The sequence below is a fragment of the Brachypodium distachyon genome, chromosome 2 (genome assembly GCF_000005505.3).
Source record: "Brachypodium distachyon strain Bd21 chromosome 2, Brachypodium_distachyon_v3.0, whole genome shotgun sequence".
NCBI lineage: Eukaryota > Viridiplantae > Streptophyta > Magnoliopsida > Poales > Poaceae > Brachypodium > Brachypodium distachyon.
Genome location: NC_016132.3, coordinates 10,396,983 through 10,466,092, shown reverse-complemented (window position 1 = coordinate 10,466,092; position 69,110 = coordinate 10,396,983). Strand labels below are relative to the sequence as shown.

Here is a 69,110-nt window from a genome sequence, read left to right as displayed (position 1 = left end):
TTTGCCTAGCTTCAGCTTTTGCTTGTCCTTGTGTTTGAGGACTCGTACCATTGTGCAGCTGTTTTGTTAACCAATGCTGCTTTTCTCCTACGGGTATATCCTCGTATGGGCTTCTTTGAGTCTACTTATAGTCCATTTGATCAAATAAAAAAAATTTGCACACACTTTTTATGGCTAAGATGCATATCTTTGAAATATTGGTTCCATTTGAGAATTAATGGAAATAAATTTATTGATAAAGAGATCTAGCATAGCTTGTTGCCTGAACCGTGAAAAATGAAAGCAACCTTTTCTTAGTGCACAGTTTCTTGTCTGAAGTGGGAATGAAAATGATTCTCCAGATTGGTTTTTCAATTTGGTTGGTTTATGAATACAACTTGGCATGATTTGCATAGTTTCTTGTTTACAGCTGTCCCCTCCCTCTATGTTAACAAAATTGGTTTTTATATACATTAAAATTAGCAAAAATCTTAATCTGAATTTCAGTATATTAAATTGCTGGACAAGTTTCCCTTTTTTGAGTGGAAAACACAACCTGTGCAAGCACCACAAATTTGAACCATGATTTGCGCTGAATTGTTATTAATTCTGCAACATCCCACAATTGCTATTTTCATGATGCCAACTCTTTTGGTGCTGTTCTATTTGTAGTTTTGGTCTTATTCCAAATTTCAATACTGTGCTATTTTAGTTCCTGAAAATAGTTATCATTTTCGCAGAATCCATGGCATTAAGTCTGGGAAGATGCTAAAAGAATTCAGAGGTCATGACTCCTATGTGAACTATGCCATCTTTTCTACAGATGGTACGCGTGTTATCACAGCTTCCAGTGATTGTACTGTTAAGGTGCTCATCTCCCGTATCAGCACTTGAACTTCCTTTTTTCCCAATGAGAACTATCATTTATGTACTCTTCAGATTCTCCTTTCTATTGTTGTGTATGCTATACAACCACCTGTATATTCATATATAGTTTCTTGATGTAGGTATGGGATACAAAAACAACCGACTGTGTGCAATCATTCAAGCCTCCTCCCCCTTTGAGGGTAATTATTGTCCTAGTGTCTAAGCCCTTCCATAAATAGGTCTTCAATCATGCTTTCTTATCCATATGTGTTCTTTCATTTCCAGGGAGGAGATGCATCTGTTAACTCTGTCCATTTATTCCCAAAGAATAGTGATCACATTGTTGTCTGCAATAAGACTTCATCAATATACATCATGACTTTACAAGGACAGGTATATTGTTATTTTCATATCCCATTATGTTATTCAACTTTCTTCGGTTTCTTTTTCTTGAATAGTTAAAGAGAGTACACTGAAATATATTTCACATATATATGAAAGACTATTTTTCTCACAATGATGACATCCTGAATATATCTGATGGCCAGAGACTTTCCCCTCACCATTTACGGTACTTAGCACAGTTTGTTTGGTTTGTAGCTACTCAGGATGCTTTTTGGGGTGATTTGAAAACGGCCACATGAATAAATCTGAATCTAGGAGGAATCTGCCAGGATATTCAGGACATAAAATCCAACAGAAATAGGAAAAAACATAATCTCAAACGATCTATTTCTAAGGCCCGGTTTGGTTAGGCTTAAATGTGGCTTTTGACTTTTGGCTTATATAAGACACACAAGCAGCTTTTTAGGTGGTTTTGGTTTTGGCTTTTTGCTTATAACATCATATAACAAGATCAAGTCCAAGGCCAAAAGCCAAAGCCAAAAGCACCTATTTAGGTGCTTGCCAAAAGTCAGAAGCCACATTTAAGCCTAACCAAACAGGGCCTAAGAGGATTAGGCAAGACCTTTTGCCATCCCAAAGGCTCGCTTTCTTGAACCTTAAAAAGAGCTGTGTGATTCTGGAATCTTAGGAGGTGCATTGTGCAGTGTTTAATTTATTGTATAACCCACTATGGAAAAAGGAACGTACCCTGTGAAAACGCTCCTATGGTGAAAATCTGAAAACTTTTTGTACGAGCCCTTGGATGAGAATGGACATTCAAGATGCGATGCGGATGCACGCTACCACTTAAAACGTATTGTTGTTGAAAAACCCCATCGTATCCTGGAATAGCACCGTGCACCCTCCTCCTACCTCCAGCCGGCCAAACTTGAAACGAGAGAAGAAAAAGGAAATTTAGCCCCTATGATGTTGTGCTGCCGCTGCCGTCCGGTGACATCGGCGAGGCAGCCGTTGCTGCCGCCCGATACCACCACCCTAAGCGGTGTCGGATCCCATTACCGCCTACAGGTGGAGCTTGTACAAATTTTTTATCGAAGCGAAGCCTTGGTCAAGAGGAAATCAATTCTTCTCTACTCGATCACATCCGATTGATTCTCCTTGCCAAAAGATATGAGCAGCACCAAGAAGTGAATTAGCTCTTGGTAGTACTTGGATTCACATCCAGTTTATGATAATTCAAAGCTCAATTTCGTATGAATTTTTGGGTGCCCACCGCACAAAATCGACATCAGTGGCCTGCACAGTTACGACATGACAGACAGCACGAATAAAGACAATAAATTAACCAACGACGCCACATTTTCTTGGGCATAACAAAATTCTAGCACCTAGGGGAAGTTATTTCTACGAGTCTGTCAATCTAGCAACTGCATATCGAAGTGGACCGACATGTGGAGATGCACACAATCACACGTGGGGAACAAGGACCTGTGCTAGGTAGACTTCATAGGCGGTCAAGCATGGGCTATGGCTACACTTAGGGCAGAGGGCTTGGTGGTGGCATGGCATACATTGGCAGTCGTGTAGGCTATTTCTTTGCTGTTCTCGATTGAAGTTGGGCAGACGAACATGAGGTGAGGTAGGAGAAGAGTAGGTGGGAGTTATTGTCAGGGTAAGATGGGTGGCTTTCTGAAAAAGTGCATTCTAAGCAGTGGAGGTGCACCGATGTTTCATCTGGACTGTCCATTCAAGATTTGACGGCTCTCGTCGAGTGTTTTCAGATTTTTCACCGCACGAGCGTTTTCACCTGATACTCATGAATAAATGGCCACAAGAAAGGCTAGTTTGCCAAATGATAAAAGTGGCAAAATCTGGTTATCATAATCCACCATAATGCCAAATTCAGCCTTAGTGTTGGGCATTATCATAACTCCATAAATGTTTATGGTTATTGTTGCCTTGGAAACTTGTTGCAGGTTGTAAAGAGTTTCTCATCTGGTAAACGTGAAGGAGGAGATTTTGTTGCCGCTTCAGTTTCACCAAAAGGAGAATGGATATATTGCGTTGGTGAAGACATGTGAGGATATTTAATGTTCTTTGTTCCAAAATTCATTCATGCTTCTTCTGAGTGGCTTCATGATCATTGAGATTTCTACTTGTTTTGTAGGAACATGTATTGCTTTAGCCAGCAGTCCGGCAAGCTGGAGCATCTAATGAAGGTTAGTAAGGATATCTCAAATGAAAATATTTTGCCTGGTTGTGTTGTCCTGATGCTATGGAAATTCTAAGCAACACCTTGACACTCTTCCCCTTGGATTTCACAGGTCCACGACAAGGATGTGATAGGTATTAGTCACCACCCTCACAGGAACTTGATTGCCACCTATGCCGAAGATTGTACGATGAAGATATGGAAGCCTTGATTATGTTCGCTCATCTTGTTCTGATCCTGTAACTTTTAGGGAACATGTCCTGCCCTGTTCCAAGTGCTAATTAAGAGGATGTATTTTATTTAAAAAATATAGAGAATTCAGTGGCGCTATAGTTAACCTGCTTTTCCTTTGTTTAATGAAGCTCAGTTTATTCCCGTTGTATCATATACATTAGTTCAAGGGATCAGATCATTGTATGGATAAAAAGGAAGCTTTTAACGTGTTCCGTGCTTGTTCTGTCGGAACACTGGATGCAATTGCAGACCGCACACACATGCTTTTCATGGTGGTAGACTGATTGAGCATTGACAGAACATTAGGACAACCGTTTGGGTTAATGAAGCAAGTGCATCATGGAGATACTTTTATTCCAAAAAATGGTGAATAGCTTCCTTTCTACCACAATAAACTAGTTCAGATCAGATCATTGAGGTAAAAAGGAAGCATCGACGTGTTCCATTCTTTTGCTGTCGGAACGCTGGACGCAGACTGCACGCACATGTTCACAAGCTTAAAAGCTGATTGTGCACCGACGGTTTACATTATAGATGTGTATTTCATATTGAAGTTCACTGTTCACCAGAGGCACAGACTGTTTCACGTTTCAACAGCACCGACGGTAGTTTCAGAACGGGACTTTTTTTTTGAGGGAATCAGAACGGGACTTGTTACTATCGCAAGCAAATTGACAAAGGGGAAGGTCCATTCCAAAACAATAAAAACCAATGAGAAGAAAACGCGTCACCCATTTTATTCTATTTCCTCCCATGGCGTGCTGACAATACTACTGCCTCCGTTCCATACCAAGTGACTCAAATTTGTTCTAAACTAGTGAAAATGTCCGTGCGCTGTCACGGCCCAAACACAAGATGGTCGTCACTTGTATACACTATATAAGGATTCTAATCTTTCCTGCCCAAAGCATATAAATCTTACATGTATATAAATACACAAGGTATGACCTCATACAACAGATGCAAAATATACTTATTAATTGAGAAATCGAATCAGGTTGGGCTGACTCAGATTGGCCAAATATCTTTCTGCTATTCCTCCTCTTATGGTTTTATTATATTCTAATTGTAATATCCCTTTCCTTTTTGTCTTCCCTGACCATGAACTAATTGCAAGAACTGAATGAAACAAGATCAGAAACATGAACATTTGGAAAAAAGATCTGAACCATGAACTGAAAGTAACAAGATCCGTCATAGAAAAATATAAGAACAAATATCTGGAAAGAACAAACAACCAAAACAGAATCTCATAAAAAAGGAAAAAAAATCTCCATCGCCCTATGTCTTAATAGAGGCTGAGTTCATTGATTTGTTGAAATCAAGGAATGAATCTGAATGAGGAGCTCACGAGAGGTGAAGCACAAGGCAGTGGATCGTTCTGTCTTCACTGACCCCACATCTCCTTGTCTCTGCCTGGATCTCGCCGGACTGCGCCTTGTTAGCTGCGGTGCTTCGCCTCTAGAGACAGGGCAACTGGGGCACGCCGTGGTCGGGGAAGAGGGAATGTGGCATGGTCATGGAAGAGGGGCGACGCTCCGATTCTGCCGATCTCGCCACGGTGCACGCAGCCAACGCAAAGAAGGCCAAGGCCATGTGCGGCTGCAGTGAGCTCGCGAGGGCCACCGCCGCTCCATGCGGCGCCTCTTCTGCTGTTGCTGCCTCCGCGGCCATGGTTGACTTTCATGTGCGTGAGCGACTTCAGAGACACGTTGCCTCGTTTGTTCTAAATATGGGTGTATCTATACATAAAAACGTTTAGATACATGTAATATTTCGGCACTAAATATGTGATGGAGGGAGTATTTTCTTTTCTGAAGACAACATTCTGCACGATACTATATGAAGCTTCATTGGAAACGAAACCAAGTGTTTACAGTCAATCGGTTCGACGCTCTGCACCAATATTTAGTCTTTTCAGCTGAGAGGAAGTCTTTTTAGCACATCACACGCTGAACTTGATTTCACATCAGCTAAGGCCAGATCTCAACAATTTCCCTAAACAAACAGCAATTCCTTCTTTTCTTTCCAGCCGAGATCTCTGCATTTGTTTCCTACGTCTTCGTTCCGGTGAGCCGCTGCTTTCTCCTGGAAGCTCCCACTCCATCACCGGCGGTCTTCCTGTTCGCACCACTCGGACACTCGGTCCAGTTCGCGCCGGGGAACCTGCAACCAGCCTGCAAGCCCTGCAACGACCTGCAAAGAACATATCTGAAAATGCGTGTGAAATACATTGAGTTACAGTAATATATATGCCTTAGGTGCTTAGTATTTTAGAAAGAGATGGAGAGAGACAGTGAGAGGGGGGGTGATGCAGGGGAGCCAGGGAAGAGGCAGTGCAGGGGAGGGAGCAACAACACAGCAGCAGCAGCTCTCACAGCATATAGTGGAAGTAATAACGAACGTAATTTTGCTGTTAGCCCCATCCCATGCTCTGCTCCATCCCTGTCTCCTCCCCTCTCTCCAATCACAAATCCTCTCCAATCTAACCCTTCCTTTCTTCACCTTGCGTGTGCCAAGCGACGCTGCCATTACCATCAGGAAACCATGAAGATCTATATATACACGCGAGATCCTTTGCTTCACTGTCTCTTCATTGACTTAATTGCCAGTACAGTACGACACCCAAGATGCGTACTGCACACAATGGAACTGGAAGTACACAAATGCTGACCTGTTCCGCTAGTAGTACGACACCCAAGATGCGTACTGCACACACCCGGCGGTAGCTCGCCCCAACTTCTTGGATCACTGCTAGTACGTACGTACCGCAGCCACAAGCGTTGTCGTACACCTTTTCTCCCAACTGCCATTAGATAATAATCTACTCCGAAATAGTATCATAAGTTTGGAAGCAACTCCCAGGCTTGCGGGGAATTGATTATCTATGCATGGAGCTATAGCTCCATTTCCTCATTTTTCACATGTGGTTCTGGTGTGAGATATTTTATTTTGCAGAAAAAATATGGCAGCAAATGGTTACAGTTCTAGAGTATTCTAAAGCATTCTAAAGTATTCCATAATTCTTGCCGAAATATTAGATGTATCTAGACGCTTCTTAGGAATAGGTACATTCATTTTTGGACAAATTTGAGACAAGAATTATGTAACGGAGGAAGTATGATTTATTGTATGTACAACAGGGTGGTGATGTAGCAACCAAAAAGGTAATAGAGGAGTAGTATCTCTTAATTTCTAGTAACCTTTGGAACTTGTACACAGCACTGCACCGACACTACAGCAGCTCAGAAAAAATACAGCATTTTCTAGTGCACTAATGCATCCGTTAGCAGTATTGTCTTTGGTTTACATCAAATTAGTCCGTTCGAAAAGAATTCGTACACTGCAATAAATTCATGGATGTGTAGGCCTCTATCGCAATTCGCCAAGGGAACCTCGTGCGGGCTGTTGCAGCGTTGCATCTCCTTGCAGGGAGATTCTGGTGGTATCCACACATTGAGCACTCTGGATGTCCTGGGACACTATTGCGCGTCATCCTCATCACCACTTTCATCTTCATCGCCATATGCCACCAGAGAGCTGAGCACGCTCTTGGCGACATCGGGTGGCTCGTGGACTGCCTCATGCCCATTCGAAGACAACTCTTTGGGACTAGGCTTACTCTCCCCATCTACCTTTGCTTTCTTGGCTTGCGGCTTCACCGAGACTATAATGTTTCTAAGGAGTGCGGGCTGGCTCCTCTTCGTGGGTGGCTTAGGCTTGCTCTCCTGGAGAAGAATGAGAAGAATAGATATTATAAACACAACTCAGAAACGGGGCAGAATTATTAGTCCAAGTGATGTTTCATTTCCCTCCACATATAACTAACCACTGGACATGTATTGCCTTGATATGACGTTGAGAATCAACAAAGCTCCCTTTTCAAAAAACTAACGACTGGCAAGATGTGGAATATGTACATGTACTTGTGGTCCCTTTATATAAAAACTATGGCATGGAACTAAATCATTTTAGCATTTGTAGCATACCTCAGGTCTAGAGACAGTGGGAGTCTCGTCAAGTTCATGAGCAAGATTGGTCTGGGCAGCTACAGCCTCCTGAAAGAAATTAAAAACATTCATTATATTTGTCGTGTGAGTCGCGCTTGGCACATGATATAACATCTGACTCCAATCCCAACTGTAGTAAGTCGGAATTCCTATCCTAGCCACTCTCTTGTAATACGAAACAATTGCTAAATTTACAAGCTTAAGACTTAAAATTAAGAGCGCCAGGGATGAAAAGGCTCCACGATTGTTTTTTCTGCTGTTTAGATGATAGATTTTACATAAGTAAAATTTGTCCACATTTTCCCATCACACCCTTCTGATTAGTTGATGAATCTGAAATGCTAAACGATAAACAATGCATAGGATGCACCCTACACGGTCCGTCAATGTTTGCGCATCAGATTGGCTGATTGCAGTGCACTATTAAAATGAAAAACTGTTGATGTTTTATTGCAATTTCTACTTGGAAGAAACATACATGGCATTGTTGAAAGTAAGGTTCATTTGAAAACAATAGCTCTAGGGTAATACATGTAACTTGTTGGTAATATTACTCACGTGGAAACTACGGAGCTGTTCAGCTTCTTCATTAGCCACCTGCTGTTCATACTCTCGCCTTGACTGCACCATAGTAACATGAAAAAAGGACTAAGTGATGTTGCATGACAGCACAAAACATGGACTATAAGAACAGTCATGACGACATACTTGAAATATGATATGTTTTCCCTATTGGTTCAAACATCAAAGAACCAAAGACTAGTGCTAGTGTACTACTCCCTCCGATCCATAAAAAGTGTCGCCCATTTTATACTAAGTTAGTACAAATTTTGTACTAAGTGGGCGACACATTTTATGGATTGGAGGGAGTACTAACTTGAAATATCATAACCAAGCTATTCAACCGTTTGACTTCAGAAGGTTTTCGTACCCATCAGTTTTTGGAATTTCCATATAATAATTGTCAACTCCGAAGATAGATTGTTGTCAATTGGCATAGATCGGATAGAATGACCCTCTTCATGAGGAAAATACGAGCACACATTTTTCCACACAACATTCGCCCAAAATCCTATGAAAGAAGGTAACAAGTTCCTGTTTCTCGTTTTGCACACAGCATTCACACAAAATCCTATGCAAGAAGGTAACAATGATGTTCCTGTTTCTCATAATGTTATTCACCAATGTTGCAAATTACGATGTTTCCTTTTCCCAGTAATGTTCAGCATAGTTACCCAAAGAAGGTGAATTCTAAACTGGCATTACAGAACACATCAATTTCTACAAATCGATGTGTGGTTGATTTATGTTGAAACTTGACAATATTTATCTTCGGTTGCATTTAATGGTTAACAAAATACTATTTCTCAATAATGTGTCAGAATTCTAATCCTGCTCATGTCTGGGTACAGGTTATTTTGACATGACTTGTACAGGATGTAGTAATATGTGCTATTACAAACTTGGGATGTCTGGTCGGTAGAGAAGAAGATGCTGTCAGCGCTAATGGTACTGACGTGAAGTTTAATCCATTTTACTTTAGCATCTCAAGTAGACAGTTTTTCTTGTCTTAAAGTAAAGCCTGATTTTGGTTCAATAAGGATCTAAGATAGTTATGTTTTTATTTCTTAGTTTTCTTCCACTTGGGCAGACCAGCAGGTTTGAAACACAAATGAGGGCCTCATTTTTTTCATTTCCCTTGTAAAGGAAGGGGTAACGCCTCGTCTTTCAAATGTGTAAGCAATGCAAAGGTCAAAATAATGAAATGCAAATAAAGTCTATTTATCTATAAATGGACGAATAAATGAGCTCATCAATTCTGATGACTAGAGCATACAGGATACAATGAATCCACGCACCCAGTTTTTGTGCTCCTCGACCATCTTATGTGGTATCAAGGGCCAAGGGGGAAAAGGCTTTAGGCAGCCGCGCACATACAAGTGCACTGGGAATGTAGCAAACAAAGTCCTATCTTTGTTAAATATTTCAGAAGCAAGGATCGATAGCCATGCGTATGAACAACAGTTTGTACCTCCAACTTCTAGCTTAATAATGATTTTCAATGCTAGCATATATGAAATTCTTACCAAAGCTAATTTGTCGAGAAACTCTGTCTCATCCTCATCCAAAGCCTTTGGAGGTCCTGGATAGAACATACCAAGAAGATCATAAAAAGACAAAAGTTTAATCAATTCCCAAGACACTGCAGCTTGTGTTTAGTCATTCAACCCAAAAACAGCAACGATGGGAAACTAGCCGAGGTCAGGTTAGAAAAGGTTGTCCAACAAGACTAAAACATGCTTTTCAGCTTATCCCGGCTTCCCGCTAGAAAAGGTACATAGTGCTTTCTTACTCTGTTTCAGTAAAATTATAGGTAAGCTCAGCTGTTACACTGCAGATGCGCATAACACTATAACTACGACTATCACACACATCATTTTCTGATCAGTAAACAATGGTCCTTGGGTATGTTTGAACTGCAAGTTTATTTCTAGCTGAGAAGTCAGAACAACCAAAATATGTATATTTGTCCAAGCTCTACATGGTGGCATCCTATTAACGGATACTAGCCACAGTAGCAAAAGTTACAGTTGGGTCCTTCTTTTCTTTGAGAGAAAGGAGCCAGACCAGCTGGATCTTTCTAAACACGAAACATGGGAACTTCCCTCCGTTTGGCAGGCGCTGCAAGGTAAGATGAGAACTGGTGCAGGGTGTGGTAACTTACTGTGTTTGAAGCGCTCATTGAACTCGGCATCCTTCTTATCCTTATTCTCCTGAAGGATCTGCGCAGCAGGAACAGCAGCATTAGCTAGCAGTGCAGCGGATTGCGCGCAAGCAAACGGTAGCTGAAGGCCAGGGGAAAATACCTGGAATAGGGGCTTGTCGCGCTGGGCGGTGCCGTCTTCGACCCGCTCCCCTCTCGACCGCTTCGCCTCGTCGAGCTATGATTTCCCCCAAAAAAAATCTTAGAGATGTTTTTTAGGTTTTCCGCATCACGCTAGGGCAGTAGGCAGGCGAGCAATCGAGAGAGGGATGCAGAGAGTAGGAGATGGTAGCCTTACCTGCTCCTCGGAAACGAAGTTGACGAGGCGGATGGTGGCCGGAGCGACCGCCTTGGAGCTCGCCGCCGCCTCCTCCCCATCCATTCCGACTACGACTCCTCTTTCGATTCCTCGGTCAGGCAAACGGAACCATCGGAAGTTCGGAGCCCGAGCCACTTGCGAGTATAGGTGGAAAAAGCCCGAAAGCCCGGCGGGCTTGGCCCGTCTGTGCCTCGCTCGGCACCAAGTTAAACGGCCAGGACGGCCCAAAGTACGGCCCACGGGCTAGCCCGGCACCGCCTGATTACCTGTTTTCTTTTTTTTTAATCCAAATATACCTTCGATGTGTGCTTGGAATAAAAAAGAGGCTGCAATGAGGATCGAACCCCAGACCTGCCATTTGATACTAAACAACCAGACCACTCCACGTTACACCCGTGTTAATTACACAACAGCCTCTTTTTTACCACATATTGTGCCTGAGCAGACAAAAAAAAGCGAGGTCTTCTGTGACTTCGGGCCTTTTCAAAGACCTGTCGGGCTTACCGTGCCTCGTGCCGTGCCTGGGCCTGCAGATCGCCATTTGGGCCGGCCCGGCCTGGCCCCTCTAAAACCGTGCTTCATCGGGCCGTGCCCGGTCCAGGCCCGAATAAATCATGCCGGCCCGGCCCAATAGCCACCTAGGCTTGCGAGTTGCGACGATCTCTACGATCCACACTGCCTCTTAGCCGTTGGATTACGATCTCACGGTTGCATCTCTGTGCCACAGAAGCTGGCCTCTTCTAACCTGTCACGCTCCATCTAAGGGTCATATTTGGATAACATATGTACGTATCCCTTGCTTGCGTTTGTGGCCATATTTTCAGGGCAAAGGAACATGTTTTCTCTCGATACCTTTCTACCTTTAACTACTTCAACAATATCTCATCTCTCAAATCCACCACTACCATTGCTCATGTATCATCGAACAAATTGTTGCGTATATGATATTGTGACCCATGCACAATGATTTGATCTTGCGTCTCATGTTGAAGTAGCTGTTTGATCTAATGGCTGACGATAGAGTTGAACAAGAAATCATCGAACGAATAGCACAGCTGATCATCGACAACTCCACCTTGCTACCTTAAGTATCCCAAGTAGAGGTTGCCTACCTCGGCTAGCCGTCTTCACCACACCATGTCTTTGTATTTGGTTCCACATGTGGTCCTATCTATTCAACGAGAAGATGAAGAATGTGAATCACAATGTGGTATATAGTTACAAATCGCATAAGCTCGTAAGAAAGTTCCATTAAATCGTGTTAGATAACTGTTTTCTCCATGTAATTTGAAATAAACATGAAATGACATCATACTATCAAACCAACTAATTAAATATATGTGACTAAAATGATGACAAATATTTTTTGTTCTTTTATATGTGAAGATGAAGAGACCATCTCTGTTAAGTGAAAGCACATTACACTCTGTCTCTCTTTCAGATCACGGCTTCACTAAAACCAAATAATAATATGTTGCTCGACAACTTGTGGCATATCTCATGCATGTGCTATTCTCGAAAGATCGTCTAACTTTCCTCGTTCATTGTACAAATGTTAAATTAAAACGTTATTCACGTGATTACAAACCACATGAATATAAAAAATGTTAAATTGCGTCTGTTCTCCATTTGACTCATACGATTCAAAACCATAAAACTGACACTCAAATGCGTTTGGTTACACAGGCTATGCCTTTTTGTTCCAAGGGACTAGAATTCGATGAATCCTTGTTTGGATTTCCGTAAAAAAATTCCTAGAGTTGGAACTGTAAAAAGAATGAAATTCTTTTCAATCGAGACGCCCTTTGAACCGGTTGCTGGTTTTGATTTGCATTGCGCCTAGGGACATTTCTCTGGAGCAGTTGAGCTAGTTCCCCGTTGACGTTGAGTTCACCGTCTTCCCTGACAGAGTTGGCATTGCCAGGAAATCCGCGAGCCAATAGGAAGCCGAGATCCAGCCAATATGACATCGACAAAAGAATTTCACGGCAAATCCACACTTATTACGAGCAGTAATTTAGATTCACCGCTCAATTAGCTCATCTCCCTCACCGCCGCACTCGAAATCCACGTCCATCCCCCAGATCGGTGCGCTGTTGTGCTCCCCCCTCCCCTCTGCGCATCGCATTCCTCCAAAAAATATTTCCAGTTTAGATCTGCGCTTCGTGCTCGCCGCCGCCTCCGCCGCCTCCGATCCTCAATAAGGCCGGCATGGAGGAGACGCCGCCGCAGCCGCAGCCGCAGGCGGCGCACGCGTCTCCTCCGTTCCCGGCGGTCTTCACCCCGCCGAGCGGCCTCTCCTCGGCGTCCGTGCGGGGCAGCCCCTCCATCCCCAGCCCCGGCGGGACCGCGCACTTCAGCACGCCGCCGGGCCCGCCCGTCTTCTCCTCGCCGCTGCGCCCCGCCGCCGTGCCCTTCCGCGCCACCCCGGTCTCCCTCCACCCCGTACCCTTCGCCATCCGGACCGCTTCCTCGTCATCCTCGGTTTCCCTCCCCACCTCCTCCGCGCCGCACTTCCTAAACGGCTCGGCCACCCATCACGGCCACCTCCCCTCCGCGGCGTCGCATCTGGAGGACTCCAGCGTAGACTCCCCGTACGTCCTCTTCTCCGCCCACAAGGTACGCCACGCTCGTACCTCATTACGGTAATGCCGACCCGTCTCAACTCAATTTTGCAGTCGTATAAGTACGGTACCATTTGGATCTTACACGATACACCACTACTGGAGTTGCCTGACCAATTACGCCTGGTTTTAGAGGCAGAGCGTGTTTAATGCATAGGGTTGTGCAATTTCTGCAGCTTGTCCCCTCAGAAAAACTTTTCCTTTTGTTTTTGTGATTAGTGTTTTCTCCTCGTAGGTCCTGAAGCAGAAGAAACTGTTGAATGCTCCTAGCTTGGGGTTCGGAGCTCTAGTTTCGCCTGGAAGGGAGGTGGCGCCTGGGCCTGAAGCCTTGGAGCGAGATCCTCGCCGTTGCCTTAACTGCGGGGCTTATGTGAATTTATACTGTGATGTGTTGATTGGCTCTGGGCAATGGCAGTGTGTCATTTGCAAGAAGTTGAACAGCAGCGAGGGGGAATTCGTGGTCTCCAGCAAGCAGGACCTGCTTCAGTGGCCAGAACTCGCCACCTCGGCTGTTGATTATGTTCATTCTGGGAATAGGCGACCAGGCTTTGTCCCCGTGTCTGACTCGAGGGTATCCGGGCCAATTTTTATCCTCATAGATGAGTGCCTCGATGAGGCGCACCTGCAGCATCTGCAGGGCTCCTTGCATGCTTTTGTGGATTCGCTCCCTCCTACTGCCAGGATTGGGATCATCTCTTACGGGAGAACTGTCTCCGTGTATGATTTTTCAGAGGGGGTTGCGGTATCAGCGGATGTGCTACCTGGAAATAAGTCACCTACCCATGAGTCTCTGAAGGCACTAATTTATGGAACAGGGGTGTATTTTTCTCCCATACATGCTTCCCTGCCTGTTGCACACACTATATTCTCATCTCTGAGGCCCTATGAGTTAAGTGTGGCAGAAGTGTCGAGGGATCGATGTGTTGGTGCAGCGGTTGAGGTTGCCCTTGGTATTATTCAAGGGCCTTCAGTGGAGTTGTCTCGTGGAATCATCAAGAGATCAGGAGGTAACTGCAGGATCCTGGTGTGTGCTGGTGGCCCTAACACATTTGGTCCAGGATCAGTTCCTCATTCTGTTCAACACCCAAACTATGCTTACCTGGAGAAGACAGCTATGAAGTGGATGGAGAGTCTTGGTCATGAAGCACAGAGACACAGTACCATCGTTGACATTCTTTGTGCCGGAACATGTCCAGTGAGGGTTCCTGTTCTGCAGCCACTGGCAAAGTGTTCTGGAGGTGTGCTTTTACTTCATGATGATTTTGGAGAGGCGTTTGGGGTCAACTTGCAGAGGGCGTCGACTAGAGCAGCTGGTTCCCATGGCTTATTTGAGATTAGATGTTCAGATGGCATCCTTGTCACTCAAGTCATTGGCCCTGGTGAAGAGGCTTCGCCTGATTCTCATGAGACATTCAAGCATGATACTTCATTTTGTATCCAGATGCATAGTGTTGAGGAGACACAGAGTTTTTCTGTGTCTATGGAGACAAAGGGTGATATCAATAGTGATTTTGTTTACTTCCAGTTTGCCGTCCGTTACTCTAACAAGTATCAAGCAGAAATCACTAGGGTAATCACAAGCAGGCTGCAAACTGTTGATGGTTTGTCTGCCTATCTGTCAACTGTGCAAGGAGATGTTGCTTCAGTTATCATTGGTAAGAGAACTGTCTTGCGTGCCAGAACTGCCTCTGATGCTATTGACATGAGGCTCACAATTGATGAAAGAGTTAAGGACATAGCTCTCAAATTTGGTACTCAGGTTCCAAAATCAAAGCTTTATCGGTTCCCAAAAGAGCTGGCATCACTACCTGAGAGCTTGTTTCATTTGAGAAGGGGACCACTCTTAGGTAGCATTGTAGGACATGAAGATGAGAGATCAGTTCTTAGGAATTTGTTCTTGAATGCGTCATTTGATCTCTCCCTCCGTATGCTCGCACCTCGTTGTATAATGCATCGGGAAGGAGGCACATTTGAGGAGCTGCCAGCATATGATCTTGCCATGCAATCTTATTCTGCAGTGGTACTGGACCATGGAACAGATATTTTCATTTGGTTGGTAAGTCACCTCCTACCAGGTCCATCTCTTTTACCACATTATCTCAATTTCATAACTTCATGTTTAGCTTGCTCCACTCACCATTATCTTCATCTCATTTAGATGATCATATTCATGATAATATGATTGCCAGTTTGTTCTGCTGAACGGTACTTTTGCTTAGCTGACACTCTAGCTGCTGAGTATGGCTTTATTTTTTCTTGCTAAATCTGAATTTCGACTTTTCGAGATGTTTCTTTAGCAAATAGAAAGGCCATGGTATCACATGTTAGTGTGTTCCATAGAAGAAAGTTGCCTGTCCACCATCTGTTCATGTAAGTGAAAGAAAAATAAGTATGGGATTTTAGCAGTATCATTGTTCCAGGATTGTGAGTTTATGCACTAAGTAATGAAGATTTTGCAAGATGTAGTATAAATGTGAATTGAATAGGTAAATGCATTGGAACCATTTAATTATCAATAGAAGCTAGTTGATGGTTTGAATGAAAATATAATTATGTGTTTATAAATGAGGTTGATACTTGATAGACTAGGGCTGCAGGAAGGTACTCCCTCCGATCCATAAAAAGTGTCGCCCATTTTGTACTAGGTCAGTACAAATTCTGTACTAAGTGGGTGACACTTTTATGGATTGCAGTGAGCAACATTTTTGTTGTTTTCATAATGTATAAATGATCTCGAGTTATTGTCATTACTGGGAAAACTTTGTTTTCATCATAATGCTATTAAACAGTAATGTTTGCTGAGTTGTACTTTGTTGTTACCGTGTGTTTTCAGGGTGCTGAGCTAGCAACAAAAGAAGGACAAAGCGCAGCAGCTTTAGCAGCATGTCGTACACTGGCAGAAGAGCTCAGCGAGCTCCGTTTTCCAGCTCCCAGGATACTTTCATTCAGAGTCAGTTTCCCTGTTCTCAAGCTTTACTACTTTCCAAATTCTAGCTGCTTTTCTCCTCCTAGTATCAACTCTTCCGCTCATGTCTTTGCTATCGTATTGTCATATGACCCACGATTGTTAGACTAAATCTTATGCATTGGAACATTGGTGATAGCCACACCATTTTTTTTATGGTATTCAATACGATTCTTTAGTTTTCTTTGAAGTTCTTTACACGCCCTTTGTTTTATTTCAAATCAGTCTGACCTAGCTTCCAAATGCATTAACTGTGCAACTAGCATGAAGTACCACCTGCAGAGCGCTACATGCTTTGCTTTTCTAACTGTCTTTCTCTGGGGGATCTTGGTACAGGAAGGGAGCTCTCAGGCCAGGTACTTTGTCTCGCGCCTGATCCCAGCTCACAAGGATCCTACTTATGAGCAGGTAATACTCTTCAAACCTTAGAAACGATATCCTGATCATCTGAATCCATCCCCACAGGGTTATTTCACTGAAAATGTTAAGGTGGCTAGTACTGTGGTCACTGATAAAGTACATTATGAGTAGCTATGCTGGCGCACCGTAATTATTGACAGGAGCACTTTTGCATGTTTCAGGAGTCAAGATTTCCTCAGCTACGGACCCTTACTCCTGAGCTAAGGGCTAAACTAAAGAGCAGCTTCATCCACTTCGATGACCATAGTTTCTGTGAGTGGATGCGCAGCCTCAAATTGGTCCCTCCAGAACCAAGCTAAGACAAATAATGGGATGAGTGTGATCAGGTCTGGTGGATAGCAATGAGACGGACTGGGCTTCTGACAGAGTTGTCAAACGATAGCTGAAAGCTTTGTGAAGTAAACCTAAGGCCCAAACACTTGTTTGCGTCAGTGAAGCGCCACTTAGGGTGCAGCAGAAGTTGTATGATTTTGCCTGATTCTGTTCTTCGACGTGGCAGCATAAATGCATCGTCTCTTGTCAAAGTTGTCATACAGGGGAGGAATTTACAGTAAGAGATAATAGGTGCTCTCCGACTTTGAAGAGTTCGTTTGATGTTAACAGTATTGTACTACAACTCTGGCCTGACTATTCTTTGTGATTCATTTTGTTCGTTTGGGTGGGTTTCAGTTCTCCATTCATATAGGAGCCAAGAGTACTATATATTCAAAGACAAAAGTGTACATTATAACCTTCTGTGTCCAGTGTTGAAAGGCTTTCATTTGGTCTCGTTTTGTGGTGATAAGTGACATGGTCAAAACTGAACGAAAGCATTTTGTGTGAAGCTAGCAAGTAGCAGGGATTCTTTTATTTTCTACGGGTGTTCGGCATAAAAAAAAATAGAAATCTTGGCACTAAAATAAGGGAGCGTTTGTAGGCAAGTGTAGGTTTAGTAGCAAAAAAAAAGTAGCTTTGCCAAGCAAACTTTTTTACGCGACAGGAACAAGTGACTACAAGTGACTACGAATTTCACTTTTTGCTTGCTAATCTTTGTTTGTATTCTTTGATAAGTAGCGATCAAATCAAGGAACGACATCACTACCGTGAAAGAGAAACTTCCCATATCCAGGGAAACTTATTGTAAAGGGCTTCAGCAAGGGATTTTATATGTTCTTTGATCAAAAATATTAAGATTGGATAGATTCGAACTGCAATTGCAATTGCAAAGGTAATAACTACTATGCGAGCCCAAATCATAATCGTTCACCAATTTGGATTTGGTTCCCTCGCTACAATCCTGAATTGCAGAGATGAGAATCATGAAAAGCAAAATCTCTAATAAGAAAACAGAAACTGAGGAAACCACAAAAGTGATCTTTTGTCATTCTTTGTTTTTTTTCACTCAATGATTCTTTCGAATTGTGTGACCAAATTTTTTAAATCTATTTTATGATAATTTCGCCTGCGTGGGCTAGAAAATCCTTTCTCCCCCGTGAGCCAATTTGGCTCTCCTCCGAGCAGCTCTCCGCCTCACTGGTAGCTTTGTGGAGAGAAGGAGCGGAAGGGATGCAACACGAGCAGCTAGCATGATCCCACATTGAGGCCCAGTTCTTTTGCAGGGCTTCTCTCAGAAGCTTCCTTCCGTAGCTTTCTGGAGAAGCCCTACAAAAAAGTTAGGCCTGAGCTTGCAGCCGAGAAGCTCTCTTCCCCTCTCCTACCTCTATGTTGTAGCCGTTAGATTTAGAGTTGTGAGCTCCTCAAGATCTCTTTGTCCTAGCTGCCCGTCCGCTAATCCATGCTTTGATCTCCTCTGCAAGATGTTTATTTGCCTTTATTTCTATTCGAGTTAAGTCCAAATAACCCACTGATTTGTCCACAAATCGAATATGTAACCCTAGTTAAGAGGTTTGATACCAGATACGTACCTAAACCCTTGAGGTTTGAAAAACCGGCCAAATCACCTCCTCACCTAATGTTAAGCTATTTGGAAGGATGCATTCTGAATGTGGCCATCTATAGATGCCACGTTGGACTAGGGTTATCATTCGATGCACCCTCGTTTGCCTCTTGAGTCTTGAACCCTTTCTCCTTCTTCACTTCGACGCTCTCAATGCCAACGCCGCAAGCCATTGCTTGATAGAGGGGAAACCTGGAGGTTAGGACATGGTCCGGTGTGATACAGTTGGTGTTTGCGGTCCTTGACGGGTTCTATGGCATGTTGTTCATTCTCTTGGTCATGGCACAAGGGTGGTGGTGGAAAGGTCTAAGAGGCAATATCCATTGCGCTACGGGCCGTCATGGACCACAAGAAGAGTTTTCACATGAATGTACCCCTATCTTGCTCTAGTTATGCTAGTTCACGACGACCGTGTTCACCATGCTCACTACGGACACCTCGCATCCCAACATCATCTCTCTATCTGACAATGCCTAACGATCACCACGCTCATCTAGTCTCCACCTCTTTTGCTCTAGGTTGTCTTCAGCACTACAAGAGTCATGGTGGCCCTGTAGTGGCACAGTCGGCAGAACGCAAAGAGACAAACGACTAGGATGTGATGTTGTACGAGAGGACGTCGTGAAGAACATGTCATCTGTTAATGGCGAAGCACGCAATACCGCCTTCAAAATTGTTTAACATGGGCTTGGGGAGGGGTTGTGATTTGGTCATTTTTTTTTTCAAATCTTAGGGTTAAATATACGGTACCAAATCTGCTAGTGTTTCCAAAAAAAGAAAAACTCACTCTGTCCAGAAATTGCAACACCAAATGCTAAATCTGAAATTTAGAAAGACAAGTCCACTTTGTTTGCTAGACTTAATTTGTTACTCAAGCCACATGTCATCCCTAACACAAGGAACTTATCATTGATCATATAGTTAGTGATTACTTATTTTTTTGAAACTCCCACAACAGTGGCTGGCTCCATTTGCGACGCGGAAAACATAAGTAGTATGTACAAGAATGAACTAAAAACGAACTACTCTTAAAGAAGTTCATGCAAAGTAAAAGAACACGAAAAGCAGGAGAGTTTCTACAGTTCACTCAGGATCTACTTATTACAGAACCTGAGAACAAGAAGATCACAATCCACCAAGGATTCCAAAAACGTATCTCCACGATGCGCGCCCAAACGCCTAGAGGAAAATGGCGACCCAAGACCCAAGCTCGTGCGCATCCATCCTCATCACGAGCTGAAGAGTGATCATCCATCAGCACCAGCGTAGCGTAGTATCGGTCTTCTTCGACCTTCACCCGTAGGTATGCAATGCCTCTTGTTGAAATCGCTTGTCTACAATATGTTAAGTGACTGGGCCCACGTGTTGACTCCCCAGGGCACGTCAGAGGATCTTCCTCACAGAAAATACCACGGATCCAGTACAGCAGGCTGCACGGTTTTTCTTTTGGTTCCAACTATTTTTGAGATTGGTCTTGTACTTTCTCCGCAAGTGTATTTTTAGGTTTTGTCATAAATCAAACATTTTTAGATTTGATCAATTTCATTGAATTGTTGAAAACAAATGCAACACATATGCCATCAAATCACATCGATATTATGAAACTTCATTTCATAACGGATCTAATGATAATAATTTAATGTAATGTTGTTATGTTTTTCACTAAAATCGGTCAAATCTTGATATTTTTGAGCTAGAACAAAAGTTGGAAGTATACTTATTTGTGGACAAAAGCATTATTTCCGGAAGAAGAGAGTAATTTAAGGATTAAAAAAATGCCACGTTTAACTCGTTTGCTAATTTCTTGAAACACCGAAACTGACTGCCCAGCGACTGTCCACGCATGCTACTCACATCAGACGACGTGGCGCTTTTTTTAATTCGACTGTCAGACGACGTGGGGCTAATTTCCGAATGTTAGAAAATACTCCCACATCAAGCATTTCCGTTTCCTAATCCGGCCCGCGAAATATCACAGCGCGGAGGCTCGATAGTCTAGACGAAGTAGTCAATTTCTGCTTCTGCACTTTTAAAACTAGCACACCCAAACAGTACATATAGCAGGAGCATCTCGGCTCGCTCGACGATATCCAAGCAGTGACCACGAAGGAGTACAAAATAGGCAGCATACCTCCTCTGCCTGCCTCGCTAGCACAAAGCCACAAACTGCTAAATTTTCCATTCAATTTCCACACCCACCTCCCTCCCCCTCGTCTGGACCAAAACCTCTGTGCAACTCCAGGCGGGGAGTTCCATGGACTCTTCTTCCGAGGCGCCGCTGCTCCTCACAAGGCACAAGGAGGACGATGAGGCGATGGGTGGTAAGCGGGGCTGGTGGAAGGAAGCGACGGAGGAGGCCGGCCGGCTGACGGCACTGGCAGCGCCGATGATCGCGGTGGCGCTGCTGCAGCTGATGATGCAGCTCATCTCGACCGTCATGGTGGGGCACCTCGGCGAGGTCGCGCTCGCTGGCGCCGCCATCGCCAACTCGCTCACCAATGTCTCCGGCTTCAGTGTCCTCGTGAGCTCGCTCCCGACAACCCCCCTATGTTTGTTTGGCTTTCCTTTTTTTTTTCCTGCGCCACGCCCGGGAGTCTGGAAGTCTGGAACTCGGGGTGGGATTGGCGGCGCATGCTCCTTCGTGGTCACTGCTTGGATTGCGACATATACTGTTTAGAAGTGCTAGTTAGGTGCCCGCGAGGTGCTCGTAGGAATGCTCTGCCGTGCGGTTGATGAGGTCAAGTCAAATATGACAACCAATGGCATGAAAAGGGTCTCAGTTCAAAGGGCACGCGGAAGTGGTGACCCGTCGGAGATTTGTCCAGGTTCTAGAGGGGGCTGGTCTTAAGAATATTGCCAACTAGGAGTAAACAACCCTAAGTACTTACCAATAGCATTGGAGGGGTCCAGTTAATACTTTTGCAAATTGTAGGCCAGCAGAGTGAGGCATGTAGTATTACCTTACGATATTAATTTTCAAACGAGTACTGCCAAAAGGTACAACCATATAAGGACATGATGCTTTTTGTTTTGTTTTGAGAAACAACATAACAGTTCGAACAGCCCAGATAACAACAGAATTGCTGAACACATGAACACAGGATTGGAGATAAAATGTAACACCAGTTCACACTTGTTGCATAATCTCGAACTGCTCCCAATTAGAGTTTGGACTTTGGAGTGGGACAAAATTTTGAATTTTGGATGCCAGGGGATAGGCATTGGGAGGGGGATGAAAATAATGCCAATGTATTAGAATAAGTAAAATCATTTGCTCCTTGTTATTGGTGTGCTGGCATTGTGTACTTGGTAAGTCGGAGGAAGCTAGAATAATCTTGAGAACTCAAGGGTCTTGAGTTTGAATCCCCTTTCCCTTATTTATCTTTTTCTTATTCTTTTCACAACAGTTCCCACATGTGACTAAGAGGGGAGGGAGGGGGTAGTAAACTCACCACCAACTCTGAAATTTTAGAAGCAAGAAAGATGATTTCCATGGATATCTGCTAGAACTACTACTACTTTAGGTTGGACCTGGACTTCAGCAAGCATATCTGGTAGAACTACCATTATAAGAGGATAATACTACTCAACTCTCAGTCCTCATATCAGAATTCAGATGACACAAATCAATGTGGGCTGCCAATATCCCAGTATCGCTACAAGGAGAAATGCTATAAGCTGGATTCTTTTGGAAATATCTGTGGATTTTGAGGTTGATGTGAACCATCTTGATTCCAATGTAAGGGTTTGCTGGTTCCTATTATTCTGTTTTAAGTCGTTCTAGTTTGATACACCCCCTTGGATTTAAACCCACTCTACAACATACATATACCACAAGCATAACAACTTAAGTGCAACTTCGGGAGAACCGGAGAAGATGACTGAACAGAAGGGATTAGAAAGCAAATAGATAGCAACAAAGAGTATATCCAAATGGCCAACTCCACCATCTGGTTAGAGGCCTCCCAAATTCATAGCAAACAATTAATCACGGAATCCATATTGTAACATAGGTTCTTTATTCCTTTTTAGAATGAAATTAGGAAGGATTATGAAATAAAATTCATTTTTTTTAGAATTACCGTGAATCCATTCCAATCGAACATTGAGTAATCACTAATCAAATCCTTCAATTCAAAGTATTCGAGATCTTTTAAAAAGTGGATGACGAACGAGGACAAAGAGAGAGACTCATTATACATGTCAATACCAACAACAATGAACTTCTAGTAAAAGGAAAATCCGTCGACTTTATAAGTCATGAGGGTTCAAGTCCCTCTATCCTAGACTCTAGAACTATCCTGGTGTAGTTGCTCACCAGAAGTGAGAAAAGAATGATGGTTGGTTATGTACATATGATTTATGCATTTTGCATCAGTTGTCACAGCGTCCAGTAATCTTTCTACTTGGTAGTTGGGGAAATGTGCACGGAGGGGAAATAATTAACTTCTTCCAAGTAAAAGGTGTATGTACCAATTCATCTAAGTTCGAATTTTTCTTTTGTGACTAAACTATCAAATTGTTACTCTTCTTTGCATTATATACTATGTGTCAGTTTAGTCCTCTTACAAGCTCCACAATAGTTGTATGGGATGGACCAGCATTTTCTTGTTGCATTCTTAGAACAGCATGATTTGAAGACGAAATACAAGACTGAGATTTACAAAAATATTCTCCTTGGTACACATGTTTGCTGTACAAACTTGTCAAAGTATAAACTCAATACCTTGAATTGAAATTATGTCTATCATACTAGATTAAACTTTGCTCAAACCAAATCATTCTTTTTGCGAGCAATACTGCATACTGCCAAGGCATAGATTGATCATATAATTGCCCTGTAGTCTGCCAGTGACCAATGAGTAGTCAGTGACCAGCGAGTAGTCCAGTGAGGCTGGGTAACTTAAGCAAACAGCCGTCAAAATGTTAAGGAGGAAAATAGAATATTCAGGCTTTTCCACTGATTCAAAGTGTACGTGCAAGCTCAGCTCTTATGAAATTTTTTACGTAAAGAGTGATCCAAGCTAACTAGTCAATGCGATGTTAGCATAATATATGGTGATATTTGGTATCAAATCTGTGGACTATCCTAATCTTGCTGCTCTTATGAATACGAGAAATCTTGTCTCAAGTATTGCTTTAAATCATTCAGATCCTGGTACAGGAATCGTTGCCTGCCTTGCACAAGCCATCATTGTTGCTCTAGCTAGTCTTTCAGCACTGTCTCTGCACTTCATCTTAGTTTGGCTTCTATTTATTTCATTGCAATATGTATATGATCCATATTTCATACTAATGTGGTTTTCCTTTTAGATAGGACTTGCATCTGGATTGGAAACTATTTGTGGGCAGGCCTATGGAGCAGAGCAGTATCATAAGCTATCCTTGTATACCTACAGGTCCATAATTGTACTTCTTATTGTGAGTGTGCCCATTGCCATTTTATGGGTCTTCATTCCAACAGTACTTCCTCTCATAGGTCAGGAACCACAAATAGCAAATGAGGCCGGGAAATATGCATTATGGCTTATCCCTGGTTTGTTTGCCTTCAGTGTTGCTCAATGCTTTTCAAAGTTTCTGCAGTGTCAAAGCCTGATCTTTCCTATGGTTCTTAGCTCCATGACTACACTCGTTGTATTTATTCCTTTGTGCTGGTTCATGGTTTATAAAGTTGGAATGGGTAATGCTGGAGCTGCTTTATCCGTCAGTATCTGCGATTGGGTTGAAGTGACTGTTCTTGGTCTTTACATTAAGTTCTCACCTTCTTGTGAGAAAACACGTGCTCCACTTTCGTGGGAAGCTTTTAAAGGGATTGGCAGTTTCATGCGGTTGGCCATACCATCGGCCCTTATGATTTGGTAAGTAAATGTTATTCCCATGTTTCCAAATAGATGTTGTTTACTTGTTTTAGCCTCTAGCACAAATAATTCTGTCCAATATGGGAATACATACTCCTCTGTGCTTATGCGTTCTTCATTCTCTTTACTTGTCAAGGCGAAGCCAGAAAAATACATCGTTGGGGTCATTCTTTCAAATGTACTGGTGTCATTGCATATTATTAAGAGTATTTCTCTATTTGTAAGAAGGATTAGCAAGAAATCATTGGTGTCATTTGACACCAATAATTACATGCTGGCAAATGTCATTCCAATAAACACATTCCAAATAATGGAGCTTATGACATTAATGTTTCTCTTTATGTGTAAAATATGAATATTTTATGTGTATCAGTAGCCAAAGTTTATAATGTATCCCAGACTTATGCGAAGTATGAATTTCTCGAGTTCCATTCATTGTAGGTTTTTCTTTAAATGCACCTCAAAATTGTAGATTGGTATGTACTAGAAGAAGTAGTGAGGAAACTATGAGAATATGTATTTATAAATACAGGAAACAATAATGTGCTCTGTTAAATTCGTAAAGTATATTTTTCATTTGAAGTAAACTAGTAATAGTGTTTTAAGATAAGTTATCCACATGTTATAATCTTAATAGAAGCTGCAACACCAGTTCATATTCGATTTATTAAATATGGGCATGACTTCAAATGTTCCTTCCCTGTTTTCCAATTTTCCTGACAAAATTTATTTGTTCTTCAGAAAACATTTGCACTCATGCATTATTTTGAAGGATCCTCACTTAGTGACCCTAAGAACTTTTTGGAACTTCGTATTTCCTGAGATTAGAGATTCTAGTTCTTAGGATTCCATATATGTATCCCTGATTTCTGTACCTTCGATTTGATTGGACTGCCATGTTCTGGATGAGCCCTGATGCTAAACTCCGATGGTTTATATAGGCTAACATAAATGTCCTAATCTTACTGAAAAAGCAATATAGTAGTTAGTAGGTATATTTTGTAGCCTACTTATTTGAGTACAAGTAGGGTCATCCAATTAGTATCTTATTTTTGAGACACCAGTTAACCAATTGGCCACCATGAGTGCATATCATCTATTTTAAATTCTTCGATCTTATGTGCAAGGCAGTTTACTAGTTTTACATCTTCTTTTGTTGCAAAATATGAAGCTATAACATTTGCATGTAAATACTTGGCAAGTTTAACACAAATGTATTTTGTTCCTTTCTTGAGAACTCGTAGTAGTGTAGCCGGAGTACTTTAAAGGATGATTATGTTTTCTCAGATCTTTGTCTACTTTAAATTCATATAAGTTTGACAAGCATTGTGTTGTGCATTACACCATTCTCACCCAACCATTAGAGCATATTTAACATTAAAGAAAGATAATATTTTGGCAATTTGTTATGAACCATAGTACAGATCTTTCACTTACAACGCCACTTGACATGCTTCCTCACCTCTTATAACAAAGGTAGATAAGCTTATACATAATTATATATATTACTTTTACTTTAAGAATTCCTTGAATTAATCAAAAATTAATCTTAACCTCAACTTTTTGTTGTGAGAAAATCTTAACCTTGGTTAAGCTTCCAATTCTGTATCCTCCCTCACGCCCATTCAGATATTCATCTAACTCTCCTTTACAACAGCCTTGAGTGGTGGTCTTACGAGCTGCTCGTTCTGCTTTCTGGGATCTTGCCAAATCCAGCACTTGAAACTTCAGTGCTTTCTATATGGTATGCATTAGTAGAACTATAAATACGAAGTTCTTGCATCCCGTGCTACAACATTCACCAAAATGATGTCCTTTTGAACAGCATATCTACAGTAGTACTATTGTACAATCTCCCATACGGTATTGGAACAGCTGCAAGGTAGGACAGTGCATTTGTTTCTATTCTCAGTTATAATGGTTTCTACTTAATTATTTAGCTTAAACATATGTCATATCCTGTGGCAGTGTGCGCGTTTCAAATGAACTAGGTGCTGGCAACCCAGAAGGTGCCCGCATGGTAGTCAGTGTTGCTTTATCCATAATAATTTGTTCAGCAGTGTTGGTGAGTACAACTCTTCTAGCATTGCGCCACTTCATCGGAATTGCTTTCAGCAACGAGGAGGAGGTTATAAATTATGTCACCAGAATGGTACCCGTTCTTTCCGTTTCAGTTATCACGGACAGCTTCCAGGGAGTCCTTTCAGGTATCATCAATATTTGTCTTTGACAGGCATCATATAAATAAGTAAACTAAATGTGCGGCTGGATTAAACTTTTGCGTTTGTTATAAACACATATACATTACTGTGTGTATTGTATAGAGCAGTGTTTCTGGTAGATCGTTAATGCCATATGATTGATGGAAATTAAATTCTTTGAAGTGATCAAAAGTCCAGCATGCACTACCCTTATGAGTTTACCATTTTGTGATGTAGAGACATACGGCACTTAATAAAGTCTATAATCGTATAAGATGCAATAATGATCAATATTGTTGTTTTCACCTTCAAAAAATGTAACAAAGAAGAAACCATTTAAGATGATCATATGGAATCTTGTACTCCCTCCGTCCCATATTAAGTGACTTAAATTTATCCAAATATGGATGTATTTATACCTAGAAAACGTCTACATACATGTAATATTTCGGCACTTAACATGGGACGGAGGGAGTACTACTATATTGATGTTTGTATGTAATGCTAGTTCCTTATCTAATGCATCCATTTTCTCAGGTGTTTCTAGGGGCTGTGGATGGCAGCATTTAGGCGCCTATGTAAACCTCGGTGCATTCTATCTTATTGGCATTCCTACTGCTCTTTTTTTCGGTTTTACTATGAATCTAAGGGGAATGGGGTTTTGGATTGGCATGATAGCTGGTGGGGCCACACAGGTCACTCTCCTCTCTGTCATTACTGCTAAGACAAACTGGAGCAAGATGGTAAGTTCTTTCTCCATTTTTACCCCTTGGTACTTCTCGACAGAGTTTTGTTTCTATTGCTCATGCTTTTCCATCTCCCCCATGTTTCATTGGTACAGCTGAATACGGATTAGAAATGAATATTGGTAGTAACAAATATTGGGCATACATGCTATAATTAAAATTGTCCACAACCTTTGGATAGATGGCAAATATTGGGCATACATGCTATAATGAACATTGTCCAAAACCTTTGGATAGATAATTATATAATTAGATTAAAGATTCAATTATGGCTGAGATCAAAATTATCCATCACTACTCGTGCTTTTTATATTAGTACTGATAAGTAATGTTGTTGCTCATACAGTCATACCACGGATTAAGTTTTCAGCATTTTGATATTGATTTGGGCTGGCTATTTGCAGGCTGACAAGGCAAAGGAGAGAGTATTTGAGGAAAGACTTCCGACACAAGCAGCACTCTAATTGCGTTCACAAAATAATGCCTAGTTGCGTCCTCAAAATTTTCATGCACTGTACGTTTTTTCTTTTTTTTGAGAGAGAAGGGGGTATTCAAAGTCTTCCTTTGGCCTTGAATTGCCGCAAATTTTGGAGTGGCTATATATTCTGATACTATAACTAGTGTTGATTATTTCTGTTTTTGCTTTAGAAAAACAAGCTAGACATATCCTGCTTTCATAGTGAATAAAAGAGAGTAAACTGTCAAGAGAGAGGGAGGGAGGGATGGTAGGTAAACTCGAATGGGTATTTAACTGGTATCAGAGACACATGCATCACAGTTAGTACCTCCGTTCCTAAATACGGAGTATCAGATGTTCTATCTTTGTCATATGTCAAGCTTCTTAAAATTTGACCAAATTTATAAAAACACATACAATATCAAGTATGGGATTTAACAAAACTAATTAATTGAGAGTTGTAGATGTTGATTGATTTTTGTTGTAAACTTGGTTAAACTTAAAATATTTGACATAAGACAAGAAGTAACTTGCAGAAGAGAAGCACATAAATGATTTGCATTATTTGCATAAGAGGACGTGTTGATCCTCTGTAGTATAGAGCATACGCAAACAAGCTCTTGCTGACAAAGTGAACACAGCAAATGCAGGAGCTTTTGTCGTCATTGCAGGATTCAAAACAAACCTATATGTGAACAACATATTTTCGCCAAATTATCCTCGAGAAAGAACATTGAAAGTGTCTAAAACTTATCGCTGTTGATGGCATTGCAAAGTACTCCCTCTGTTCCTAAATACTTGTCGCTGTTTTAGTGCAAGTTTGCACTAAAACAACGATAAAACAACGATAAATAGGTGCACTAAAACAGCGACAAGTATTTAGAAACGGAAGGAGTACTAGCTGACAGCTTGTTGGAAAGGAACGAAACATTCACATCCAAACTGAATCTGATCCGGGCATGCAAAGGATAATTAATTGTACTCCCTCCGACCCATATTACTTGTCTCAAATTTGTCCAAATATGAATATATCTATTTTTAAAAAGCGTCTAGATGTATGTAATATTTTGACAAGTAATATCGGTGAGAGGGAGTAGAAACTTCTTATACTAAAAGCTACTCCCTCCGATTCTAAATTGTTGTCAAAATATTACATGCATCTAGATGCAAGAATTTAGTATCAGAGTATCTAATACTAAAGAGCACAAGCATTTCATTTTTGTCGCCAGGTCTGCATTTTCTATGATGGTGAGATGCAGGCTGTATTCTTCCAAAAAAAAGATGCAGGCTGTATCTTTGTACTACGTAGTACACATGCCATGTGTAAGCTACTAGACTCAATGCCGAACAAAAATTAAATACTTTGGAAATCACAACACATCTCAAAGAATGTTTTCGTCCATGATGACCAGTGATGTGCCCTGAATGTCATGAAATGATACATGAAATGTTTATTTTTTTCCGCTGCACGAGCCACTCTCTACTTTGCTGAACTTGGACACGCCTTGCCCAATGAGCAGCGTAGAAACGTCATCCTACGTCCGCAAAAGAAAAGATAAGATAAACACAGATGCCATTAAGTTGGAGAACTAACCATTATCAATCTTAGGTTTGACGTCGAGTATGTCTCGTTCAGAAATATTATCCTTTTGGTGGTAAGTGACAAGTGATCTACCCATCAACAAACGGTGGGATATTAGTGGTGACTTCATCAGCCTGAAGCAGTGGCGGAGGCAGTTAAAGAATATAAGGAGGGCCAAAAAAGAAGGGATGATTTATTAGAAAGGCTAAAACATAAAAATTGAAACTTATAGGATAAAATTGCAAAGATTATGTAGGGGCTTAAGTAGAAATTCTAAATCTTAGGGGGGCTAGGGCCCGTGCTGGCCTGGGTGCTGCCTCCGCCCCTGGCCTCAAGGCAATCCGTGATTCGAGTCCTCTATAGACGTAAAAAACCCTCGTATCTTGTAGTGGGATCTCTTATTTAGATATAGAAGATTTAATGTCCATGGCATTCCAAACCTGTACCTTTTTTTACTCTTCATATGTTTTTTTAGAGCATCGATCTGGCTTTATTGATTATGAAACAAAATACAAAAGATCGATACACGAACGAACACAAATAATGAAGATACTCAACAAAACTAAAAACTTCATCATAGTCCCTCGAAGTAAACTTCTCTTGACGCACCCTTCGCATCTTCATGTTTCTCCACGTATTCGTTGACAAAATTGCAGAATCACATGCTTGCACAAGCTGAATTAAGCTTAAGAGATTTTGAAAAGCCGCATGAGCCGTCCACCTCAAATGGTGAGAACTTAAGATCTTAAACACACCATGGCTAGGGTCATGCCCTTTGTAAGACAAGCTGTATAAATGCTTTTTTCCGTCGATGAATCAAGAAGGCAAAAGACAAAAACACGAAAAGACGTGTTGTGAGAACCACTGACTCCATGACATAGTCACATAGGTTGCAACGCCCACACCGAACGAGCAAGGAGCCAAGACAGCAATCTTCTAGACGACGACTTCTCCATCACCAAGACGCCACCGAGAAGAACACACAAACCTAACAAAAGAAGGTGGCAAACTGGATGCCAGACGTTGATCCATGGTTCCTCTCGTTTCTCAATATCAGATCGGCCATGAGAGACGAGGGGAATTGCTGGAGATTGAAGCTTCCTCAAAGACGGCGGTGACGGATAGGGTTTCCTGCTCTCGTCGAGTAACAAGAATCTGATAGCACATATCTTTACTATTCCTTAATTTGCAGTTGCGTCCGTGGTAGGCCGTAGGTTCGTATGTCGTCCCAACTTCAGAGAAATTACATCTCTGTGACACCGCCTGAACTCCCGAATCGTTTTTCTTCTCTTTCATTCTCTCGCGTCTCGCCCCGCCCGCTGTGGCCCGCCGCTCCTCCCTGCCCCGCGGCCCGCGCGCCGCCGCCACCGCCCACCTGCCTCTCCTCTCCACCGGAACCGACTCGATCTCTTCCTCTCCCTCACGATCCCTCCCGCGCCCGTCCCTCCATGTGCCAGTCCATGCCGCCATCGCCATGGGATGGAGCACTGCCGGTCCCCGCGGACGCCGCCATGGGACGCAGTCCCGCCGTCGAGGACGGGCGCCTGAGGAGAGCTCCGTCGTCCTGGCCTCCTCCTCCGGTTCCCGTCGCCACCACCTCGTCCCCCTCGAGGAAAAGCGCACGGCAACGACTTCGCGTCACCGGATCCGGCCTCCCCCAGCCTCGACGCCGCCAGGACTGGGCTCCTCCGACCCTACCGCGGCCGGATCCGGCTTTCCCTGACCCCTCTCTGGAGATCGATTCGTCTCATCACCTATCAAAGCCGCCGCCTTGATGGACTGTGCCTCCAGAGTTTGAAGTGCCACCGCTGCCTCCATGGGAATCGTCACCGCCGCCTCCTGGAATCACCAATCGGCGCTGCCAGTTCACTCTACGTGGCCCGACCTCAAGGAATCGAGCCGCCCGTGTCTCCAAAGGTCGAGATCGCCACCTCGACTCAAGGAGCCGCCTCCTCAGATCGAGGTCGGCGCCTTCATGCTCCTCCAACCGCCTCCTCAGTGGCTACTCCCATTGCCGAGCTGCACGAGTTTGTCACCAGGCACTCAGAATCGCACAAGAATTAATTTATGGCATCATATGTTTTTTTTTAACTAAAATTACCTATGCAGGAGTCCTCCGATTAAAATAAATGTCTCTGCTTGGAATGAAAATCATGTTCCCTTTTGCTGAACAAACACAATGGAATTTGGAGAACGGGAGCCTGCAGATTTCCTTATGTTTAATTACACTTTTGCTGAATGGTGCACAAGTTCCAAAGATAGCTCTACTGTTTTAATTATTTAAGATTAATGGTCTTGCTAGAAGGTCAAAGCTATAAATTGTATGTTTTAGGAAATATCATCTCTTGCTTATTGGCAGAGTAACTGATTGCTTAGTTGGTCAAAATTGCTGGAGCCTTTGAAAGAGTTAAGACCATTAATCAAGGAGGTACGTGTAGCTGGCCATTAAGGGTAAGTATGCTAAGCTTACTACTGATTATGTGTACCCATACTCAAAGCAGGGATGTCAACATAGACTTCACTAAGACCTCCCGATGAAATTTTATTTGTGTTCATTGCATAAAGCCATAAACCATGTTTGGCTTGTAGGTAGTTCCTATTACCTCCATGACGTATTTGCTAGCATGATGTGTTGCATTTTAATCGTCTTTTTCTTGTTCAATAGGGCAGATTTGGTATTTGGGAGTGGAAGAAACATGGTTAAAGCAAGTGTTTATTTTCAGTCTAATGCTTACTGAATTAATCTGTTCCCTTTCTGTAGAACTCTGCTATTGGTTTAACTAAGTACCACTTTAGTGTTTGATATATACTCCTAAAATAGCCAGGCTTGTGCTGAACCATGATTGGTTAGTGACCTGTTGAGTGTTGACCTATATGTTGTTTGAATAGCCATACACTGGCTGAGAAAAACTTCAATTGGGGATTAAGTGTAGTGCCCTGAATGTTGGTTGTTTTTACTGCACAAGTTGACACAGTCCAGAGAGCGGGAGGATCATCAAGGATCAACGTATCAAGTGAGCTACTCGAAATGATGTGAGAAAGAAGGTGGCTGATACTTGGGTGCGATGGCGATGGAACTGGAGAAGTCAGCTTAAGAATTTGTGTATGAGCAGCTGCAACAACAGCTGATCGACATGGATCAGTATCCTTCAGGTTGGACATGGGAGCTTATCATAGTGAGCAGCAGTATAGGTTCTAATCAGTTTCAAGAGTTCTTTTCATATGAATTGCTGTAGGTGTGTCATTGTTGTCATATACGTCTGGTTTAATCATGGAAATCATCATTTCTCTCATTGTAAACATGTGAAATGATTGTTCAGTTACATGTGACATGCTTAGACCATATATACATTTAGCCATGCAATTACGAAGTACATGAGAACACAAGTACTTTGATAAATGTGTAGTATTATTCGCTTGTATTCTTGTGTATGTAATGGAAAATAGTAAAATATGACAGTGATCATCCGAAGTAATAAGTGGTCGTTTCATTTGTGGGCATACATTTTATTGTCAGTTTGATTGCCTTATGTTCGTCCGGTTTTCGTAGGTATGGTGGGGAATTTGTTTTGCTTGCTACAGTAGGGGCCCATCTTTATATTTTACCTGACTAACTTTTGTTCCAAATGATAACTTGTCTGAAAACTATGTCCTATTATAATGTTGTTCATGCAAATATTTTTGCTGGTTGAATATCTATCGCCGGGAATAAAAGAATAAAGCATATACTGAAACTGTTTGGCATTTTCCTATACTGTTTACATATCTCTACATGCTTAAATGATGAGCTTATGTTTGAAGTTATGTTGGTCCTTCTTCAATCTTCAACAATGTTGTGGTTTCTAAAGTCTTATTAAAGTTTCTATATGCATCTAGATATTGTCATTTAAAATACACAAGAGTGGTTATATTACTGATCTCTGTAGGTACCAGATTACCAGTCCATTACAACCTTCAACAAATGAGTTGTTCAAAAGAAAGTTTTGAGAAAGTGATACTTTCAGTTATTCGTGTAGTCAAAGGAATACTTTTGCTACTAATTTACCAAAATAGAACTACATAAGTAGTACCTTGCCTTGTCAGTAGTAGAAGCTTTTTTTTTTCTGAAGTGGGCACAGGTCTCAGCCTCTGAGGTAAATTCTCGAGATTAGTTTGTTCACGTTCTTCGGTTAACTCGCATTGTGTAACGCCGATTTTGTTTTGCACGAATGTCAGGCCATTTTTAGTGAACAAATTGGAGCCACAATATCTATTTGATGGCCGCAGAAAAGTATATGAGTTATTGTCATTGAAGAATTCATTCACTTCTCTGTTACTTAATAGAACAATCTTCATATTCTGATCAAAATCAAATACACTCCAGGGTAATTTATCTCTTTATCTGTACAATATCCTTGTACACAACACCGATCTTTTTCTGCATGCTATCAAGTTAGTGGTTCATTATATTGGTCATGGTAGAAAACTTTTGACTGAGGGGGATGTACAGTTGAGCCACATGTTTTGGAGGTAGGAAAATTAGTTTTATGCTATCAAGACTTGATGAGTTCATCTTTTCAGCCTTCCACTGTAGGAAACTGAAAGATGCCCGAAACATATGCAAAATGTACCTATAAAAGTGCACAAATGAACGAATGTTTTATTTCTCGCTATTGAAGCATAACTTTTTTTGTTGAAGACGATTCTCTTCGTATTCATCAGCCGCAAATCTCTAATCATGTATACATTATTGCTGTCCGCAAATTTCTAATCATGTATACATTATTGTTGTTTTTATTTTCCGTTGCAACGCACGGTCACTTAGTTAATGCCAGATACATCTGAGTATGGTAAGAAAATGAGGCTGCCATACGCGCATAGCGCTGAAGGCCCAAGCCCAAGTGCAGAGGGATTCTTCCTATGTTTTAATAAATGTCTAAAAAGGAAATATGGGCCCAGGCAGAGATGGGCTTTGTCCACTTCCTTATCCTTCTTCCCCGACCTCGCTGCATCATCCATTCCCAGAAAAAAAAGAGACCTCGCTGCATCATCCACAGATACAGCAGTACAGTGCAGCACAGCCACAATCATCCAGAGCACGCGGCGGCCTGTGGCCGTGCATGCCTCACCGCACCAGGCCACGCGAAGCGAAGGAGCTGAAGCCAGCAGCAGCGAGCGCGCGGCTCGATGGCCATGGCGCCCCCGGCCACCTCCACATGCGCCACTGCCCTCCACCTTCCCCACCCGTCTCCTCCTCTTGGAAGTAGCGTCTGCGGGGATGGGCGCCTCCAGTTCCGCCGCCGACGCTGCCTCGCGTTGCAGCGGCGGGGCGGCGGTGGCCACGTGGCGCGCGCGGCGTTGGGGGGCTTGCTAGGCGGTATGTTCGGCGGGGGCGGCGGCGACGACGGGGAGACGGCGAGGAGGAAGTACGCCGACACCGTCGTCCTCGTCAACAGGATGGAACCGGAGGTCTCCGCGCTCTCCGATGCCGACCTACGCGCCCGCACGGCTGCGCTGCAGGAGCGCGCTCGCGCTGGGGAATCCCTCGACTCCCTCCTCCCCGTACGTACAACAACACAACCCGTCCCAACATTGGCTCTACAATTGTGAATGTTAGCATCTTTTTATTTTACTTACTGTCGCGCACACAAAAAATAGGTTAGAATTTAACTTGTAAATATACTCGTAAGGTGTGACAAGAAGATAATTTAGGAGTTCAACATGGTTGATATCTGACTAGTGATTTGGGTAGTGAGTAAGGTACTACATTCTGAGTATAATGTTTGACAGCAGCACTAGAAAAAGGAGTAAAATACACCACTAGTCTACGAACTCGGCAGAAATGAACACTTTAATCCACGAATTGGGAAAGCGCACAAAACCCCTAAACTGGGATTACTGTAACACTTAAGTCCAAAAACAGCCGGGGGGCTAAACACGCCACGTGGCTGCCACGTCGGCTTCGGCCCGGACCGCGGGTTGCTACTCGATTTTCTCACGGGCTTTCTTGCAAAATGACCGGAGAGGGCTTCCACGTCTATTGCTCTTCGACTCAACGAGCCGCAGGCCATGTCAACGGAGAGCTGCAGCGACAGGCCGACAGCTATATGGGCCACGAGCGAGGAGAGAGAGGACACGGGTGCCGCGGCAGAGAGTGGAAACTAGAGTTAGGGATTGCTCTGATTTAGGGATTCTGCCCCCTATTTGGGAAACTCAAGATGGATTTTAACCAGCCCGGTCATCTTGTAAGAAAGCCCCTGAGAAAATCGAGTAGCAACCCGCAGTCCGGGCTGAAGCTGACGTGGCGGCCACGTGGCGTGTTTTAGCCCCGCCAAACCGTTTTTGGACTAAAGTGTTACAGTAATCCCAGTTTAGGGGTTTATGTGTGCGTTTTTCCAGTTCGTGGATTAAAATGTTCATTCCTGCCGAGTTCCATGGACTAGTGGTGTATTTTACTCCTAGAAAAAGTGCATGTTCTATGTTAATTAACAACAGCTAAACAGTAAACACTTTCAATTTAAGTACTCCGTAGTTAAGATCAAGCGTTACTCATTTGCAAAGTTGTTATATCCTGATTCTATTTTTCTTTTACCTTTTCTGTTATTTCATTTCCTTTGGAATGTAACTTGACGTATTTTGTTAATAAGAATAACTACTTACCTAGGTTAAGGATATGATATTTAGCTTCAAAATGAGTAAGACTTGTGCTTTGAAAATGGCATGAATATAGAAATAGTATCTAACAAAAATAGATATTGTTTTATGAGGTTTTTCATATAAAATAAGAATATAACACATACAGTAAAACGCCAGTATAAATTTTAGAACATGGAATCTATGTGAGCCACTCAGCAACTTCACATTAAAAAAATACAACAGTTTAAACAATTCAAATTTATGTCAGAAGAAGAAGATAGGAGTAGAAGACTAAATGATGTATACAACTCAAGTGAAAGCATAATTTACTGCTGTTGGATTATGAAAAGTTGTTGTAATTGGAAATATAATGATATTGATCAGCTCACATTTGGAGACAGAAATGATTTTATTTTGTTTTATTAGATTTCATGTATTATATATTGGTCATTCACTATTCCTTTTCAGTAGCTAGTAGCCTACTACATTGTTTGGCCGGAAAAAATGTAAAATAATCTCATTCTGTCATATATTCAACATGTCAACTCCTGAAAAAGGATATCTCGAGGTGAAGTATCTTTACAGTCTATTGGCTATTGCAGGAAGCGTTTGCTGTTGTGAGGGAGGCTTCCAAGAGAGTTCTGGGTCTTCGCCCCTTTGATGTACAGTTGATTGGTGGTATGGTTCTGCATAAAGGGGAGATTGCAGAAATGAAGACGGGAGAGGGGAAGACACTTGTGGCCATTCTGCCAGCATACTTGAATGCTTTAAGTGGGAGAGGAGTGCATGTTGTCACTGTAAATGATTATCTTGCCAGACGTGACTGTGAGTGGGTTGGTCAAGTTCCCCGTTTTCTGGGACTGCAGGTTGGCCTAATTCAACGTATGTCATCACTTCACACAGCTTATAATTGTTATTTGTGTCATCTCCAAATTGCACAATTTGTTCAGGATCCACCTTAATATTTCAAACATAATCAGGATACTTCCATACCAACTGGACTCATGTGAATGAAAATGAAGTGCTCACGAAAGTTCTGATATATATGAGAAACAAGCAAAATAGCCCCAATCATTTGCATGCCTGATCCAGAACAACAACAACAACAACTAAGCCTTTTGTCCCAAGCAAGTTGGGGTAGGCTAGATATGAAACCCAAACAGAAACTTGTGGAAACTAAAAGTAAACACAAAAACAAAGAAATAATCAAGGTTCAGGCACATGGATTGCAGAAAAACATGAAAATTGAGATGGATGTTTAGCTGATTGTGCTGTCATTATAAATTTTTTACCCTGTCACCGCTGCCACACAGCAGCTTCATGTGCCCATGTAGCGCTTATTTTTGAAATTTTCTTTAGTGGCATAATGTATTGGTTTTATTTGCTATTAATGTTTGTTGAACAGTTATTCTTTATTTTTGGCAGAGAACATGACACCTGAGCAAAGGAGGGAAAATTACTTGTGTGATATTACTTATGTCACAAATAGTGAGCTTGGATTTGATTATCTAAGAGATAACCTTGCGATGGTATGCCCTTTTCCTTTGTTAGAGAATGTTTTATGAATGTTCCATTGTGCATGCTTACCTTTGAAGGTTTTAGCTACTATTAAATTTCTTCTTGTTCTTTCCATAGGCGAAGGGACACACAGATTCACAACTTCTGCACTTAATTGAATCTTTCATTTTTGCAGACTGTAGATGAGCTTGTCTTGAGGAACTTCAATTACTGTGTGATAGATGAAGTTGATTCAATCCTTATTGATGAAGCACGAACACCCCTTATCATATCAGGCCTTGCTGAAAAGCCAAGTGACCGGTATTACAAAGCAGCAAAAATAGCTGAAGCTTTTGAACAAGATATTCATTACACTGTGAGTGCAATAAACTAATTCTTCCCTGTAGAATCACTTCAAAATGGGTGGATATTTTTTTCTAGATAGATCATGCAACATATCATTTTAGATGAACATATTAAACTAATTTTCTATAATACACTTTTATTCTGGATCTTTTTTGTACTCAGTTATTTTTAGCCTGCTGACTTCTAATACTTTCACTTCTCGTTTCTGTTTGAGATGGTCTACAAAATACAAAATGGTTGAACTAATATTCTATCGATATTCTCTCCAAACTAGTACAGTATAAAAATATATATTGCTCATGTTATGTCTTTCACCTAGGCATAAATGTGTTCTGCTCATTTCTTCAGGCTGATGAAAAGCAGAGAAATGTTTTACTAACAGAGCAAGGCTATGCTGATGCTGAAGAAATACTGGACATAAATGATCTGTATGATCCTCGTGAACAGTGGGCTTCATATGTTTTAAATGCAATCAAAGCCAAGGAACTCTTCCTTAGAGATGTGAATTATATTGTTCGTAGCAAGGAAGTGCTTATTGTAGATGAGTTTACTGGTCGAGTTATGGCAGTAAGTATTGCACCATCACTCTCAGTGTTGTGAGACATTTCATCATCTGTATAGCCAAAATTTAGTCAGTGACTAACTGACTATGTGACATGTTTATATAAATATATAATTGATGCAGTTCATGTACATATTTCAAAACATCTGTTAATCATCCTAAAGTGGGATTGCTGGGGAGTAGGAAAACTGTCAGAAGAGGGGATTCTGTTTTGTAACTAAAAGTTCCATGTATCATATCCAGTCCCAAAATTGATTCTTTCCACTGACTTCTTGTTAGTGCATTTATGCTTTGCCAAATCATATTCCGCTGATCTCTAGATCAATTCTTTGACAGCTAACAGATAACAAATTTTTGTCATTTGTTGTTTCCTTTTATGACAACCCTTGATCTTGTGAAACTACTAGAAAATCTTTTGTGGCTAGCATTGTACTTTGCATCTGCATTCTGACTAGGGACATAGTCACTAATATAGTAATATTCATCTGCACAATATCTGAATGAATATAAGAGGGCAAAAGGCACAAGCACACGTTGTCAATTTATCATAAATATATTCTTAGCAGATGGTCTGGATAGTTTTGATTTTGAGTTCACACCAGTTGTGCAAATTATTCTATTTTGAAGTAATGACCGCATCTCAAGGCAAGGGTAAACTTTTACTCCCTCCGACCCATATTACTTGTCGCAGATTTAGTAGAACTTTGTACCAAATCAACGGCAAGTAATATGGGGTCGGAGGGAGTAGTTGAATTCTGAAATCCAAGGCTGTGGGTGAAGATATAAATATAAAGAATTTGTAATTTATTTTTCATGTTTCAGATATTGATATGATATTTTTGGCAGGGCAGAAGATGGAGTGATGGACTCCACCAAGCAATTGAAGCAAAAGAAGGTGTACAGATACAGAATGAAACAATAACCCTAGCATCAATAAGTTACCAGAACTTCTTTCTTCAGGCAAGTGACAATCTCTTTTGTTCCATTGCTAAAAATTTACCAATGCATACTTATGTGAAATAGAAGTGCCAATCATCCATGATCAAACCATTTTCAATTCTAATCGAGCCTTATCCACTAACAATTGTCGAGCATTTCTGATGATAATGGTAAATGTAAATGTGATGAAAAGTGTATTGTTCTTTGTGCTGGATGATCATTATCTTCCTTATGCTTTTGGAGATGTTCAATCTGTTATTTTGCAAGAACCTGATTCTTTTCATGACAGTTTCCGAAACTTTGTGGCATGACTGGAACTGCAGCTACAGAAAAACAGGAGTTCGAGAGCATATACAAACTAAAAGTTACTGTTGTTCCAACAAATAAGCCAATGATACGAAAGGTGCCTGCCATCTTTGCTTGATTTTCCATGTTTAATTTGTAGTAACCGTGAAAGAGTTGTCACCTTTCGATTCAACTTTCCTTGCCTTCTTTCTGAGAAAGTTTGACTATGCAGGATGATTCAGATGTTGTGTTCAGGGCCACAAATGGAAAATGGCGTGCTGCTGTTGTGGAGATAGCAAGAATGAATAAAGTTGGCCGTCCTGTGCTTGTTGGTACAACTAGTGTTGAGCAAAGTGAAACTTTATCAGAACAACTTCGTGAAGCAGGGATCCCTCATGAGGTACGCCTCTTAGCTTCAAGAACAGTAGTTGATCCTCCCTTTTCCATTTAGCACGGCATCATCACAGTTATGGCAACCAGAATCTGCATAACAGTACAAATAAAGTTTTCGCCTTCTTGCACTCCACATAGTTAATTTGTTCTCTTTTTTGATGTTTTAGTCCATTAAAAATATAGCATGCTAATTTGTAGCTTATTTCAAGTTAGGCAACCTTTTTTTACCTGAATTCAGCTAATTGGCATGCACGCTATAATTATTTCCATAAGATGAATTTGCTGCATAGAGTGAAGGAAAATGGTATTCTATATTAGGAATAGTGATATGTACAAGGCAGATATGGGCCAGCCACATGGGCCAAGTTATCCCATATATCACACTTAACAGAAATAACTGCTCGATCATGCAGGTTAAGTAGAAGTAATAACAGGAAAACTGGAAAAGCGAAAGAAACTATTTAAAAGCGAACTAGATCTTCAAAGTCGTCTTACTTTGAAATTTCTGTTGAAGGTCCTGAATGCTAAACCAGAAAATGTGGAGAGAGAGGCAGAGATTGTAGCTCAGAGTGGACGCCTCGGTGCAGTGACAATTGCCACCAATATGGCTGGACGTGGCACTGATATTATCCTGGGAGGCAATGCAGAATTCATGTCCAGGTTGAAGTTGCGTGAGATGCTTATGCCGAGGTATTTAATCTTTGTTGGCAGAAATCCAAAATGGTATCGTAGATGCAGCATCTAGTTATTTCCTCTACGTGCCAACATTGCTATTTTTTTTTTATCCCGAATTCATGTTTACAGAATCGTCAATCCAGTAGATGGTGTCATTGTATCCAAAAAGCAGCTTCCACCAAGAAAGACATGGAAGGTAGATAATGAACTTTATGTCCAATAGCTAGATGAATTAACCTGTGATGACTGGTGACTGGTGGCCTTCAAGATTCTGTGAATTTTTCTTCAGATACTTGGGTTTTGATTTAATTTGTGATGAACTTGAGGTCCAATGGCTTATTGCACTTATCCCCCCTCTCAGACAAATGAAAGCTTGTTCCCATGTGAACTTTCAAAAGACACGCTATCATGTGTCAAAGATGCAGTTGCAGTGGCTGTCAAAGAATGGGGAGAAAAATCATTACCTGAGCTAGAAGCCGAAGAGCGTCTGTCTTACTCATGTGAGAAGGTAGGCCTTTTGAAGTAAAATCACGAATCGTTGAAACACCACATTTAAGTAATATTTGATTTATTCTTCAGTATCCATGTCCAAATAAACCAACCAATTTATCATCATCGAAATGACACGATTACTTCAAGTTATTCCATGTCTGATTTTGAATTATACCTTGGTTACTATTTCATTATTGGTGAGAACTCATTTTTTTTTCCTAAGGAACTAACTGAAAGAGAGTGAGCTGTTTCTAATTTTTTTTATTTAGTTTTGGTTCCTAGAGTTTGTCTAGTGTATACTTACCAGTTACCACTTGGAACAGCCCAGATATTAATACCATCAACCTAGAGAGAATCCATGCTGAATTTAGTTTCAGGACCCTTGTGATGATTTGCATATGTTAAATTACTGGTGAACATATATGGATATTATGATATTAAAAGAATACTGGCAATTCGTTTGTATGTTAGAAAATTCAGAAACTCATATAACTATTATTTTACCAAATTATACTTATGTCGGTGTTAGACAGTGTATGCACATTGGAGCATCCAGAGTCATATGCATACACTGTTTGAGCCAAAATTGTATATCACCATTCGGAACTGTTTTTGGAAGCCAGCTTGGGCTATAGCTATTATCTATTTGGTTAAGATGTATTCTGGTCTGTTGATATTCTGTTTAAAGTTTTGTTGTAACCAGCTGCTTCCACAGACGGCCACGCTGATGTGTGCACAGAATCTATATCCATATGCAGGCGCGTGCGCACACAGATCTATATCCATATGTAGGAGACATAACTATGCTTTTTTACGTGTCAGGGACCGACATGTGACGAAGTAATTGCAACTCTGAGGAATGCTTTCAAGAAGATAGCGGATGAATTCAAGATTTACACAGAGGAGGAAAAGAACAAGGTTTACACATTCAAGTATATTTATTGATTGATCTGGAATATTAAGACTAAGAGCATAGTAATCAAACTGAGCATGGCATTGTTGTTATTTATTCAGGTCATCGCGACAGGTGGGCTTCATGTAGTAGGAACTGAACGACATGAATCCCGCAGAATTGATAATCAGGTAATCTAGTGTTCAAGCTATTATTGTTAATGTGCAAAAGTCAGCCCCGTAGACTTAGCAATAATCTAGTGTTTCTTGGGTAACTATTGTTTAAAAGATGAGAAACATGGTAACATGTTTTACGCAATGATGAGTTTCAGAAAAATCATAGCCATCATAGAGTTATGTCTATCCATTATAAGCATGAATTGGTCCTTGTTTAAATATTTATTTCAGAAGAAAATAGTATTAAAACTATTGGTAGTTGGGAAAATAGAGAGAAATATGTTTCGAGGTTGAACTATTGGAGTGTAGCATAATTTTAGTTTTAGAGAATATCAGAATAAAATGTGGAAACATTAGCACAAGCTGTAGCAGGCTAGCTACTTCCTCTCATGAATATATTGAATTTGATTATTTGAGGGAGGGAGTAATAATGAGCCTATTGAGCTAAATTAACTTTAGTACTCCTTAATCCAAAAAAAGCTAAATTAACTCTGTTTAAGGACATTGAATGGAAAGATGTCAACGCGGGTGGATGCCAGGTTTGACTCTGAATATGAGCCATTAGATTCAGCCAATCAAATGGAAATAAATCATTTGGGGTCAGCCAATGGGGTGGACTTAGCAAAGAACAAACCCTACCTTTTATAATACATATAGATTGAGCACCAAAACATTCACTAACTTCTCAATAGGGGTTTGGTTATTTGAAACTTGTTGGATATCATCCTGTTTGATTGGTTTTTTCTTTTATCTGGTGTAGCTTCGTGGTAGAAGTGGCAGGCAAGGTGATCCTGGGAGCTCTCGCTTTTTTCTTAGTCTGGAGGACAATATCTTCCGAATCTTTGGAGGTGACAGGATACAAGTACGTATTATTTCTTCCCTTATTTGTATTTCTTCCCTCAAGGTAGCATGACAGTATTGTCAAAGGCTGCACAAAGTGCAGAGTTGCATTCAAAATCCTTTCTTTTAGTATCTCCCGTCTTGGTTGTATTGTACAACTTGACTTCACTTAAAGCTTATGATGAAGTAGACTATTTGGTCAACTTGAAGTTTCTATTCTTCGATAATCGTATATTCTTCATTCATGAAGTGCTCCTACCGCTGAGAACCAGTAGGTGCCATAAAATGTTGAGAATAAAAATCCCAGCATATTAGTGAAGCTAGTGGGCCCATGTGCGGACCAAACAGATGCTTCTACTTGCAATAAACTGGATGCCCTTAGCCAAAAAAAACCTACCATGACTCTTCTGTTATGCACATCTAGTATTTTAGTCCAAACCTGTTTTGACTAGCAATCTGCAGGACTATGCATAAATTTTCTGATGATATTGCCAACTGTGTCATGTAGGGCCTGATGCAAGCCTTCCGAGTCGAAGATCTTCCTATTGAATCAAAGATGCTAACAAGGGCCCTAGATGAAGCTCAACGGAAAGTTGAGAACTACTTTTTTGATATCAGGAAGCAATTATTTGAGTACGACGAGGTATTAAATAGCCAAAGAGATCGGGTATACGCAGAAAGAAGACGTGCCCTTGCATCTGGTAGTCTGGAGTCACTTATTGTGGAATACGCTGAATTAACAATGGATGACATATTAGAGGTTAGTTACCAGGCACCATGTTCATAACAGATTTAGTTTTTGGTCATTTACTCCCTGCGTTTGTAAATGCATGTTGTTTTGGACATGGAAAATGTCTCTAACATGGTTCTTTTATTGTTACTTTTCCATGTGAATATGTTAGTAAAATATATAAGCTTATGATATGTACATATAATTTTCATGATGAATCACTATTTTCACATAGCAAATCCATATACTTTTGATATATGTTATCAGTCAAAGTGGAAAATGTCTGACTGCACGCTTTGTAAGAAGTCATCTATTTTTGAAAGGAGGTAGTAAAAGCTAAAGTTTACAACTTCGTATGGAAGTCCACAATCATTTTGTTATCCTGAAGTGATACAAGCTTTTTTGTATTTGCAGGCAAACATAGGTCCTGATACCCCGAGGGAAAGTTGGGACCTTGGCAAGCTGATAGCTAAAGTTCAACAGTGAGTTTTCTGATACAATTTGTATTTCCGGGGGGATCTATTGAGTGATACACTTTCTCCTTTTTTTTTTATGTTTCTATTTTTCTGCTAGGTACTGTTACCTATTAAACGACTTGACACCAGAACTGTTGGAGAGCAAATGCTCGAGCTACGAGGATTTGCAGGAGTACCTTCGCACCCGAGGGCGTGAAGCATACTTCCAGAAAGCCGTCAGTTGATCTTTCTGGTTTCATTACTATAGTTTCTTGCATGATGCATACTGAAAGATTATAGAATGATTAGAGTAATGTGAAATAATTTTAAAAAATGAAAAGAAAATAGAAGTTTTACAATACTTTAATGGTGCTCTTTACATTACCCTACCATCTTCAGGTGGCAAACCAAATTTGAACAGGAAAAATTAAACAATAGATTTCCACACTTCAGACTTTAATTCGAACATCAGAGATGCTTTCTGCAAAATGGCATTTGTTACCACAATAGCTTAACTGTATTGTTGACCCAATTACATCAGGAACTTTGGCAAAAGCTTATTTCATATTTCCTCACTTATCTGTTTATATGGCAGGAAATTGTGGAGAAGCAAGCTCCAGGCTTAATGAAAGAGGCGGAGCGGTTCCTAATTCTAAGTAATATCGATAAGCTCTGGAAAGAACACTTGCAAGCATTAAAGTTTGTGCAACAAGCTGTTGGATTAAGGGGCTATGCTCAGCGAGACCCCCTTATTGAATATAAACTTGAGGGATACAATCTTTTCTTGGATATGATGGCTCAGATTCGAAGAAATGTAATTTATTCTGTATATCAGGTTTGTCCACTCCTAATGGCTAAAGCCCTTCCTTTATTTTCTTAAAGAGGTCACAGTACATTATGTTATCACTTTGTCACCTTCAACTGACAATCGAAAGAATTATTTGAGTGATGCAAATACAACCTGATCAGATAGCTTTTCTTGGTTTAATCAACAGATAATCCCCCCTGTGCAGCGTATACAATTTGGAATGAAACTCAGCTTGCCGCTAGTGGTGTTATATGGACTAGTTTGAATTTGAAACCAATTAAGGTTGCTTGCACTTTGAATAGACTAGTTTGAACTTTGAAACCAATTAGGCATGTAGCTAATGGGTTTCTTGCACTTTGAATAACTGTGCATCCCTTGCCTTGGATTGTGGTCCATTTTCTTCTTTGCAAAAGCAATGCTCATATCTCATCCTGCTTTCATATTTGATCTGCCTAGCACTTGAATCATCAATATTCGCTTTTATTGTGTTTCTTTCAGCCCAATTATATAATCATCCCATCCTTTGCTTTTGAACAGTTCAAACCAGTGGTGAAGAAGCAAGAAGAGGAAAATTCTGGAAAGAAAGATCCAAAAACGAAGGTAGAGAAGGGTGCTAAGAAACTTGGTGCAGCTCAAGCTGCATCCTGAGTTCGCTATGAGTTTTTTTTTTTTTTTTTTTTTTTTTTTTTTTTTTTTTTTTTTTTTTTTTGCTCTTCCTTGTAGCTGTGGATTGGTTGCAGTGCCAGTCCAAGTGTTCATAGGTTATCTTTACTGTACACGACTGTTGACAGTGTGGGAAAACAGCAGGGCATATAAGACTCGGATAATGTAGTGGTTAATGGCAAGGGCTTGCGTTTCCTCAACCATAGTATTGTATAGTGTAATTAGATCTTCAGTAAGGTTTTGCAGGATGTGTTTGAGCAGTTGGAATTCCAATTTGAACTTCTATCTTGTGATACATTCAGCTGCATTGATCTGTTCCGTTGTGGATCAACATGTATATTTCTCAGTTCCCACCTAGGAATCAAGATTACAGAAAAGTACATGTAACTATTAATAGTTTGTGTATATTGTTCCCTTCATCAGATGAGTTGTTCGTTCTCATATGTCGTGATGGCATGTGTTGTCGCAGGGGTAGGGGCAGTCGATGGCCTTCACTTGAGCCCGGCCAAAGTACCAGTCGCCCACTGATTTGCCGATACCCTGTACAGCATGGAGCAACAACAACGCCACCACAGTTAACATGGACCAACGATGAATAGAACTAGTACATGAGAAAATGATAACTAACTCAGTACCTTGTTTCCAATGGCAGGAGAGCCAGGTGCATTCCATGTTGCCCACATCTCGGACTGCCCGTGAATGAAGCACGAGTTAATGAAGAGCCCGTTGCTTCTGGAACCCGAGAAGTCCTTCACAGTCGCCACCATCTGGTCCCTGAAACCTACTCCACACTCGGAGGTATAGCCCATAGATCAAACACGCGCTACCCTCGATGACTTGATTTCGAATTCAGATCATAAAATTTGTGACGAAGATATAATACTGTTAGCATATGGAATATATGTTGAGTTTATTTACGTACTTCGAAGGAATGTCAGTTGGGATTCATTGCAGGCTGTACGGTTGAGCTTGCAGGCTCGCCAGGCGCCGTTGTGGTCAGCTCCGTTCGGGGCCAGGCTTTCCCGGAGCTGAATAACAGTGACTCCGTGTGTCAGTACGTGGAGCATAACTAATTTTCTTTTGTATATATAGCTAGTAGCTGTAGGCTTCGATGGAACTCCTATATATCTGGTCAATATGCATGCATGCATAATTTCCTACTTACCTGCCAGGTATCGTAGGCTGCATTTAACAGGAAGATTGGGGTCTTGATGTTGCCGATTATATTCTGCGGGAAGAAGCACTGCGTACATGCATGAGGCAGGTACGTAGGGGTCAGTCAAGATGAATCCAACATACAGAACCCAGCGGCAGCACTCATGCATGCATGCATGAAAATGATTGGCCTTGGAATTTGGAGTATGTTCATAAGATGTACGCACCGAGGTGGCGTCAAGATGGCCGGTGCAAGACGACGGCAGGTTCTGAGCCACTCCATGCGTGGCCACGACGCCCTGAAAGTAGGATCTCAGGCTACGGCCCCCGGAGACGTCCACGCTGCATATATGCATTATTCATTTCGATCAGCGATGGAGAGCAATTAATCAGCCGGCGGGTGATCAGTCAATTAACGATGGAGCATCATATCTGGAGAGAGAATTATGAATGCGCGTACGCGTCGAGGAAGAGTCCCGCGTCGGCGAGGCACTTGACGGTGGTGTTCTTCCCGGCGAAGAAGGCGCTGAACTGGTCGCAGTGCAGCATCGCCGCCAGACCCCCCGCGGAGCAGCCCGTCAGCAGCGCACGGTCTGCAGAGGCCATCCCGATGGAGAGCAGGTGGCGGACGGCGGCGTCCCAGATGCGCTGGCCCCGGAAGCAGACCCCGGTGGCCCGGTCCAAGCCTTCGCCCGCGAATGACCCGCCGTCGCAGTACCGGACCATCACCCGGTTCCAGTTGTAGAAATCTGTATATATATATATATGTGTGTCAAATCGCGCGTTAATATACATTCATACGGCACGTTTTCAGCTAGAGTCTGTACGGTTAATTAGGATCCGGACCCGGGTTGTCGACGGCGCTGGCGCTCATGATGCCCCCGAAGAACATGGGCTTGTCCATGTGGAGCGACGACCCGAGGTAGCCCCCTTTGCGCCACCCGCAGGAGAGGACGCTGTCGCACCACCCGCCTCCCTCCAGGTTCACGATCCAGCTGTTCCTGCCGGACCCGGAACCCCGGTCCAGATGGTACGCCGGCGGCGACCCGTCCAGGCACACTGCGGTATTCACAACAACTTAATTAGCGTGTGTGAGTTTCGATGAATAAAGAAACGTCGTTACTTCAAACCGTAACGTTACCAAAAAGGAAAAAAAAAGGAAAATGAAAAAATAGAGCAAACATTAATTAGCACCAATATGTACAAATCTTGTTCCACCAGTACATGCATGCAGAGATTTAAAAGATAAGCATGCTATTATTTGCTTCCTATTTTGCTTGGTAAGACGTCCTTGTACTAAGCCCAGCATGTTTTTATTAGATGATGGAGGAGGCTCAACATATATGGTTGATAATTATCGGTTGCCTCTCAAGAGATATATAATAGTTGTATCAAGTTATCAACTATTGCAAAATCTAACTATTAATTAATTGAATCGGCGACGCTGTTTACGTTAATAAAAAGTTATGAACCGTCGAAATCATAAGAAACGAACGGCTCATACCCTGAAAGGGATGCGTATTAAAAAAAAAATCTCATCTTGCCGTTCTCCTTCTAGATCTCCTGTTGTTTTATTTTTGCGCGAAAGCGCTTTTGTAAATTACAACTCTTAATTGATAGAATCATTTGTCAAAAAAAATAATCTCAAAACAACTGAGCTCTGCTGAATAAAGTGTGGAATTAAGAGTACTCACTTGTGAACATCGAGCACCCTACTGACTACTTGTGGGTGGACTTGGACTGACCATGCAAGCATGATAGAAAAACTGAAGATTTGAAACTTGTTACGACCAGATACGTACCGGCTCCCTTTTCGACGGCGGATGTGAGGATGGTGATGGGCACCGGCGGCTCCGCCGTCGCACGCCTCCTTGCACCGCCGGCACTCTTGTGCCCATCCGCCGCCGCCTGCGTGGTTGCAACGAGGACTACAAGAACCAGAAGAAAACGCTCCAAAAGCTTGCTCGCCATCCCGACCTTCTCACCCATCTATAACACGCTAGCTAGGTATCTTGCTCAGGCTCTCAGAAAGATATATAGCAACCTGGAGATTGATTGAGTGGCAGCAATTAATGAGTTTGTAACACTAACCGAAAGTTGTTAATCATCGGCGGCATGCACGCAAATATATCCAATTTATACCTGCCGTCTGCCGATAAGGAGAGATTTGGCATGCACACCACCTGCACGGCACCCTAGCAAAAATTAAAAAGTGGTACTCCTATTTGACGACAATTTTGCTCACATTCCATATGTGCCAATTTTGCAGCAGGAAATTATTCAGGAATGGAGCTGCATAGCTGGCAGGTATATGTCTCGTACGAGAAAGACAACCCACGTACCCCTCGAATCGGAGTGCCATGCCATCCACCTCACTCCTCCATCCATGCATATCCAAGCTTTAGCACAAGCTTAGCGGCAAGCGGCGAAGATGTGCTGTTGACCTGTCGTTGTACGTAGAACCTGCGAGATATATACGCCTGGGTGTTTGCTTTTCGAACTTAGCTTTGCGTGTTAAACATAATTTGCTGGAACTACTATTTGGTTTGCAAATCTAGTTGGTAACTACATCTGGTACTTGTCCGGTACATACATTCCTTGCATCTTGATATATCTTCATACTCTTGATTATTATGTCTGCTTCCCTAATTTCCTCCTTCGGGACAGTTGTGGAAACTGAAGCGTACCACTCATGATTAAGGTTTTTGTGTGTTTAATTTTTTCATTAAGAATGAAAGTATGAACCTTAACAAAAGACAATCAAATAAAGATATGTTGTTGGCAGGGGTCGATCAGCTAGCTGTGGGATGATCTGTGGTGCCTAAGAATATATGGACCCGTTTATTTTTTGATTGGAACTAGCCGCCTCCCACCTCCAGCTCTCCTCGCTGCTGTCGGCGATGGCCTCCGGTCTGCTGTTCATCTCTCACTCCTCCCCTATCCATGGTGCTGCTATCCCCGTCGTACATAAATGGTCCATAGATGTTCTCTTTTCCGGCTTTGTTCTGAATAGATGCCTCTTCTTAGCTGTCCATCTCTGCTTTGTACATTCCAATTCTTTTTATAGAAAAGTATAATTTTCGTTCTCAACTTATCGGACAATATACGCGAATTGTTCCATATCTTTTTTTCGTATATTTATGGTCCATGAAGTCGATGACTTGGAAGTGGATCTCAGTAGGGCGGATAAGCATCCAAGTCTTGCAGCGGAAACATCATAACTTCAGAGCCAAATCATTTGTCAAACCCAACAGCACCCGACTGGGGTTGTGCCATAGTTCCCGTACTTGTCGTCATACTTCTTCGTTTCTTGATCTTCTTCCATGCCTGGCCACATGACAAGCCAAGTGAGTACCCCATAGGATAAACTCATATGATTTTTCAACCCTGCAAATCAAACCAGCTCTATAGGAAAAACTTGTAAGGAGTAGAATCCTCCAAAATTCCCGATGCATTCCTTTGAATTAAAAGAGCCCTAGAAAGTTTGGCAGAAATAATTATAATACAGTACACATATGTAGTTATATACAGTAAGAAAGTGAAAGATTCGTATTACTTCCAAAATATGAATCCTAAAACTTATCTTTATTGATCTATCAAGGAAAATACCTTTAGGGATGAGATTGTGTAAGTCAGAAGTAGCCTAACATTCTCAATATCACTTTCTATAGTATATGCAACCCCAGGATACTGTATTTTCATCACAACTTCAGAACCATCCTTCAAGAACGCCCGATGAACCTGATCAAAAGGAGGGAAGGAACAGATAAGCAAAAGACAGGTCAATTCTCAGAACAGCATCAGATAATATATTATCTTCGTCTGGTATTGGCGACCATCAAATCTTGAACTCTGTTATGCTAATTTCCTCAGGTGGATCAACCTGTCCGATACTTGCTGCAGCCAGTGGCTCATAGTCGAAACTCCTAAACTTAGAAGACCAGCCTTGACCAAGTTCCGCATCAAGGACAGAATTCAGCTGCTTACTGGGCATAACATCGGCACCTTGACGAACAATATCAAGAGCTGCCAACACCTACATCAAGTCAGCCAATAACTCTAAATGGCATATGACACACATAACAATAGGCTAAACCCAAATGTTACAGCATCAGTTTAAGGTAATACCGGCGGGGGCACGAGGGATTCATCCTGGATGCTCAGCATCTGTCCCACCTTGAGCGCCACTCCACGCATCCGGCACAATGCAAGGGCAACACGCTCAGCGTTCTGGTCAGACAAGAATGGTGAGAGTGCTGACTGCTTGCCATCGCCAACTGGTGTGCCGTACATAACCCGCCGGGCTGACTCCTGAAGACCGCCCAACGCAAGTCCAGCACCAAGACATGCAAATCTTAAAAAAACTTTTCCCCGGCACATGACCAACAAAGAAGAAGATTTGATCTTCTTCCATGCCTGGCCACATGACAAGCCAAGTGACTACTTCAATTTCAATGTACTCTGAAGCATCCCAGCAGTGGTAACAAATTATTAAATAGTTTTCATTGTTGAGCGAAATAAATACTTAACATTTGGGTAAAGCCAAATTTGATTGGTGATGAAAGAGTGTTTTGAGTGATTTTGTAAAATCTAGAAAAAGTTAGTTAAAGTATTTATTTCGCTCAACAATGAAAACTATTTAATAATTGGACAGGTCTTGCATTTTATTTTAGTTTAATAAGATTAGGATATGTGAAAGAGAGAGAAATTATGGTTTTGATAAATAGTGTTTTAGGGATTTTAGTTTCTTATTGGATTTATGATCTCCAGGCAAGGTAGAGGAGAGATGATGATTCCAAGTTGAAACAAGTTTTAGTTTTCAAAATATTTTCAAACTTCAAAAAAGGCATCGTTTGAAATCTCACAAGTAAAATCCAATAAAAGATTAAATTCCATCGATTCCAAATAAACCTCGAGGAAAGTTTTTGAAATATGGTAAATTCTATTTTTTATTAAATAACTTTTCTGGTTTTTGAAAAGGATGTGGCACACAATGAACCAGAAAAACAATCAAAAGCAAAAATAATATGCAAAAAAGGGAACAGCGCTTAGACAAGGGCAACTCTATTCTTCTTTAGTAAGCAACAGGAGCTCCCTGCTCTTTTGGAGATTTTCCTTAAAAAAGATTCGATGAACAAATTGTTTGAGTACCACTTGAAAATGCATACACTGCCAATATAAACGGTTTGTGCCAGACTATAAATTATTACATCGAATAACACAGGCTATTAATGTATTACTAGAGATTTGCGAGACATGCATAAAAAAAGTAGAGTTTTGAATCAGCCAAGACAGTTGCACCAGAGCAGTTGAGGGGGGAAAACCCCTATCCTTGATCTGCTTCAGCACATGTTCCTTTTCCTCTTGGGTCCAGCAGTGTGGCTGTGTGACAATCTCCCAATCCCAGTGTCCTTTAAACTGAGCATGCCCATTTTTGAACATGGCGACATGGCACAACGATGTGCACACTCGGATGACAAATTTGACAAAGTAAATCTGCCTCTCTGTTGCGTCAAAACCAGCGATCACAAACTCCTTCAAGTGATTGTGTCGAAGCATGGAGGGCTGCCAGCGTATCTCAGCACCAGGCTCCTCTTCTGAGCAAGGGGCAATGTGGACGTGAAGGGTATCAAGGGAAGGCGCCGTCTCAAGGAGAAGACGGGGCCATGAGACATCCCAAGAAGAAGGAACATCGGCGACCAGCAACCGCCTCAGGTTAGGTAACCATGTCGACAGGAAGCGAGACGGTACGATCCATCTGTCGGGTCCAGTAAACCGGATAATCATGCTGGTTATATCTGGGGTATGTCGAAAAAATAAGTTAAGCTTTAGCTTCACGTGCTGCACAAAATACCGACGCATAAATTCCAAGTTGACACCCAAGTCCAATGTGAGGTTCCATTGCCTGAGGCAGGGGCAGGCTGCAGATTCGACGTACACTCTGGATCCCAGAGAGGCGAGGCGCTCGAGGCAGGGAAGAGACCTCAGGGACATGTGTTGGAATCTGCATCTGTCCACGACAAGCTCCTTTATATTTGAACCGGGGGCGCCCTGCACCAGGATCATGTCGTCCCTATCGCAGGTTCAGTTGATCAAGTGCAGCGTCTGCAGCTGCGGGCACGAACTGAAAACGCCCTCGTAGGCTGCCGCGGGCGAATCCGGTATGTCCTGCAGGACGAGCACAGTGAGCGCGCTGTACTCATGCAGCGGCGGGAGCATACAGCCTCCAAGCTTGAGGTTTTGCAGGCGTGACGCACGGGGTTCCTTGCACAGGCCACAGCTGGGAAAGGTGTGGACTTGTCGTTGCTGGAAGGTTGGCTTTGCAAGGGCCTCGAGGTGGTCGAGCCCCCAAGTATCGATGGCCTCCGCGATGAGCCGATTCATGGAGCTGGTGTTGTAGGTGGCGAAGAACTCGAGCCGCAGCTTGCTGAGCCTCCGGCGAGGTCTGTCTCTTTTGGTTTTGGCAGCGTCCAAGAAGCTCTCAACGGAGCTAGTCAAGGAGCGCATGGCGCGGCGCTCGTACCTCCTGATTTTGGGCTTGATATCTGCTTCCGAGCCGCGGAAATTGCAATCTAGAATAGTTCCCTGGATCTCGCGGCGGTGGAGGAGGATGCATCGGTGGTACCTAGGCGAGAGGATGTCGCTGATCCTAAAGTCGAGGGCGGGGAGCTCGAGGGGAAGGTGAGCCCAGCGCCTGGAGAGCGACCCGGCGGCGAGCGCCGTGCGAGTGTCGAGGCGGCGCAGGACGTCGAGGAGCAGATCATCCGAAAGGGCGCTCAATCGGTCGTCACGGCGGGCCGTCCGCCGATCCCTCCCTCTCCTGGCCATCACTATAGCTGCACCTGCGCGACGAATCGAGTAGCGAGCAGAGTTGCCTGGCTCGCCGCCGCGGTTGCGATTAAATAGAGCCGTCGGCATCGACACTAAAACCTGTCCGAATTCAGCAAGCGTAGCCGAGAGCTTTGACGAGCCGGAGTCGGAGCAGAAATATAATCCGAACCGACGGCGAGAAGGGGAGGTGGGATTTGTGTAGTGAATGGAGCGCCGCCGGCGAGTGTATGGATGGGGAAAAAATTTTGGGGTTGGGTGGGTGAATCCTATACGACCCATGGGCCGAACGACCCAAACCTGGACCCATGGGGAACAGGCCGCTTCAGGCCCCGCGAGCGAAGTGCGGCCAGGAGGCCCGAGTCAACGAGCTGGCTGGGGATGCCGAAGGTGTTGTGGTCCCCGCTGCCGTCGTTGAGGAGCGGGACGTCGAGCTCGGAGACGACCTGGAGCATGGAGATGCGGTTGTGGAGGCGGTCGACGACGGGGACGGAGGGGTGGAGGGCGGAGAAGGCCTGCTCCGCGAGCGGCCGTGGGCGTGGTCGCGGTGGTCCACGGCGAGGCGCTCAAGGACGTCCGGCAAGTGGATGAGGGGGGCGAACAGCACCGCAAGAGGAGGACGGGGCAGGAGCTCGAGGCGTGTAGGTGAGAAAAGGAGGAGGGAGAGAGACGATGCTGGACACGTGCCCTGTTTTTGTTGGGTGGGGTGTTTAGCCGGCGCCGCCGCTTGCCCTCCTTTGGCCTGGGGGTGGCCGGGGGGCGTCGGATGAAACTTTTCATGCGCCGGCGCGAAAGTTGTTTACAGGGGATGCGGCTGGGTGCGTTTTCTGTCTCTGGCACCTCTATTCTGCTTTTTTTTTTTTAGGACGAATGGAGATGCTCTTTACAGCACCAGTTAAGGTTGATTTGTGGTTGGGTTAGAAAATCTAAACAACAGATTTCCGAACTTCAGACTTTAATTCGAAGATTAGAGACGCTTTCCGCAAAATGGCATTTGTTATCACAATAGTTTAATCGTATTATTGACCCAATTAGATCAGGAACTTCTTTTTTGAGGACGCAACGGTCGATCCCAGTGATTCAATTAGAAGAATAGAGTTGGCCCAATTTACGAGGAAAACCGGGCCCGAAAACCGATACAAATACACGGCTTATTCAAGGAAAGCCGTGCGAAACCCCTGACAAAGAGCAAACACAGGAACCAACTAAACAAGCCGCAACCGCAAGGACGAAGACCTCCTCCGCTCCAACGACGCCGAACAGGGTACGGCTCCTTACGCCAGGAGAAGGTAGGCAGAGCGGGGCTTCTTCGGCAAGCCCGTGTAGCACGAAGTCGTCCTCCCTGGCTAAGACCACAGCAGGCAAACTCCACCGCCAAACGAGGTCTCCAAAGGCAACGCCTCCAAGGAGGACGCGGCGTCCGAGGACGTCGCCGTTACCCGACCCGGAAGCCGGGTGAGAGCTTTCGCTCGGAGACCCCACGTTTGCAAAGGGTGGGATGTGGCGGAGCTGCATGACGACGCCTTCAAGAAGGATGCGACGTCCGAGGACGCCGTCGTCGCCGGCACCGACCACGTCGATGCTGGGTTTTCACCCGCAGCCACCAAACCCACCGCGGACAGAGCGAATAGCTGAGACTGACCAGGGGCCACCACATCCCAGCAAGCGCCGACGAAGCTCGCCGAACGCCACGCGCCAAACCACCACCGGGCACCGGCCAGGGCGCCGCAGCCGCCCCGCGCACCGGATCAGACCACGCCATCCTGGCCACACAATCAGTGGAACAGGGCAGCATGGCCAGGCCCGTCAGGCCACACAATCGGGGCCCGCACCGGATCCAGCCGCCCCCTCCATGGATCCGGTGACCCACCACGCCACCGGCGCCGCCCGCTACAGACCGAGCCGGATCCCGCGCCACCTGCCTGCACATCACGCCGCCAACCCGCGCCGCCACCTCGCGCCATGGGAGAGGAGATAGCGCCCTGCCACCACCTTCCCCGGGCGTGCGCGGCTTTGCCGGCACTCCCTCTGGCGGCGGCGAGGCGGAGGAGAGGAGGAGGTGGCCCTAGCTAGGTCGGGGAGGTGGGGTTCCCCCGTGTCGCCAGAGGAGGGCGACGCGGGGGTCAGGAGTACATCAGGAACTTTGGCAAAAGCTTATTTCATATTTGCTAACTTATCTGTTTATATGGCAGGAAATTGTGGAGAAACTAGCTGCGGTTCCTAATTCTGAGTAATATTGATAACCTCTGGAAAGAACACTTGCAAGCATTAAAAAGCATTAAAGTTTGTGCAACAAGCTGTTGGATTAAGGGGCCCTTATTGAATAGTGCCATAAACTTGAGGGATGCAATCTTTTCTTGGATATGATGGCTCAAATTCGAAGAAATGTAATTTATTCTGTATATCAGGTTTCTCCACCCCTAATGGCAGAAAGTAAACCCCTTCCTTTATTTTCTTAAAGAGGTTACAGTACATTATTTTATCACTTTGTTACCTTCAACTGACATTCGAAAGAATTTTTTATGAGTGATGCAAATACAACCTGATCAGATAGCTTTTTCTTGGTTTAATCAACTCATGATCCACCCTGTGCAGCGTATACAATTTGGAATGAAACTCAGCTTGCCACTAGTGGTGTTACATGGACTAGTTTGAATTTGGAACCAATTAAGGTTGCCTGCACTGCTTTGAGTAGACTAGTTTGAACTTTGTAACCAATTAGGCATGTAGATAATGGGTTTCTCGCACTTTGAATAACTGTGCATCCCTTGCCTTGGATTGTGGTCCATTTTCTCCTTTGCAAAAGGCAATGATCATATGTCATCTAGTTTTCATAGTTGATCTGCCTAGCACTTGAATCATCAATATTCGCTTTTTATTGTGTTTCTTTCAGCCCAAATATATAATCATCCCATCCTTTGCTTTTGAACAGTTCAAACCTGTGGTGAAGAAGCAAAACGAGGAAAATTCTTGAAAGGAAGATCCAAAAACGAAGGTAGAGATGGGTGCTAACAAACTTGGTGCAGCTCAAGCTGCATCCTGAGTTTGCTGTGATTATTCATTCAAATTTGTCCAGACAGCTGAAATTATTCTTTTGCTCCTCCTTGTAGCTGTGGATTGGTTGCAGTGCCAGTCCAAGTGTTTATAGGTTATCTTTACTGTACACGATTGTTGACAGTGTGGGAAAACAGCAGGGCATATAAGACTCGGATAATGTAGTGGTTAATCGCAAGGGCTCGCATTTCCTGAACCATAGTATTGTATAGTGTAATTAGATCTCATCGGTTGTAATTACTTGGCTTCAGTAAGGTTTTGCAGGATGTGTTTGAGCAGCTGGAATTCCAAATTTGAACTTTCATCTGGTGGCACATTGACTATTTTCAGCTGCCTTGATCTGTTCCATGTAGATCAACATGTATATTTGTCACCTAGGGATCAAGATTACAGAAAAGTACATGTAACTATTAATAGTTTCTGTATATTGTTCCTTTCATAAGATGAGTTGTTGGTTCTCATATGTCGTGATGGCATTATGTTGTCGCAAGGGTAGGGGAAGTCGATCGCCTTCACTTGAGCCCAGCCAAAGTGCCAGTCGCCCACCGATTTGCCGATCCCCTGAGCAAGGAGAAACATCTCACCAATCTTTGATTTCCCGGCGGACGCGACCGCGTAGGTGACCAGGGTTTCCTCGCCGCCGCCCCTCCGGCGTCGGCGTCCACCTCTCTCGTCGACGACCACCTTCCCTTGTCTTCGTTCCCCATGGAGTCGCCCTCATTGAGTGGTTTCCCCGGCCAGGTAGACCTGAGCCCTCTCTCCTCCGATGTGTCCAGATCTGCGTGTTCCTTCGGCACAGTGGTTTGTGGGGAGGCGTCTTCTTCCCGTGGTGCGCAGCTTACTCCGGTTCCCGCCTCGACGGCACGGCCGGTGCTCGCCTCGGTCGTGGTTGGCCCCAACCAGTGGGTCATGTGAGATTCTTACTTCAGTGCATTGCGCAGGAAGGATGGGCGTGACGACAAGCTGGGCTTTAAATTTAAAGATCATTGTTTTGTGTTTTTAGTGTGGCAGACTCACAGTGGACTTTGATTGATTAATTGTGTAATTTGCGCCTACGGGCTGTAATTGCATCCCTGCTTCTTCAATACTCCCTCCGTCCCATAATATTGAGGCGCGCACACATTTCTAGATCATCAATTTAACTAACTAAATAGAAATTAAATAATTTAAGAATTATATCATTACAAAATTCTTTTGATAACGAATCTAATAATGTACTTTTTGTTAAGAAAAATACATATCTAATTAATCAAATTGATGATCTATGAATATCGCGCGTGCCTCATATTATGAGATGGAGGAATATATGATACACCCGCCAAGGTGTATCTATCTAGAAAAAATGAACGTAGAGAAACAACGTCACCACAGTTAACACGAATAATGCGTGAAACCGGATTGGATATTATCCGGCTAAATCCGGATCCGGATCCGACAGTATAGGATATGGAAAGAGAAATGTCTATCCGGTCGGATACAGATTCTGATATCGGATATTTTATTCGGATACGGTACCGGATACGGTAAGAGCATAATTCGTCGGATAACGGATTATCCGGATTTCAGATCGGATTATCCGGCAGTAAAAATTCAGATATTATCCGTTTTTAGCCAAAATTTACTGCTAATGAGCTAAGGCCTAAGGCCCATATACAAAGTTAATAAGCCCTAACGTAGACAGCGACGAAACTCTCTTGGTCTCTCGTTCTCTCCCAGAGACGCTGCTCCTGGCACCTCTGGTACCAGAAAAAAAACCAATAGTTGTTGAAGTTTAATCTTGTTAATTGTTGAACTGTTGGACTGTTCACTTATATGTGCTGATGTACATGCACGATATCTATTGCATGTTGTCAACTAGCTAAGGCATGCGTGCCACATACGTGAATCTCCGGCGTGTGTATATTGTGAAGTATTGCATTTGAATGTTTGTGCTCAGCTGTTGTGGTTAATGGTTATTACTTCTATTCACGCATTATCCGACAAAAAATATTCATTTCCGGCCGGTACCGATCCGGTACCGTACTACATCCGTTTCCGACAAATTCCGGTACATTCCGTATTCGTTTCCGCATCCGAATCCGCATCCGAACCGTTTCCGGATCCCTAAAAAATATGGATACGGATATGGTACGGACATTATCCGTCCGAATCCGATCCGTTTTCTAGCCCAGGCTATTAGGCTAATGAAGCTCTCGGGTTGTCTAGGCTAGGCTGGTAGTTGACTGGCCAGGGTACACATCTCTTCCTCACGGCAAAGGTTTGCGGCCGGGGATTGATGTGCTCTCTAGGAGAGATTGGTCTCATTAGTGGCCTTTGCCCTGAACCTAAGTGAAAAGGATTATCAGTCCGCAGTATGCACATCATACCCTTCTTTTCATTAAAGCTGAGAAGAGAACTAGTATTAATCTGAAATGAATTTTAACATGCTTTGAACAGATATCTGGGATGAGGATCAACTATCACAAGAATGAGTTAATTCCTCTAGGTGTGGAAGAGATAGAATAGCAATCACTCTTCCAGTTCACTATATAAGATTGTCAATTTTCGAGGCGTGACATCCATCTTTTTACCAGTCATGTGGAAACTGAAGGTGCCACCTAGATTGCACATCTTCTTGTGGCTGCTGGCTCAAAACAAAATTATGACACGTGGCAATCTTTTGAAAAGGAATATGAAAAAACCTAAGGATTGTGCCTTCTGCAGGGAGAATGAAACTGTACAGCACGTCATGTTTGCGTATGTTGTAGCTAGAAACATCTTGCGCCAGTTAGAGTTAGTTACTGGGCTTGAGTGTTGGTTGCAAGGAAAAGCATGAATAGTGCTAAATGTTGTTACTACTGCAATTCTGTGGGGATTGTGGAAATGCAGAAATGACCTGATCTTTAACAATGCCTTATGGTTGAATATGAATCAGGTCTTGGGGGAATCCTAAGGAATCTGGGAATCTGAAGGATTGGGCAAAACTATTGCCTATGGAGGCGCAGGCAACTCTGGGAACCTATATCTGCTGGATTGCCCAGGAGCTGAGAGCCCCCTGGTGGGGGGGGGGGGGCTGGGGAAGTGATGAGGAGGTGAAGCTACTAGCTGTTGCGGGATGTAATCTGTAATCTGCGGCGAGGACAAGAAGCACCTGGAGGTGGTAGATGGTTGCAGATTTTGTTTCGTTATGTCCAGATTTAGTTTCTTCTTCTTTTCGCTTTGGGTGGACTGTTTTTGTGAGCTTCAGGCGCTGAGACCTGGTGACAGTTGTTTGGTTTCATTTAATAAAATAGAGCGGGGGAAGGGTCCCTAATTATCTAAAAAACATATACAAACTCAGAAAAAATATTACCATTCAATCTTTCAATCTGCATTGAACTTTTGATAGCATCCTTCAAAATGTCAATCCGTACAATCATCCATCTCCTTAGATTGACCTGTTCCTTGGTTTTGATGATCCAAGATTCAACACTTTTGATATCTTCAGTGAGCGTTTCAAAGTTTACTGCACAATCGATGCAGACAAAATTAGAACAACAGGTAGTTTAAGTGGAAGATTGTCTTGGCCTTGACTTTACGTTCACAACAAGCAAGATACAATGCTAGAAAACAATCATATGTGAACGTCCACTTACTCTCTGTCAGGATGCTGAAAGGAACATCAGTAGATGTGAGGTGAGTCTCCTATACTAATGTCTTGAGCTCCTTGCAACTTCTTCTAAACCTCGCTTCATTTATCCTCAGGACTTCCTTCTTTGCACCACAGATAAACTTTTCAGACAGGAGATTTGGATCGGTAACCTGATTTGCCTTCCGAGCATCAAGTATTTCGAATATTTGCCGGAACTTCAGGATCTGTTTGCAAGGAGTATCATCTTCAGCCCATGTTTCTTGGAGTTGTTTGCTCACAACTTTTAGCTGCAAAAGGATAGATAACAGGATCAATCATTTAAGAGCAAGGTCTATGGCTGCTGGTGATATAGCTTGTACATAACAAATTGAAATTACCTCTTCAAACTTCTTTTTCTTTGTCCGTCGGAGAATCTTGATTTGGCTCTTCAATACTTCCAAACCGACCGGGTCCATGCAGCTCCCACTTTTCAGCCCTATAAGATTCAACTGCTCATTGTAGTTCGTACCAACGACATCACAAAGTTGCTTAAACCTATTAAGTCCTGCAACGTGATATAGAATTAGACAGATTTATTCCACTCGACAGATTTAAAAAGTGTGACAAAATGTCTTTCACGGGCCCAAGAAAACTTTGCATAAAAAGTTTAGATCAACTGATCTGTGATTAAGAAATTATTTATGTGACAAGAATGAGTCAATGGATGTAACCAAACAACACTCGTGTCCAAAAACTTGATAAACATATATGCAGATTTTTCATCACAACATCTTACAAGCAACTTGATCTAATTGCACAACCTGTAACCTCTAGACAGTCAAACCAGACTAACGATCAGACATAACCACATCATGACATCAATAGCGAACCAATGAATGCGACACGACCCTAAGCAATAAATCACCAGCCTCAGGGTCGATCAAATAGCCAACCAGCAAACTGTCTGTGACATGAAGACTAAACTCCTGACCGGCTCAAACTTAACCACAGCAGGACATAACAAGTCGCAAGCCAACATATATCACGAGAACAAAACCTGAATCCCAAAGTCATTATCAAACAATCGCCACAGCAAATGCCAAGAAGTGGAGAGTGGGCATCTGTATTTGCTTACTTCGCTCGACTTGGTTGGCAAAGATGACCTGCTCCTCCAGCAGCTCATCCTTCTGAATCTCTTCACCCTGTTTCTAAAAAAACAGAAGCACTCCAGATGATAAACAAGTGGATAAACAATTTAGGATTGGAAGATCTTTCATTTGAATGTATGTTCTCAAGAAGAATTACAATATCATGTTAAAATTATCCCGCGTTTAATAGTAGTACTTAATTTTGCAGTTGCCTTATCAGCATACGCTAGCTTTTTCACTCATGTGTTCCAAGGAGACCCTCGGTGGTTAAATCAGAAGGAACAAAAAAAGGTACAAACCTTTGACGCTACTTCATGCTCGCTCATTCTTGGACTTCCATCGGGATGGTGATGACTTGAATGGCCTAAAAAGATGAAAGAGAACAAGAGATGATTCTTATAACTGATGAGTCATTATTTTAGTAATATGAATCCACACATGGCATTACATGGCCACAGATTTTTCATCACAACATGTTACAAACAATTTCTTCTAATTGCAAAACCTGTAAGGCCCAAACCACACTATGACATGGCGCTTAAGAACGCTAAAACGTAACCACTGCATGACAACAATCGCAAAACAACGAAGGCAACACTAGACTCTAAGGGACAAACACCAGCCTCCAGGTTTGAGAAAATAGCCAAACAACATACTGTGTGTGACATGAAGACTAAACCCCGGATCGGCTAAAAAGTAACCACTGCATGACAGAACAAATCAAAAGCCAACCTATAACAGGAGAACAAAATTTGAATCCAAAAGTCATTATCAAACAAATCGCCATGGCAAACGCCACGAAGGAGAAGTGGAGAGAGTAGGCATCTGTGATTGCTTACCTTCCTTGTCCTTGCTGGCGCAGGTGTGCTGCTTGTCCACGTACTTTCCCATCCTCACTCTCTTCAACTTTGAAATTCTGCATCTAAAAAAACAGAAGCAGTCTAGATTATAAACAATTTAGGACTGGAAGATTTACAATTTGAATGTATGTTCTCAACAAGAATTACAATATCATCTTAAAATTATCCAGCTTTTAAGGGTCCTTAATTATGCAGTTGCCTTATTAGCATACGATAGCTTTTTGTGTTCCAAGGACACCCTCGGTGGTTAAATCAGAAGGAACAAAAAAAGGTACAAACCTTTGACGGTACTTCATGGTTGTTCGTTCTTGGACTTTCCTCGGGATTGTTATGACCTGAATGACCTAAAAGATGAAAGAGAACAAGAGATGATTCTTATAAGACTGTCATTATTTATTAATATGAATCCACGCATGGCAGGACATTGCCCCATTATTTACCACTCAACACATTTAAACAGTGTGCCTAAAATGTCTTCTACAAGCCCAAGAAAACGCTTTCAACAATGCCTAAATCTTAAATAACAACATTGAATCAGATAGATCAGTCATCATTAACTAAGGAACAATCCCACCCAATTCATGGCCTATAGTTCGTCTCAAAATCTCCATGTACAACAAACTGGGCTGAAAATCGACCAACATGTGAGAGTAATCCTTGCTTAGGAATTAAGGCAACAACCCGTAGAAGCTTGTAGGGTTTTGTAGACTCTTCTAGAACTAGTGCTTGAATAAGTATTAATGCAGTAAACTGTAGCAGCTTGTAGGTTCTTCTAGAACCTGTGCTTGCATGTCTAGCTTACGTAGTAACCTGTAGTAGCTTGTAGACCCTTCTAGAACTAGTGGTCAGCCACCTTGTACCCCTATATATATAGCAGTATGCAATACAAAGACTGAAGCTTATGCAGCACAAATAAACCACCTAGAAACCTAGCCTGTGCACGTGAGGTGAAAGATCTTCTAACAGCGAAGAACTTCTAACAGTTGGTATCAGAGCCCTGTTAAGAGGATCCTGAGAGAGATGTCTGCTCCAGCTCAAGACGTAGCCGGCAGTCCGCTTCGCCAGCCACGGCACCGTTCCCCTTCACCGCCGCTAAGACGACCACGCCACCGCGAGGCTGGAAGGCGTGAGGTCGTCATCGAGCGTGTCATGAAGGACGTCGGTGGTGGCAAGTACCCAATGCTGACGCGGACGAACTATGCCGAATGGAGCCTTCTCATGAAGGTGATGCTGCAGGCTCGCGGCCTTTGGGAGGCAATCGAGTTTGGTGCCGACGACTTCCAGGAAGATCAAATGGCGCTGCAGGCCATCTTGCACGCGGTGCCACCAGAAATGATGGCCAGCTTGACTGTCAAGAGGACAGCGAAGGAGGCGTGGGAGGCGGTCCGAACCATGCGTGTCGGTACTGACCGCATGCGGAAGGGCAAGGCGCAGCAGCTGAGGAGGGAGTTTGAGACGATCTCGTTCCGTGACGGGGAGAAAGTCGATGACTTCGTGCTGCGCCTCAGCAACCTCGTCACAAGCCTTGCCACGCTCGGAGAACCAATCGACGAATCTCAGGTCGTCGAGAAATTCTTGCGAGTTGTGCCACCAAGGTTCTCGCAGCTCGCCCTTTCGATCGAGACACTTCTTGACATCTCCGAATTGTCGTTGGAGGATGTCACGGGTCGGCTGAAGGCTGCGGAAGACCGTCTCGAGCCGCCGGAACCGTCACGTGAGCAGGGCAAGCTCCTTCTCACCGAGGAGCAGTGGCGGGAGAAGATGAAGGAGCGCCAAGGTGGCAGCTCCTCCAGGTCCGTGCATAGCAGCACACAGCGGCGACGACGACCTCCACCACGTAAGGGTGGAGAAGGCAGCGAGGAGCAGGCAGCCCCTAAGGACGGCCCCCGCAATAACAAATGCCTCAATTGCGGGCGCAGCGGCCATTGGGCTAGGGACTGCAGGCAGCCCTGGAGAAACAAGGCTTTCTTGGCCCAAGCTGAGGAAGATGATGAGGAGCCAGCTCTCCTCATGGCGCAGGTCTGCACCACTCCAGCCCCAGCCAAAGTTGAGCAGAAGAGCATTACTCTAGCCCCAGCTACAAAGGTGCAGGACAGCACTGCTGCAACTCCAGCCCTGGTGCAGGACACCATTGCTGCAGCTCCAGCTCCAGTGCAGAACAGTAGTGCTGCAGTTCCAGAGCATGTGCCTCTTCACATCGACGAGCCGAAGGCAAAAGTCTTCCTTGGGACAAGCAGTTATGAGGAGCGAATCAAGGGCTGGTACCTTGACACCGGCGCCACAAATCACATGACGGGCCACAGCGACGCCTTTGCTGAACTTGACCAAACGGTCACCGGCACCGTCAAATTTGGCGATGGCTCGGTCGTCGAAATCAAGGGCATTGGCATTGTCATCTTCGCTGGCAGGAACGGCGAACACAAGGCCCTCAACGATGTCTACTACATCCCTCGCTTGAGGAACTTGATCATCAGCATCGGTCAGCTCGACGAGAGCGACGCGTGCGTGCTGATCAGGAGAGGTGTGCTGCGCATATGGGATCAGCAAGGTCGACCCCTTGCTTGCGTAAGGCGCGGCCGGAATCGCCTCTACAAACTCCATCTTGAGATTGCTCAGCCAATCTGTCTCTCTGCCCGCCACGGCGATGCTACTTGGCGCTGGCATGAGCGTTTTGGGCATCTCAACTTCGATGCCTTGGAGAAGATGGGACGCCTCACCATGGCACGTGGGCTGCCACAGCTGGAGCATGTGGAGCAGCTATGTGACACGTGTGTCATCACCAAGCATTGCCGGAGCCCATTCCCTTAGCAAGCAAAATACCGGGCACAGGAGCCACTTGAGCTCGTCCACGGCGACCTCTGTGGTCCTGTTACGCCGGCAACACCAGGAGGCCGGAAATACTTCTTGTTGTTGGTGGACGACGCCACTCGTTACATGTGGGTGATGCTCCTAGCAGCCAAGAACAACGCTCCTGATGCCATCAAAAGAATTAAGGCAGCGGCTGAAGTTCAGAGTGGACGCAAACTGCATGTGTTCCGCACGGACAACGGCGGTGAGTTCACTTCAACAGAATTTGCTGCCTATTGTGCTGATGAAGGAATCCAGCGCCACTTCTCCGCACCGTACTCCCCGCAGCAAAATGGAGTTGTCGAGCGGCGGAACCAAACGGTGGTAGCAATGGCACGCGCTCTGCTGAAACAGAGAGGCATGCCAACTGAATTTTGGGGGGAGGCGGTGAGCACTGTTGTCTTCTTGCTCAACCGAGCTCCCACCAAAGCCCTTACCGGGAAGACGCCTTACGAGGCGTGGCATGGTCGCAAGCTAGCGGTCCACTACCTTCACACCTTTGGGTGCTTGGCATATGTCAAGGAACAGGGGAACCTGCGCAAGCTCGATGACCGCAGCTCTCCCGCTGTTTTCATTGGCTATGAGGAAGGAGTAAAGGCGTACCGGCTGCTGGACCCTCTGACGAGGCGCGTTCGCATAGCGCGCGACGTCATCTTCGATGAAGAACGTGGCTGGGATTGGGAAGCGAACGGTAGCAACTCTGGCAGCAGCTTCGACATACAATATATATGTCGTGGCACCGTGAGGGCGCCTAGCCAGGTGTCCTGTCCAGGAGAGGACAGAACTGCATCATTGAGCCATGGGACTCCAAGTGCCTCAGCCACCATAACACCGTCGTCTCCATCTGATCCAGCAGCAACTACAACCAGTGCACCAGCTTCAGCAACTCCAGAATTTGTCACGCCACCAGCAAATGATGATGATCGACTCGATGCTGCTCATAGCGACACACCAGTTCGCTATCGTACGGTCGAGAATCTGATTGGAGAAGAAGACCACTGCCAGGGCTCGCATCACGCAATCTTGGCAATGAGCTGCACTTGGCCAGCACGGGGGAGCCGTGCTCATTCGCTGAAGCTGAGCGAGACAAGGCATGGCAGGCAGCTATGTGTGAGGAAATTGACGCGGTGGAGCAGAACAAGACATGGGAGCTTGTCGATTTGCCACATGGGCATCAACCAATAGGCCTCAAATGGGTCTACAAACTGAAGAAAAATGAAGCCGGCGAAGTGATCAAGCACAAAGCACGGCTGGTCGCGCGTGGCTTTGTCCAGCAAGCCGGCATAGACTTTGAAGAAGTCTTTGCTCCCGTCGCTCGCATGGAATCAATCAGGCTGCTGCTTGCTTTGGCTGCCCAGGAGGGGTGGCCCGTCCACCACATGGATGTAAAATCTGCCTTTCTCAATGGAGAATTGAAGGAGGAAGTCTATGTGAAGCAGCCACCCGGTTTCGTCGTCACCGGAAAAGAAGGAAAGGTTTTGCGGCTGCACAAGGCCCTCTATGGCCTAAGACAGGCACCACGAGCATGGAACGCGAAGGTTGACTGCACGCTCAAGGAAATTGGATTCAAGCAGAGCAAGCACAAGCACGCGATCTACAGGCGCAACAATGGCGATGCAACTCTGCTCCTTGGAGTCTATGTAGATGATCTGATCATCACTGGTTCGTCGAAGGAAGCAATAGAGAGCTTCAAGGAAGAGATGAAGACAAAATTCCAAATGAGCGACTTGGGATTGTTGTCTTTCTATCTCGGGATTGAAGTCCAGCAGAACGAAGACGGCATCAGCCTATGTCAGGCACATTATGCCTCACATATCCTTCAGCTGGGAGGAATGGAAGGATGCAATCCTGCTCACACTCCAATGGAGGAGCGGCTCAGGCTGAGCCGTGAAAGCACAGTAGAAGAGGTGGACGCTACGGAGTACCGACAGATCGTCGGCATCCTCTGCTACCTTGTCCACACACGGCCAGACCTAGCCTTTGCTGTTGGCTATGTGAGTCGTTTCATCGAACCACCCACAGAGGAGCACATGATGGCAGTGAAGAGAATTCTTCGCTACGTCGCCGGCACGACTCACTATGGTCTGCACTACAAGCGGAAGACAAAGGAGACACGGCTGGTTGGATACAGTGACAGTGACCTCGCCGGTGACATTGACACCAGGAAGAGCACAAGTGGCACACTATTCTTCCTTGGCAACTGCTTGGTGAGTTGGCAATCTCTCAAGCAGAGGGTGGTTGCTCTGTCTTCCTACGAGGCAGAGTATGTAGCAGCCACGACTGCCGCAACACAAAGAATTTGGCTGGCTCGACTGCTTGGTGAACTCCATGGAAGAGAAGCCGGGGCAGTTGAACTAATGGTGGACAGCAAGTCTGCCCTGGCATTAGCCAAAAATCCAGTCTTCCACGAGCGCAGCAAACATATTGATCTTCGATATCACTTCATCAGAGACTGCTTGGAAGATGGAAGCATCAGCACCAGCTACATTAGTACTTCAAATCAGCTCGCTGACATTTGGACAAAATCTCTGGGGCGAGTAAAGTTTCAGGAGCTGTGTGCTAAAATCGGGATGGTCCAAATCAAGTCAAGCATGAAGAGCAAGGATTAGGGGGAGAATTGTGAGAGTAATCCTTGCTTAGGAATTAAGGCAGCAACCTGTAGAAGCTTGTAGGGTTTTGTACTCTTCTAGAACTAGTGCTTGAATAAGTATTAATGCAGTAAACTGTAGCAGCTTGTAGGTTCTTCTAGAACCTGTGCTTGCATGTCTAGCTTAGGTAGTAACCTGTAGTAGCTTGTAGACCCTTCTAGAACTAGTGGTCAGCCACCTTATACCCCTATATATATAGCAGTATGCAATACAAAGACTGAAGCTTATGCAGCACAAATAAACCACCTAGCAACCTAGCCTGTGCATTGGCTATTAAAAGGCCTCAACAGAATACATACATCCAAAAGTAAAGTTAATGAGTCTACCACAGTGAATAAAACAATGTTGTGAAAGCGCAAGATTAGCTACAATTATTTACCTTATGTTCATATTGGACCCTAGTTTAGATTCGTTGGAATCAATTAAGAACCATTATCCCACTTAAACAAATAGAGAGAATCATCCTCCCAAATTTGCACTAAGAGATTAATGGGAACTAGTACGCATTAATGTATAATGGAGGCATTAAGGCAAGCAATGCAAGTAAACAATAAAAAATATTAGTTCTGTAGCATCATTTAGTAAGAGAACAATCATTTGTAAGTGTCACGGCACTAATTCCATAGACTATTTAAAAAAGAGAATATCTAGCTTTATATGTGTCTGTTTTTGTGTGACAAATAGCACAACTACATGGAGAGATACGCATGCACCCAAGTAAATTCCAGTAATTGTCTGTAAATATTTTCAAATGATTTATATTCTATTAAAAAAAGAGAATATCGCTTACGTCCTCGCTGGAGAAACTACGATCCTCGGCGGGCTTCCTCCTGTCCCTCCGCCGAAACCTCGTCGGCGGTGGTGTGCTCTCCGATCGGCGATTGGCCTCGCCCTCATCACCGGTCCTCGCGTGGATGCTCGGGGACCTGACCTTGGGTCGGCGGCGTTCATCCCGCTCCTCCACGGCCCCATCCTCCTTGCCGGAGAAGGTACGCTCCTCGCCCACCCCCTTCGCGGGCTTGCCCCCTTTTGCCATGGGCACGGCTGCAGCCTGCAGCTGAGAGAGAGAGAGAG

The 69,110-nt window shown here is 43.4% G+C and overlaps 6 protein-coding genes, 1 long non-coding RNA gene, 1 other non-coding gene and 1 pseudogene across 11 annotated transcripts in view; 5 read left to right on the top strand and 4 right to left on the bottom strand.

Annotated features, from left to right (window-relative positions):
• Window positions 1-3,892, top strand: part of LOC100843153 (suppressor of mec-8 and unc-52 protein homolog 1) — a 7,645-nt gene extending 3,753 nt beyond the window's left edge. Inside the window, exons 10-15 of the mRNA XM_003567575.4 lie at window positions 720-846; window positions 987-1,046; window positions 1,132-1,239; window positions 3,168-3,268; window positions 3,359-3,410; window positions 3,516-3,892. Coding sequence (XP_003567623.1) covers window positions 720-846; window positions 987-1,046; window positions 1,132-1,239; window positions 3,168-3,268; window positions 3,359-3,410; window positions 3,516-3,614 — 547 coding nt within the window. The 3' untranslated portion in view covers window positions 3,615-3,892. The remainder of the gene's footprint in view (window positions 1-719; window positions 847-986; window positions 1,047-1,131; window positions 1,240-3,167; window positions 3,269-3,358; window positions 3,411-3,515) is intronic.
• Window positions 3,893-5,950: 2,058 nt separating this feature from the next.
• Window positions 5,951-6,095, bottom strand: MIR408 (microRNA MIR408). Its single transcript, NR_126837.1, has one exon. It is a non-coding gene; the product is annotated as a microRNA MIR408 (primary transcript).
• Window positions 6,096-6,739: 644 nt separating this feature from the next.
• On the bottom strand, window positions 6,740-10,870 carry LOC100842543 (protein FAM192A). Its single transcript, XM_003567573.4, has 7 exons — window positions 10,710-10,870; window positions 10,515-10,589; window positions 10,373-10,430; window positions 9,735-9,790; window positions 8,206-8,268; window positions 7,627-7,695; window positions 6,740-7,365 (listed from the first exon to the last, which is right to left on the bottom strand). Exons 1-7 carry the CDS (start codon window positions 10,791-10,793, stop codon window positions 7,120-7,122), a joined length of 651 nt encoding a protein of 216 aa, XP_003567621.1. The 5' UTR covers window positions 10,794-10,870; the 3' UTR covers window positions 6,740-7,119.
• A 1,804-nt stretch (window positions 10,871-12,674) lies between these two features.
• Window positions 12,675-17,508, top strand: LOC100842231 (protein transport protein SEC23-1). Its single transcript, XM_003567572.4, has 5 exons — window positions 12,675-13,349; window positions 13,590-15,410; window positions 16,188-16,304; window positions 16,656-16,727; window positions 16,901-17,508. The coding sequence occupies exons 1-5, from the start codon at window positions 12,942-12,944 to the stop codon at window positions 17,036-17,038; spliced, it is 2,556 nt and encodes an 851-aa protein (XP_003567620.1). The 5' UTR covers window positions 12,675-12,941; the 3' UTR covers window positions 17,039-17,508.
• A 3,208-nt stretch (window positions 17,509-20,716) lies between these two features.
• LOC100842847 (protein DETOXIFICATION 12) lies at window positions 20,717-28,185 on the top strand. Of its 4 annotated transcripts, none has more exons than XM_010232544.3 (8): window positions 20,717-21,196; window positions 23,993-24,074; window positions 24,155-24,533; window positions 26,191-26,277; window positions 26,359-26,415; window positions 26,502-26,740; window positions 27,272-27,477; window positions 27,885-28,185. In XM_010232544.3, the coding sequence occupies exons 1-8, from the start codon at window positions 20,930-20,932 to the stop codon at window positions 27,942-27,944; spliced, it is 1,377 nt and encodes a 458-aa protein (XP_010230846.1). In that variant the 5' UTR covers window positions 20,717-20,929; the 3' UTR covers window positions 27,945-28,185. The 4 variants fall into 4 exon arrangements, with proteins under 4 accessions (XP_010230846.1, XP_003567622.1, XP_024315741.1 ...); XM_024459973.1 differs by lacking the exon at window positions 20,717-21,196 and adding an exon at window positions 21,251-22,414; XM_003567574.4 differs by having other exon boundaries at window positions 20,719-21,196; window positions 23,989-24,533.
• Window positions 28,186-34,528: 6,343 nt separating this feature from the next.
• On the top strand, window positions 34,529-46,107 carry LOC100841935 (protein translocase subunit SECA1, chloroplastic). Its single transcript, XM_003567571.4, has 19 exons — window positions 34,529-35,060; window positions 36,737-37,016; window positions 37,560-37,663; window positions 37,828-38,007; window positions 38,346-38,564; window positions 39,406-39,519; window positions 39,788-39,901; window positions 40,016-40,183; window positions 40,691-40,866; window positions 40,981-41,047; window positions 41,213-41,359; window positions 42,166-42,261; window positions 42,358-42,426; window positions 43,172-43,273; window positions 43,760-44,011; window positions 44,396-44,463; window positions 44,555-44,672; window positions 45,032-45,271; window positions 45,782-46,107. Exons 1-19 carry the CDS (start codon window positions 34,686-34,688, stop codon window positions 45,890-45,892), a joined length of 3,000 nt encoding a protein of 999 aa, XP_003567619.2. The 5' UTR covers window positions 34,529-34,685; the 3' UTR covers window positions 45,893-46,107.
• Window positions 46,108-46,174: 67 nt separating this feature from the next.
• On the bottom strand, window positions 46,175-49,514 carry LOC100836238 (pectin acetylesterase 3). The gene is made up of 10 exons (XM_010232541.3): window positions 49,405-49,514; window positions 49,205-49,245; window positions 48,865-49,106; window positions 47,909-48,121; window positions 47,523-47,811; window positions 47,290-47,404; window positions 47,073-47,150; window positions 46,830-46,935; window positions 46,543-46,688; window positions 46,175-46,447 (listed from the first exon to the last, which is right to left on the bottom strand). Exons 3-10 carry the CDS (start codon window positions 49,049-49,051, stop codon window positions 46,346-46,348), a joined length of 1,236 nt encoding a protein of 411 aa, XP_010230843.1. The 5' UTR covers window positions 49,052-49,106; window positions 49,205-49,245; window positions 49,405-49,514; the 3' UTR covers window positions 46,175-46,345.
• Window positions 49,515-50,586: 1,072 nt separating this feature from the next.
• LOC100835930 lies at window positions 50,587-54,685 on the bottom strand (annotated as a pseudogene).
• Window positions 54,686-56,169: 1,484 nt separating this feature from the next.
• Window positions 56,170-57,104, top strand: LOC112271090. Its single transcript, XR_002963927.1, has 2 exons — window positions 56,170-56,323; window positions 56,823-57,104. It is a non-coding gene; the product is annotated as an uncharacterized LOC112271090 (long non-coding RNA).
• The last annotated feature ends 12,006 nt before the right edge of the window (window positions 57,105-69,110 follow it).

What these genes read in the sequence shown, in the direction of transcription:
- LOC100842543 (XM_003567573.4), bottom strand. Translation starts at nt 10,793, where the DNA reads ATGGATGGGGAGGAGGCGGCGGCGAGCTCCAAGGCGGTCGCTCCGGCC. An exon ending in GCGACAAGCCCCTATTCCAG is followed by an intron (nt 10,431 to 10,514) that starts GTATTTTCCCCT and finishes CCTGCTGCGCAG; the next exon opens with ATCCTTCAGGAGAATAAGGA. An exon ending in TTCTCGACAAATTAGCTTTG is followed by an intron (nt 8,269 to 9,734) that starts GTAAGAATTTCA and finishes ACTATGGTGCAG; the next exon opens with TCAAGGCGAGAGTATGAACA.
- LOC100842231 (XM_003567572.4), top strand. Translation starts at nt 12,942, where the DNA reads ATGGAGGAGACGCCGCCGCAGCCGCAGCCGCAGGCGGCGCACGCGTCT. An exon ending in TCCTCTTCTCCGCCCACAAG is followed by an intron (nt 13,350 to 13,589) that starts GTACGCCACGCT and finishes TTCTCCTCGTAG; the next exon opens with GTCCTGAAGCAGAAGAAACT. An exon ending in CCAGGATACTTTCATTCAGA is followed by an intron (nt 16,305 to 16,655) that starts GTCAGTTTCCCT and finishes ATCTTGGTACAG; the next exon opens with GAAGGGAGCTCTCAGGCCAG.
- LOC100842847 (XM_003567574.4), top strand. Translation starts at nt 20,930, where the DNA reads ATGGACTCTTCTTCCGAGGCGCCGCTGCTCCTCACAAGGCACAAGGAG. An exon ending in CCATCGGCCCTTATGATTTG is followed by an intron (nt 24,534 to 26,190) that starts GTAAGTAAATGT and finishes CCTTTACAACAG; the next exon opens with CCTTGAGTGGTGGTCTTACG. An exon ending in AGACAAACTGGAGCAAGATG is followed by an intron (nt 27,478 to 27,884) that starts GTAAGTTCTTTC and finishes GGCTATTTGCAG; the next exon opens with GCTGACAAGGCAAAGGAGAG.
- LOC100841935 (XM_003567571.4), top strand. Translation starts at nt 34,686, where the DNA reads ATGGCCATGGCGCCCCCGGCCACCTCCACATGCGCCACTGCCCTCCAC. An exon ending in GCAGGTTGGCCTAATTCAAC is followed by an intron (nt 37,017 to 37,559) that starts GTATGTCATCAC and finishes TATTTTTGGCAG; the next exon opens with AGAACATGACACCTGAGCAA. An exon ending in TAATTTATTCTGTATATCAG is followed by an intron (nt 45,272 to 45,781) that starts GTTTGTCCACTC and finishes GCTTTTGAACAG; the next exon opens with TTCAAACCAGTGGTGAAGAA.
- LOC100836238 (XM_010232541.3), bottom strand. Translation starts at nt 49,051, where the DNA reads ATGGGTGAGAAGGTCGGGATGGCGAGCAAGCTTTTGGAGCGTTTTCTT. An exon ending in GCCATCTTGACGCCACCTCG is followed by an intron (nt 47,151 to 47,289) that starts GTGCGTACATCT and finishes GCATGTACGCAG; the next exon opens with TGCTTCTTCCCGCAGAATAT. An exon ending in CTCCTGCCATTGGAAACAAG is followed by an intron (nt 46,448 to 46,542) that starts GTACTGAGTTAG and finishes CATGCTGTACAG; the next exon opens with GGTATCGGCAAATCAGTGGG.